Source organism: Vigna unguiculata, chromosome 8, assembly GCF_037176805.1.
Source record: "Vigna unguiculata cultivar grain cowpea cultivar isolate G323 ecotype 2 chromosome 8, ASM3717680v1, whole genome shotgun sequence".
Taxonomy (NCBI): domain Eukaryota; kingdom Viridiplantae; phylum Streptophyta; class Magnoliopsida; order Fabales; family Fabaceae; genus Vigna; species Vigna unguiculata.
Genome location: NC_140799.1, coordinates 6,292,700 through 6,364,788, shown reverse-complemented (window position 1 = coordinate 6,364,788; position 72,089 = coordinate 6,292,700). Strand labels below are relative to the sequence as shown.

The following is a 72,089-nucleotide window of genomic DNA, read 5'->3' as shown; positions in this document are numbered from 1 at the left end:
TTAAATTAGATGGAAATGAGTATCTACATTTCGTAATTGTCTCTTTTTTAAATTAACAAAATATTTTTAATTTATTAGATAAGCTAATTTCTTTTATTATTTTCTTTAATCATTTGTTTCATTTAATTTGAAAAACTCTCGTAATATATATATATATATATATATATATATATATATATATATATATATATATATATATATATCGTTTTCGTAGTTATCTTTGTTTTAAATTAGTAAAATAGTTTTAATTTATTAGGTAAGCTAAAAAGCTTATTTCTATTATTTTCTTTAATCAGTTGTTTTATTTAATTTGAAAATATCTTCCTTTACTACAATACAATTTTACATTCTCTTCCAAGACTTAATCGATGTTTATCAAGTTCATTAAATTTTCTAAGGTACATTTTTTCTGATTGTAACATCAATTACACATTTTTTTCCTTGTAATTTTCTTCGTATGATGAATTACATTTTAAAAACGTAAACCTTCATTTTATTTATTTAAATTGTGTAAATCCTTGGTTTATGAGATAAGCTAAAAAACTTATCTTTTATTTTGTTGGTTCTTGATTTCATTTCATTCATAGAGCTCTAAATTTAGTACACAAAATTTTCATTCTCTCATTCAATGGTTCAACTCGTTTGAAATCTATCAAGTTCATCCAAATTTCTAGATGCTTTCACTCTCAACATTTGCAAAATAACAGATATTGTAGTTATCATGAAATTTCAAAGATGTTTAATTGTTATTTTTTTCTTTAGTATGGTTATTATTTTCTTATAAGAAAATATTTAATTAACATTTCAAACAATGCGAGGAGTTGTTACGAATAAACTTTTTATCTAATGGGATTGAAGATAAGATACAAATTTTAGACCTAATATGAATGAGATGAAGGTGGGTATACATTTCTTTTTAAGATATAGAGATAAATATAGTCAAATTTGCATTTATGTTATCTTGTTGTCACTAAAGTAGCAAAAGTATTTTACGAATGTTATTTTGGAATTTTTACACCGATTTTAGGTCTGACGGCTATGCATGGTACATATATTTAAGTTGGACCATTAATAATTGACATAAACTTTTGATGTTCTTTCAAAAGTAAATTAGCGGAGCGACCACCACGAAATACCCATGACAATCTCCAACTACATAATGAAGATCTATGAAGATATACGACACATACTCTGGAGATATGCAACACATACTTCGATGACATACTTGACCCAAAAAAACACTAATGCAATCAGAGCTACCACCACGAAACACCAATAACCACCAGAAAAAACCCATAAGTAATAAAGGGAGACACTATTGAATTTTCCAGAAACAAACACACTTTTAATGTGACAAAGTAGAAGTTTAAAAAACTAACCTCAATACACAAATGCAATCGAACATAATTGCTTACCATGAGAAACCTCCCATAAAGATGAAGAAATGAGCTATCTTGGTCACCAGAAGAGCCTCCACCACACCTAAGGTCGCAACCAAAAAAGAGAGAAGTTGCAAAAGCTCCTCGAGCATGAAATGAAAAAAATCAATGCTTACTTTAAGAAGAATGAGCATAAGCAGTATCCATATGAACATGCTTTATGCATAAAGAAGAATAGAGGAGATGTGATGTTTGTTACTCTGTATGTTGATGACCTTATCTTTATGGGGAATAATGTCAAGTTGATTAAAAGGTTTAAAGAACTGATGAAAAAGGAGTTCGAGATGACTGATTTGGGTCTTATGAAATATTTCTTGGGTTTGGACGTCATTTAGGGAGAGAAAGGCATTTTTGTGTCCCAGAAAAGGTGTGTTGAAGAGGTCTTGAGAAAGTTTAATATGACAAGTTGCAACCCAGTTTCCACCCGTATGAAAGTAGGTACAAAACTTTCTAAGTATGGAAATGGAGACTGAGTAGATACAAGCAATACCAAATTTTGATTGGAAGTTTTAACTATCTTACAAATACAAGACCAGATTCTATGCTAAATATTTGAATAACAAGTCGTTATATGGAGGAGCCAAGGTATACTGATTGGAAGGCACTAAAAAGAATTTTAAGGTATGTGAGACGAAGAAAGGCCTAATGTATACTAGGACGGATAATTACTGACTAGTTGGCTACTCTGACAATGACTAATGTGGAGGTGCTAATGATAAAAGAAGCACATTTGTATATACAACGTTCACCTAGCTTTCGAAGAAGCAACCTATTGTAACATTGTCAACTTCCGCAACTGAGTACGTTACAATATCCTGAAGTGTCTGCCTTGAAAATTGGCTTAGAAATCTTCTAACCAAACTGGAAATGAAGCAAGAAAAAGGGACTGTGATTCGAGTTGATTACAAATCGGCCATTGAATTGGCAAAGAACCTAATCAATCATGAGATAAGCAATCATATTGATGTTTAGTTTCACTTCATCCGAGAACAAGTGGAAGAAGGAAATGTGGAGCTAGAGTACATAGGAAGCTGAGCACAAGTTGTTGATATGTTCTGCTAGTTTTGAAATGGTAGAAAAGCCAAGAAGGGGGGTTGAATTGGCTAGTTAAAAATTTAGGCTATCTTTGCAAGCTAAAAACCACCTTTAATTGAATCAAATAGATCACCAAGTTAGGATGCAAACAGTACTGAACTATACACTTTCAATCGATCAAAAACAGAGTTAACAGATTGATTTTACTAAACAGATTCTTTTCTGGTATAATCAATCGATTGAAACTAAAAAACAGTCGACTGAAATACTAGAAAAAATGCAGAAATGCGAATTTGAATTTTAAACAAGAAACAATGCTCAAGAATGATCAAGATCAGTTCCAAATGATTATACAAACATGCTCAATGCTTCAGATTCTATGAAAACATGCAAGAACATGAAAAAGATGATTAAAGCACAAGTTCTTGAAACTTTAAAATGAAAATGCAAGAGAGAAAGGTTAGAGAAGAGAGGACACCACAAATTTTTATACTGGTTCACTCAAACCTGAGCTACATCCAGTTTGTCAAGGCAACCTTAGCTTGACTTTGCACTATTTCAAAAGTTTTACAAAGAATTCACCCTTACACTTCCAAAATATGCAAAAACACCACAAAAGACTCTTGAATCACACAAGAATCACACCAGCACAGCAAGAACCCTCTTGCAGACCTGGAAAACCACCAGGCACACACCCAAAGCTTGAGAAAGATCAAACCTTAGTGGTAGCACAACCTTGCCAACCACAAACCACTTTCTCCAAGCTTCAAACCAAGCCAAAAGCTTCAAGAATTGATCCAAGATCAATCTTCAACAGCTGCAACACCTATGATCACGAAGGAGAGAGTTTCCACAAGTTTCCAGAACCAAATTGTGCTCTAAAACGATCAACCGACCTCTCTTTCGAAAATCACAACTTTTGTAGTCAAACTGTTATGAAATTCAACAGGTTGATTTTCAAATCAATCGGTTGATTTCACTTAACTTAAGTGAAATCAGTCGATTAAAAACTAAATCAACTGATTGAATTTGTTGCAGTTTAAGACTACTGCAGCCAACCTTTTAACCTATTAAAAAGCCATTCAACAAATTAAAAGAGACATTTTAACCTGTTGAAAAATCATTCAATAGATTAAAAACACACCAAAGACCAAACTATATCTAATTAATGCTTTAAGGTCTACAATATGAATTACAAACTACAAGTACACTTTCTTAATGATGTAACTACATGGAGAGCACATGTTTCAGCCTTGATCACCATGGATATCATCAAATCTCCTTTCCTTCATCAATGTAGGCTTCATTCCAATGTTTATGGCTTCGAGATAGTTCAAAAGAGCTTCATTCAATCTTCATCAAATCTTCAAGAAGCAAACCACATTGGCTTCTCATGTCAACATGTTCATGAAGCCATTACCGACCACTTTATTCAAGACTAGTAAGAGGTTGCTTCATAAAAGATAAGAGAAACATTTAAGTTTCAAAGGGGTTTTGTTCGGTAAACTTGAATGTTAGTAGTTGCATTTAATAGTATTAGTAGAATTAAGTGTCTTAAGAGATTGCAAAGGTCAATAATGCTTATAGTAATGATTGTGGCCTGCAATAGAGTTCATTAATTATGGTTTAGGTAGTAGTTGTATTTAATGGATGTAGTTGGAAGGCCTTACCGAAAGGGCCTATAAATAGATCTTGTTCTGCTAATTATAAAATACACCAAGTTATAATATAAGAGAGTTTTTTATCCAAAATACTTGTTTGTCAACAAATAGTTGTGAACCTTGGAACTTTTAACTTGGAAAAAGATATGGATGTAATTCTATGATAACTAAATTCTTGCATTGCAAGCTGTTTGTGGATTCTATGTCAGGTTTAAGTTTAAAAGTATGCAATATCAAAGGAAAAATACTAAAACAAGCAATTGATAAGATTAAAGTAATCCAAACCACAATTCAAACCTTACAACACACACCAAAGAGGTCTAGGGTGTTTTCCAATGGGAGAGGAAGACAAAAAATATAGTGTTGGACAAAGCAAGCTTGAATTGGATTAATTGCAACAATCTTGGGGAGCTATTTTAATAATTGGATTATTCTAGTGTAACAACATAGGTTTTATACATTTTATTGTTGTGTTAACTTTCAATTCATCTAAGTGAACACTGCAAAAATTTTGAAAGGTATGTTATTTTGGTACAATACTTAGTGATCTCTATATTAAAAGTGTCTGGAACTAAATTTTTTTAGATTTCCATTCTTAATTGTGACTTTTATATGTAAATGGAGGAAAAGACATGCATCAACCTATGCAAATATTGAAAATTATCTTGAACAAAATCATTTGGTACCTATTAGATACTCATACAAGGAAATTAAGAAGATGACTCGAGGTTTTAGAGAAAAGTTAGGTGAAGGAGGATTTGGCTCTGTTTTTAAGGCAAAGTTGCGAAGCGGATCTTTTGTGGCAATCAAAATGTTAGGTAAATCTAAAAGAAATGGACAAGATTTTATCAACGAAGTTGCAACCATTAGAAGGATACATCATCAACATGTAGTACAATTAATTGGATTTTGTGTTAGTGGTTCAAAGCGTGCTCTTGTTTATGAATTCATGCCTAATGGATCTCTTGATAAACTTATATTTTCAAGAGCTGGAAGTATACATTTAAGCTATGAAAAAATATATAATATATCAATTGGAGTGGCTCGTGGGATTGCTTATCTCCATCATGGGTGTGAGATGCAGATTTTGCATTTCGATATCAAACCTCATAACATCTTACTCGATGAAAACTTTATCCCAAAAGTTTCTGACTTTGGATTGGCAAAGTTATATCCAATAGATAATAGCATTGTCACAATAACAACAGCAAGAGGAACCATTGGGTATATGGCTCCAGAATTGTTCTACAATAATATTAGAGGAATATCCCATAAAGCTAATGTTTATAGCTTTGGAATGTTATTGATAGAGCTGGCAAGTAAGAGGAAGAATCTAAATGTCCATGCAGAACACTCAAGTCAACTTTACTTTCCCCTTTGGATCTATAATCATATTAGAGAAGAGGAAAATATAGATATAAAAGATTTGACTGATGAGGAAAAGATAATAGCAAAAAAACTTATCATAGTTGCACTTTGGTGTATACAATTGAGACCAAACGATCGTCCTTCAATGAATAGAGTAGTGGAAATGCTTGAAGGAGGCATTGAGGACTTGGAAATACCTCCAAAACCTACTTTATTTCCTGATGAAATGAGTGTAAAGATGAAACAACCAACTCTATCTAAATGATTTTGAATGAATTTATCTGGTAGTGATTGAAATAAAGGTAGCAGGAGGTTGCAGGTAATTATACTTGTTATTTAAATAATAAATGTAAATGTATTTCAAATAATATGCTTTGTCTAATGGTTTAAGATATTCTTAATACATGTTAATAAATGGACTTTAAGTCTAAGTCAACCCCACAAAACATAATTATAAAGTGAGATTTATACCTATTCATATACTGTAAATTGATTTTATATATAATTGATATACGACTTCTAACCCCATGTATAGGTAAATTTTACATTTATCACTCTTAATTTTTCTACACCCTTCCAACACCTAATAAAAAAATAATATTTTTTTACTTTTCTAGTTGATTCATCCTAAATTATTTTAAATTTTAACATAAAATTATATTTTTATTCATGTCAAACGAGTGTTGAGAAAAAAAGATAAAGTGTTTGTGTATCACTGTCCAAAATTAAATTAAATTATTCTGGACTAAATTTACACTAATTTAAATAAATACAATCTTTGAGTAGCTAAAGTGCTAAGGAGCATTTTGAACTGATCAAATTTTAAAATAATGTAAGATTATATATACTCCATAGAATTCTTCATCTCGTAGTTTTGTAGCGTTTTAGTAATCAATCTTTGTAGAGATGGTTGAAACGATCCTTTCAACTCAATCTTCCATATACTAAATTTATGTCTTATTTTGATACGTTGCATTAGGTCTCTAGTTTGTGGTAACTCAATCTATTGAGTTGTGAAGCTTTAGCTTTAGGGAAAATTATTTTTAAGGTAAGAAAAACTAGTAAGAAATACAAAGAATATTGTTTTTAAATTTATGGTGGAGATGATAAAGTTATGTTGTAGTTTAGTAATTTGATTATGCTATTGTTATTTCGATTTTGTGTTGATTCTATGTTGATCAAATTTTATGATAATGACAATGAGAGTGTGCAACATGAGTTGGACATTGAACTTGTTTGTAGAGTAGATATGTATGTTTGATTTCACAGTTTCATAGAAATTGGGTTGGGTAAATATGATGATCTTAATATAATGCAACAAATTGATCAATTGGTGCTACATGAGTGTGAATTAAATTGAAATAAACTTTATTTTGTACAAAAAAAAGGTATAAGAACTAAGATAGACTTAGTGGATCAATCTAATATGAGTATCTTATTATGAAAATTTGGTAAGGTTGGGCAAAATCTAAGAACCGTTGGATGCCATTTGGAAAATTGATTCCACAAAGTTCCAAGGGTTTCTAGCGTCAAGCGTGAACTATATAACATTGGGCACCAATTGGAAAATGGACTCCAGAGACCTCCAGGGGCTATAGTGCTAGGTGCCAGAGCCACCACTGGGCCCTAAAGCAGGGTGTTAGGCATTGTCTTGATAGCATTGGACACCACCTGAAATTTTAGTATCATGGAGCTCCTTGTTTTATCTTTGTTGGGTGTATGGGCCCTAAAGTGGGGTGTTAGGCATTGTCTTGATAATGTTGGGCATCACCTGAAATTGTAGTATCATGGAGCACTTTGTTTTATCTTTGTTGGGCGAGGTGATGGCTCATCGGGCGAGCTCTGCTCTTGAGGTTTCTCAACAAGCACCTAAGCTCGTTGGGCAAGTAAATTGTAAAGTTCTATAAAATTATCAAAATCATATGAAATTTTGAGTGAAAAAAAACATGTGAATTAAATAAAATTAAAATTGTCAGTGAAATAAACAGAAAAGAAGTAACTCTATCAACACTTGCATCCTTTTTGCTCACGTGAGTAACATAATCATAACACAAAGGTAAAACCATACACACAGAAAACACAAAAACAGAGTAAGTTAAAGCCATTAAAATTATACTCACAATTTGATATTATAGCCATAATAAAATGTCATGCATATATTGATATAAAGATACACATTATGGTCGTAATAAAAGGTGTATCATATAATTGTATTCATACTCCATTTGATTTAATAAGTAATACCTCAAACCAACACATAATTTCATATGACACATTTAACATTCTTTCAAAGTCATCATACAATAAACAAGACCCCTAGAGGACTCAATGTATTGATTAGGCTCTAAGACCATGCACCTTCTCACCATCACTTTTTCAGGGCCATTACCTCGCCATTCTATGACCATACCCCAAACCAACTTGTATAACAAAATGAATCATTCATATGCAAATTTTACCATTAAGGTTAGAGCTACACATGATGATCTCCTTCAACACTGACTCTAAGTATTTGTCTCTATGTGAGTCCAATACTTAGTCGAGTTAGGATAGTCGTAATCAGAGCCATTCCATCAATCACATATAATTCAACCCTTAGCAGCTCCACCTTGGACATTACTAACTCTTACTCCAATCTGCACAATCAACCACAAAGAAAGATTTCGCTACATAAAGCAAATTTCATAATATCAAACATTCATACCTCTTCTTTTATCATTTATTAAATAAAAACTCACATCAAAGCAATAAAACAAATGTACATATCCAAACAGGATAGTGCTTTTCGTAGCATCACAACACCCGTCGTCAACAACTCCAAAGGCCACTGACATAAAAAATTCTAAGTAACGCCTTACTATGGTTCCCAGGCACCCAACACCAATGCCCCATGATACTCCCTGTTGCGATGGCACCTAATGGTGTCACCATAGTGCCAAGTGCCAAGACTACTAAAGCTTCTTGTTCACTAGAGCTCTTTGACTTGGGATTTGAAGACCAACGCCCGATTGTACTAGTGTGGTGCCCAACACTACTTCAACAAATTCACGCAAATTGATTTTTTCTATACTAAGATGCCCAAATTGAATTGTCTTAATGTCTCCACTCTTTTTGTCAATAAATCGTCAATTTATAGTTCAAATAATCTCATTTAGACAAAACCCTTTGAGTAGCATAATAGAAAGAAATCATAGCACACACAATTCATCAAAGCTACTCACCCAATTCAAAATTTTTCTCAACCAATAAACCACATAATAATCTACCCCAAATTAAACAAATCCTCAAACCTAATAAATGCAAATATGCAACATTATAAAGCATTATAATTCAATTCACAGTATAAGACAAATTACTAGAAAAATACTAGCTCCCCTTACCTTGATTTAGACTCCTATAACTTTCAAGGTTCTTCTTCCATAGCATACTCGTGTCAAGGACTCTATCTGCTCAAAAGAGCATCAGATCGATGATTTCAACCTACAACTAAGATCACACATACACAAAGAGAACCAAATTAGAGGATCAAGATACATGCAACTCGTTATGCTCACATGCAAGAACAAAACATATTGGACTCTAGAAAAGGATAAAAGGAGAACTTACTATAATTGAGATTCCGATAAGATGAATTTGTAGGGTGCTCCATTGTGAACTCAGATGAGTCTCTAATTGAAATATAGATGAAAGATGGACGAGAATGCTTAGAAAGAAGCAAAGAAAATTGAGAGAAAAAGTTTTTCAGAGAGAGAGAGTAAAATTTCTATAAATAAACTCGATAAAAAAAATATTTATTAGGTTTACCTTTTAGTAATAAAAGATTCGAGTATCTTTTATGATACCTTTAAATACTGAGTATTTCGTGAGTTATTATGATTTTTATTAGTCACATTTCTTTTCCTAATTTTGTAGCATTTAAATTTTCAATTATTTATTCATTTTTATATATAATCTATTTATTCTTCTCAAATATACACTTTTAATATAATTGAATTTAACATTTAGTTTTTCAACCTTCTAAAACTATTCTTCTACCTTTATCTATATATTTTAGTTTTTAGATTATTTATCTATTTTTAAATTTACCTGGTCTGACAAAGAAAATGATACTAACATATGAAAATACACTTTCAATGAAGTTTATGCAATTAGAGTCAGAGTCAGTAGTGAACCTTCACCATAACATAGGATAACCGTGACTAGGGATGTCAAAAATATCCGTACCCATAGATATCCGTGGATAAAACCCGCAATGGGTAGGAAACAAATATTAAAAATGGATACCCGCTACCCGCGGGTACGAGTATTTTTGATACCCGCATGTTAACTGGGTGGGTACGGGTATCATAGTATCCGTATCCGTGGATACCCGTACCCGCTAAACTTTAATTCACAAAAATACCCTTATATGTGTGTGTGTGTGTGTGTATATATATATATATATATATATATATATATATATATATATATATATATATATATTTTCATGAATCAATTGGAGAAAGTGAGCTTGTTGATCAAAACACTAATTAAAGAATTTCATGTTGTTGAATGTTATTTTATATTTATTTTTATAATTATTTGGACTTGTATGGACTTGAGTTTGTTTGAACTTTATTTAAAATTTATGATAGTGATATATTTTATTTTATTTTATTTGAATTTATGATTAATATTTAGTTTTTAAATAATTTTATAAATATTCGTGGGTACCCGTGGATACCTGCGGTATGAAAAAATAGATGGGTACCCGCATAACGGATACCTGACGGATATGGGTACGGGTACAGGGCGGATATTTATCCAGCGGGTAGGGTACGGAGAACTACTACCCGTACCCTACCCGCCCCATTGACATCCCTAACCATGACTCCCCCAATTTTTTTTATTTAATTTGTTATATATATTTAAATTATTTATTTATATATTATTATTTTATTTATTTATATATTATTATATTATTTATATTAATTTTTTAAGTTTTTTTTTTAAATATCATACATACTTTCTCTCCTTTTTTTTCTTTTTTTATTTTGTATCTCTACCTCTTCTTTTTATCTCAATTTTTACTTTCAATATCACTTCTTTTTCAAAATAAAACTGTAAAAGAGTAAAATTGATGAGTTAAAGAATATTTTAGATCAATTAATCTATTCTTTTGAATTGGTTTATTTTGTACTTTTTTTAAGTATATGTTTTCCTCTTACATATGATAAATTTGTCTACTGTGTATTAGGTGGTGACAAATTCATATTTTTTTTAAATAGGTGAGAGGTGGTAAATTTATATTAGAAAAATTATGATAAAGAGTAAAATAATTAATTTTTTTAAGAAGAAGATTTATACATGTAGATCAATCAAACTTGAAAAATTTCATGAGAATTCAAAAATTAAAGACTATGAAAAACGATGACCTAAAACTCTCACAGTTGCATATAATAAATTTTAAAAAGATCTAATTTGACACCCTTAAGTTTTTTTTCCAAATTCCACCACTGATTAGGTTAGAGTAATCTTCATGATTCCGCCTAGGCCCGTGATTGAAGAATAAGGATTTTTCTTCCTGCACCCCCAATTTTTCTTCCTACACCCCCAACTTTTTTATAATTTCACTGTTACCCTTTTGGTTTATAGTTACCGGCTTTCAGAAGCCGAAGTTACCGACTTTCAGAAGTTGGAGTTACCGACTCTCAGAAGTCGGAGTTACCTGCTTTCAGAAGCCGAAGTTACCGGCTTTCAGAAACCAGAGTTACCGGCTTTCAGAACCCGATGTTACCGACTTTTAGAATTCGATGTTATTGGCTTTCAGAACCCGGTGTTACCGACTTTTAGAATCCAGTTTTATCGATTTTCAAGATACGAACAGTGGCGAAACATGAATAAAAATTTTAAGGGTGCCAAATTTAAATTTTTTTATATAAATTAATTTTCTAGTTAAATAAAAAGTTCTTCATTTTCTTTACTTAAACTATTTTTATAGAGTGATTCACGTATGCACTTTTCAATTTCTAATATATCTAAATCATTGAATTCACGCAAAAGAGGTATTCTAATTTATAAATCAAGGTTATACAACTAATTCATTATGTGTAGCAGAATATGTAATGCAACCCAAGATATATCCATAAATTTTACCATTTCAGCATAAAACACAACAACCTTTAAATTTCATAATTTAAGATTATACTAATTTGGGTAAAAATATAATTAAGGTTCATGCCAATTTGATAAAAGAATTCCTAAAATCATAATTAGGATTCATACTAATTTGGATAAAACTTAATTTGGAAGAAACATCATAGGAGAATCATAATTTAAGATACGTAAATCATAATAAAATATTAATGATTTATGATAGATATTGAGATAATCATTTATCTCCTTACTTTTCTTTTTTACTTTAATACTTTTTTGATGACTTATTGAGAAATAATTTTATTATGACCAGAGATAGAACCTTAATCGCTTTTATCAACCAACATCCATCAAATTAATTTTAATTTTTAAACAATAAAGATATACAACTAAAAAATATATAAATAAAATTATTAGAAATTTTCTTAAACTTAATATAAATAATATAATTATATATAAATATAATTTTAAAATATATAAAAATATATATATAAAAAATTAAAAATAAAAATTGGGGTTATCGGCTTTTAGAAACCGGTGTTACCGACTTTCAGAAACTGGTGTTACCGGCTTTCAGAAACCGGTGTTACCAGCTTTCAGAAACCGGGATACCGAATTTCATTATGGGGGTGCAGACTGCGGAGATATTTAATTTATAATTTTATTTTTTTTGAAAGATATAATGATCTTCACAACCAAACTTGGAGGTGCAGGAAGAAAAATTGGGGGTGCAAGAAGAAAAACTCAAGAATAAGGAAAGAATTTATAAAAAGTTTGTATCACTTTCCATATGAAAGTTGTGTAGATTTATAAAAATTCCTCACTCTTTCTGGGCCAGGCCCAGTCCACATTTGTTAAAATAAATAAAGAAGAGAAAGTAGAATCAATGAATCATATTATTACGATAGTGTTATTTACCTTTATAGGCTAAGTGGAACCAACGTGCTAATTTTATAAAGAGACAGTTCTTTCAATAATTTATAAAGAGATAGCACAAGATCATTGTTTTTTAAATTAATAAATTTTTTAATGTTTGTTATAACTTTTCAAAATGACCAGAATCTAGTTATATTTAGAACTATTTCTCACAAAAATCAATTATATATTTTTTATTTACCAACAAACATCAATCAATTTCTGCTCTTTCCTAAAATAATCATTAAGTAGCAAATACAGAATCTGTAAATATTTAAGGATAAAATTAGGACTAAAAATATTTTTTTTATTTTATATAATTTTTTCTTAAAAATAAACAAACTAACCCATTAAATATAATGTTATTTGGCATGAAGTTTATTAAGGTTGCTGAAAGTTGAGAGACAGAGTGAGCTGTAGTAGGATATATATTTTTGGGAAAAGTTTTTAGGTTAGATTATATTCTTTGCATTATTAGTATTAAATATATTTAATAATACTTATATTGAGTGATTCCTGAAATACGGGGAGTTTGTCTAAATTTAAATTAGGGGTTTATTTAATAAGTAATTTCTAAAATAATTACTTAGAGATAAAATTTAGTTATTAAACATTTATTTATTTAAAAAATTACATAAACGTAAGAAAACAAAAAATGTGCTTATTTTATTAAAATAATAACTTTTTAAATAAAAAAAACTCACCTATTATATCAAATAACAAACTCTCTGTACTGAACCTATCATTGTTCATGACCTTTAAGAGAAAATACAAGACTTTTTAAACTAAATGCTAAAAACAAATAACTCCCTTTATATAAAAGTAGTGGATGAGTACAATGATTAGATTGTAATTCCAAAATTTTAAAACGAACTAATGATAAATATTTATTTTTTATATTCTCTCTATTCATATATAGTTGTTATTTAAAGTTATTTTACTCAAATTGAGAATTTTTTTTTTACTTTTAATACAGTTGTAAAAATATTATTTACTACTAGAAGGAACAATTACATATAACGTATACATATTTACCTTTTTTACAGTAAAATATAATAAAATTATTATTATAATTATAAAAATAAATACAAATATTTTTTATAATTTTATTATAGATATGTTTTATTTATAATATTTTATCATGAATATTTATTTTAATTTAAAAAAAAATAATTAAATCAAAGAGTACTATTAAATTTTAAAAAAAGTTACTTACAGATAAATTAATAAAGTAATTATTTCAATTTAAAAAATTATTACTAAAAGAATAAAATTGGAAAAATAATGTATACACAAAATATTGATATTTGTTTCAATTTTCTTCTTTAAAATTTTTTTAATGTATTACAAAAATATAGTAAAGATATAATTTAAAGAAGTTATATTCTCTTAAAATTTTTCCATCAAAGGTGACTATAGATACCATCTTCACCCTCAACTTTTCCTTGAAAATGTTTGGGCGCTTCTCCCTGCACTTCCAACACTTCTTCTGTACCCCTAAAAGTTACAATTATGTCCTTCATTAAGATATAGCTGAAAGTGGGTAGGGACGCAGTGCGTCGCCAACTTCTCTGCACCCCGAAATAGTATTTCTTCTCCCGTTTTTTTGTTTATGATGTTAAACGGGATTCGTCTTCCGTTCCATAAACTATGAAACAGCTTTTACATTCCCTTTCAAAAAAAACAACACGTAATTTTTATGAAACGAATTTCGGCATCCATTTCACACTTTTAGGAAACGGATTACATAAGCCGTTTCGGGAAAAAATTAAAGTTTTGTGGGAAACGGAATACGAAATCCGTTTCCTAAAATTGTGAAACGGATTCTGTAATCCGTTTCAAAAAAAATGCGAATTTTTTTTTTGAAACGGATTACAGAATCCGTTTCATAATTTTATGAAACGGAATTCGTATTTCGTTTTCCAAAAATTTTAAATTTTTTCCCGAAACAGCTTACGTAATCCGTTTCCTATAGGTGTGAAACGGAATTTGCAATCCGATTCCATGTGCTTTTTTCGCAAATGGGTTTTGGGATCCGTTTGTGCTTTCCCCTAAAGTTTTTTTTCTTTCTCTCTGCATCTCTTTCTTTATGCTTTGTGAGAATGAGAATCTAAGATAAGAAAATAAAGTCCAACCAAAAGTGCCTCAAGAATCAATCTTTATTTTTAACGTGACAATGGAATTTATGAAACGGATTCCAAGATCCGTTTCGCTAATCTCAACTTAACACACTTCACTTCTCGGTCCCTCACTACTGCATTGTCCAAAATGTGAAAGAGAGCCATGATGAATGCAACCAGAGGTCCCGATGCAAGTCGTAATATTGTAGCTAACAAGGAGTTTGGGATAAGAAGAAGAACTTATGGCTTCTGGGTGAGAACACAAGGGGAAGTCTTAACGGCGAGGTGGTGGTGGAGGTAGCCTCCGGCGGCTGGATGCTGCGGGACTCGGTGGTGATAGTATGGGGAGAATTGATGGTGATGGTGCACGGTGGCGGCGGCTGCGATCGGTGGTGGAAGGAACTCATCTCGTCGTCGATCTCCTTGCGGTGAAAATTTTGGTGGCAGTTGCAGGCGGCGCAAATCACAGTCTCGAGAGTGCCGTCCTCGCCAACCAGCATGAACTCGCAGCCAATAAAAGAATTGTGCCAATATGCTGTGTGTTTTTTAGTTGCCATAAGCTGACACTTTCAGTAGCAGTTTCCTTGGTTTCTTAGAATACTGATGCACTGCAGGGCCTGCGAAGGAAAACTTAGAAAACATATTTCAAAAATGCAAGGTGCGTCTGCTTAATCCATATGCATGATGATGCATGCATGCAATGCAACCTGTTCGTGCATGTGTGACCAACCATGTGATTCAATTTAATAGCTGCAACTACTTTAAAATTTCACGCCTTATTATTCCTTATTTTGATGTAGTTTGTCAATGGATGATTATCGATTTTCAGACATTTCGACTCCTTAATGCATACTTCAAAACCTAAATTATTAGAATAGCATATTTTAATTACATCTTCATATCACACATGCTTATCTAAACATATCAATGTTATTTCGAAAAGATGAAAATAAAGCAAACATATTATAATATATTAGCAGTGCGTAGACGAAAGAGTAAGGTTCAGTTAAATATCAATTTTCAATTCCTCATTATGTCATTCATATAAAGAAAGAAAAATGGCAAACTTAAGGGTGGAATTATCAAAGAAAATATAACAATCTATTTGACATTTGTTTTCAAAAACAGATATTTTTTTTAGAATTAAAAAATTGATTGATGAAGTAGTGCTTCGCCGCCTCTGCTTCCTTCATCCAAGCTTCTCTATCAATCACCAAACATTCCCTCTACAAGCCCTTCCTTCATCGCAAGGCAACCAGCAACGCACATGCAACCTTCAACATCGCGCACCACCGTCAGCCACCACCGTGCCGGAAGACGACCATCGTTTGCAGAACGAAGCCACCACCGCAACGCATTCATGAGCAGCACCTTCGAACCACCACGAAGTTGCAAAACCTGCACCTGCGACACGACGTTCAACGTTCAACCAGTGCCAGAACCTTCGTCAACCACGCACCCGTTCATCTGCACCGCAGCCACGCCAGAAACGAGACCACGACACCACCGTCAGTTTGCACACCTACAACGAAACCTTCAGCTTACCTCCATCAAGTCACCATGAACGAACTGTTGATGAACCAGCAGGAGCCATGGAAGCAGTACCGGAAAAACCTGATCAAACTTAAAAAAGGAAAAAAAAACAAAAACGGATGTCATCATCCGTTTCTGAAAACTATGAAGGACATCCGCGCAAAAGGCAAAAAAAGGAACGTAACGGATCTTGACATCCACAAGAGATAAGTAGATTATTTTACTGTTTCTTTTTTTATTTTATTGAGGGACAAAAACGGAATTAAAAAAAGTTTTGGGGGTACTGAAGAATGTTTTGGGGTACAGGGAGGAGCGCCCAAATGTTTTTCTTAATAACGCAATTACTTCCCGTACTTTCCTCTTTTTACTTTCTGCACTCCCTAAAAATTCTTAACGTAAACTCATCACCAACTTTACCTCCAACTACAATCCCCTTATATGTATGTTTTTAAATGCATTCCAGAAAATTTTGTAGATCCAAAAATATTTTACAAAATACATAATTTATGCATTTCAAAAAAATAGTGATATTTTTAAATTTAAACCTACCTTTTATAATGAAAAATCTAGAATGTATTTAAATACATTCCATACTGTATATAATCCGAAATTTATCTCTTCACTCCGTTAAGAGATACCGCTCATAACTGTCGTCATTATCAATCTATTGTGTTAAAATTTTATTTATAAAATATAAATTTTTGAATAGATCAAATATAATAAAATTTAAAAAAAAAATTGTTTTTATATTAATTTTGATGTAAAAACTTTTGGGAGAACAAAACCCCCAAAGAAGCATGAAGCTCCATCAGTGCATCAATCAGAGCAGAGTTCTCCGCTTCTTTCACGAACCTTTGTCGTTGTTATCTCATCATTTTATTACTATCACGTTTATGAGGTGCAAGAAAAAAAACACGAAAGTATCAAGATTCATCCAATCGATTGGCACAAAACTTCATCAAATCCTCTTCACTGATGTGGTACTTGACTGTGATCTTTATGGTTGTCAAACACATATTCCCTTGTCAAGAAAATGTTGAAGTTTGTTCACCTACTGATAATGGCAGATATGATCTTCTTCCTTACCAACTCAGTGTTGAGAATGTCAAAATTTCATTGTCCAAACAAGCACTAATCAATTCGGTATAAATGTACTTTAATAATGAGATTAACTAGTATGGTGTCTATATACCTGAGTATCCTACCACATGAGGTTATTCTCTTTCTGTTCAACCTCATCCATCCCATGCAAAAACACGAAAAAATTTATATACAAAGTAAGAAAAATAAACTATAAGTAAATAAACTCGTCCTCTTGAAATTTATATCTTTAAATTAAAAATAATTTATTGCATTGCTAACTTTAATAAATATAAATACCAATTTAAATAAAATTAGTACCAAATTATTTATTTTTAATATTTATTATAGTTAATGTATTTAATTATAAATATTTTTATATTTATTTGGGTTAAAAGTGATCTTATTTATTTGAGCTAATTTATTTATTTCTAATATTTTGATTATTATGAAATTTTATTTGTGTATAATTATGTAATATTTTATATAATTATTTAACTTTGATTTCATTATTTTTCGGTACTCTAATTTAAAACATGTAATTATTATTTTTTATGAATATTTAACCTTAAATATGTTTTTTTTTGTGTATTTGGTAATATCATAATTTTTTTCGTGATTTTTTATAAAAATTAATTAATTAATATTAAATATTTATATTTGGATGCAGGGGCGGACCCAAACTATATATATATATATATATATATATATATATATATATATATATATTAATTTTAATTATTTGATATTTTTAGAAAATTTATATATTTTTCGTGTAAATATGTTTTTAATGTTTGGATTTTGATGTGAAATTAAAATTTGTTTTTATCTGAAATTTTAAAATAGTTTGGTCCATAAACATTAAAAATAAATGGATATAGTCATTTTAATTCAATTATTTTAATTTTTTTTAATTTTTTTTTTAAAAATATAAACACATTTCAAGCTAGTATTTGAATTGTTTACCATGTTTAACACGTTTCCATTTTAATATCTATTAGAAAAAGTTAACATATTGAAAGAACTATATCCATTCATTTTAAAATTTGAGTACTAAAATATATCAAAGTTTCAAACACTAACGAATTCTAATTTTATATCAAAGTTCATGAACTAAAAATATATTTAATTTTTTATAATGACACTCCTAAACTCCTAAATTTTGTCTAATCCGCGACGGTTGGGATTAGATAAATGATTTATAGCCATTCAAATATAAAAATAAATATAGGTATGAACTTAATTGAGAGATGAAAATGGAATAACCAAGCTCGTCTCTGCGGCGTCCTATCCTCTTTCAAAAGTATGAGTTGTACAAGTTGTCCACATACGTACTAATATGTGCATTTGACTGCGTCAATGTATTTGCATATCAAATGTTTTATGTAAGACAAACCTGTTAAACTCTATTAGAATTTGTGGCTCTATAAAGCTTATCTATCAACACGGATAATAAATATTCTTTCCACCACAAGTCTACACATGTGGTGGAACTTTTAGCCCTTCAATAATTTAAGATATTTAAAGTACAAAAAAACAATTCAAATGCATTATATAAACATTATATTTAGGTTTTTGTCGTTATTTAAATAAGTGCTAAACTATTTATTCAATTTGGCTCCCAAACTAATTCTTTAAAATTATTTTAGACAGCATGTATATAAAACCTTCCAGAGTTAGAAGAATTTAGGATGATTTTAGAAACTCGAAGAAGTCCATTAAAAAATATTAAAAAAATTAGATGATTAAATACCTAATAAGAATTGACGACCAGTATTTAAAAGTTTGTATTCATTAAGATGAGATGTGAAACCAAATAGACACAGCGTTTCTGAGTCAAAGTCTACGTTTTAAGTATCATTTATGTCTTCAAACAATTTTCTAAAAGGGAGAGTGTAGTTGTTTGTTGTTATGTATCATGGAGTCTGTGTTGGTTTGGATATCAGTATAACTTGGATTTGTTTGCATTTGAATTGAATGAGAAACAATTTGGTGACGATGCGGAGAGAGAGAGCATTGTTCCTGCTACTGCTACTTCTACTTCTTCTCCACCATATTTGTGCCACCAAGGCCCACAAAAAACACGTTTGTCCCCCTTCTTCGTGTGGCAAAATCAGCAACATCACTTATCCATTTCGATTAAAAGGCGACCCAGAGAAGTGTGGTGAGAAAAGTTATGAGCTTGGTTGTGAAAATAATGTTACGGTGTTGTATATGAACTCAGAAGAATTCCATGTGGAGGCAATAAATTACAAGAACTACACAGTGAGAGTGGTTGACCCTGCACTTCAACTCGGTAACTGCTCCTCCCTTCCTCTGAGTTCTCTCTCTCGCTCCAATTTCTCTGATACTTACTCTTACAACCGTACGGGTTCATACCAAGCCAGTCTAGATCCGGGTATTGATGGGGAATCTCTGATTTTCGAGCATATAGTGTTTCTGAGTTGTAACCATTCGGTGAGAGAGAATGGGAAGTATGTGAAAACAGAAGAGTACGTGAAGTGGGACTCAAAGGGCTATGCATATGCTGTTGTTGGTGACCTGAAAGCAGAGGACATTGAAGTTGGGTGTGACATAAAACTTGTTGCTCCAACATCTTTCACCACTTTCAATAACCATTCCTACACTTCCATGCACAGCAGCTTGGCCTATGGATTTCAGATTTCTTGGGTACAACTCGCCTGTGATAATTATTGTCCACATGGATTCTGCTATTTCGACTCTTCTAAACAGAAGCTTGGTTGCAACTTTGGTGAGTGGATTCTAAAACAAGTATCACACACAAACTTGTTCTATTTATTCAATCAATTAAAAAAAAGTAATAATTCATTATTTTTTGTATTCGTCAGAACTGAAGCTGCTGTAAAAGAAAAGCTCATGCATTATAGCTTTATGAAATTATTATGCGAATAGTCAGTCTTCTTGGTACCATGCAGTCGGGATCAACAGTGTTCTAAAATTTATATTTCTTTCATTTTATAGGTATACAAGGTCTGGTATTTACAGCAGCAGGTAAGAAATTTTTATCATCATAATTTACCTATTCTTTTAGTTATATATGAGACATATGTATTAAAGCTTACACAATCTTACCACTACTTAATATCATGAGACAAGAATTTATAGGCTTTAGTTTGGCACTAAGAATAATAACAAGAATTAGTTACGTGAGATGACTTTCTCCTCATTTCTCAAAATTTTCTTCCTCCATTCGTTAGTACAGATAACCTATCATTGTCTGGCCTACTGCAGGATCTATGGTACATAGGTGGGCATAATAAACTAAACTGGACTGATCCATGATTAACTGCATTATTTTATACCAAAAAAACTGAACTATTTGTAATTAAAACTGAACTTAACATAATATAGTTTTGATAACCGTTACTGAATTAGCTCTTAGTACACACTAATGTTACTCACAAATTTGGTTATAGATAATAGTGTCAAAAGTGGAATTTATTAATAGTTGTTTATGGTAGACATTAAACTTACTTCTTCGTAATGTTACACTATACCATTTCTTTAGTTTTAATTAACAATAATCGAAAAGTGTTGCCTGAATTAAAAAATTTGTTGTCTTAAAGTTTAGACAATGCTTTGAGAACGATTTTTCAACGGTGGAGTTTACAGTCGTGATTATAGTTCAAATGCAATGATTTTTTTAATTTTTAAAATAATTATTTTTCAAAAACCGTTGCCTTTCCTCCATAGACAACACTTTATTCATATTTTTAGGAAACATATTATAGATGTTGCCTATGTTTTAGACAATAATTTTAGACATTGTCTATTCTTTAGGCATAATATTTTACACGTTATCTATTCTTTAGGCAATATATTTTAGATGTTTTATACTCTTTTAATAATTATAAGCAACACTTTTAATAATGTTGTTTATTTATTGTGGAATTGAATTTTAGGCAACACTAAATGTGTCTTATTCTCTTAGATTAGAGTTATATTATGAAAAGAATTATTAATTATGTAATCCACCAATTTTTTCTGAACAATATAAGAGATGTCATATAAACTTTTAAAAGTATTTATTCAATATTACAAAATAATTAACAAAATAGACAATTAAAGCAATATTTGTATAAGTTTGTAATTGAGGATAACATAAGTAAAACTTATAACATTTATAAATAATGTGAAAATACCATAATGTATATGTGAAATCATAATTGTACAACTAATAATAAAAGCTAGTGTGATGTCATCTAATACACTTGGAAAATTAAAAGAGATTACGACTCATATTTAACAAAAAGATTGAATTTATTTTAATATTTTGTGAGTCCTCTTTTCCAAATCGCCTTCAATTCCATCCCGAAAAAACATAAAAATTAAAAAGGTTAGGTTAAATTACTTTTTTGTTCCCTCTATTTGTCAAGTAATTTCACTTTGGTTCTCAGATTTTTCATTGTCTCAATTTGGTCCTCATTTTCTTAAAAATGATTCAATTTAGTTCTTACCGTTAGTTTGACCAGACGGTGTTAAAGTTAACGCCACGTGTCAATTTTTTTTCTAATTTTTTAGTTTTTTTTTTATTTTTTTTGAATTTTTTGAATTTTTTTGAATTTTTTACACTGCATAGTTATGTCACATGTCAAAATGACTCAATTTGGTCTCTATATTTGTTTTTAGTTTCAATTCAGTTCCAATTTTTGTAAAAATGAAGTAATATTGTCTCTCCTTAGATTGACACTCAATTTACTTTTTTATAAATCTTATGGTGATATTCTTACTAAAATTAACGTTTTTATTAAATATTTCTATAAATATTTTAAATTAACTTTAAATTCTATACAAAACATTAGACTTTGGTTTTTGTTTTGAACTTGAAATTTAGTTCCTAAACTTATGTGTGACAAGTTATTTGATTTTTAACCTTCACTAAGTTTGTATAATATGATACACTTGATCCCATTATATAGATGACAAAATTGTTAATTTTTGAAATTAAGTTTGGGGTTTAACTTTGTTTAATAATAAAAGTAAAAAAGGAAGAAGAAAACTTGTTTTAAAATATTTCTACAAATATTTAATAAAAATGTCAATTTTATTAAGAATATCATAGTAAGATTTATAAAAAAGTTAAATTGAGTGTCAATTTAAGGAGGGACAATATTGCTTCTTTTTTACAAAAATTGGGACTAAATTGAAACTAAAATCAAATATAGGGACCAAATTGAGTCATTTTGACACATGACACAACTATGAAGTGACACGTGTAAAAAAATAAAAAATTTAAAACAATTTAAAAAAGATTCAAAAAAATAAAAAAAAAAATAAAAAATAAAATAGAAATTGACACGTGGCGTTCACTTTAACACCGTGTGGTCAAAATTAACAGCAAGAACCGAATTGAATCATTTTCAAGAAAATAAGGACCAAATTGAGATAACGAAAAACTTGAGGACCAAACTTAAATTACTTGATAAATAGAGGGACCAAAAGAGTAATTTAACCAAAAGATTAAGTCATGAATTTATCTAGAGTTATGTTAATTGGAGACATAAATGTTGTGACTAGTCATTTACTAATTTATGAAAGGCTTTAAAACATATTAGACAAACTTATAAGATTCAAATATGTACCATCATTTCTTCTATGTCATTCACATCCAAATCAGGATTTTGTTGCTTAAGCATAAACTTCATCATTGCCTCCACACCTTGTATCCTCGTTGTTATAGCTTTCATTTCAATGGTATGTCCTTTACGGATAACATCAATTTCTTGATTTTTTTTTTCAATATTGTGGGTGTGATGGTCCTCCCGTAACAACAGATTCAACTAGACTTTTCTTTCCCAAATAATGACTCAAATGTTTGTTCCCTATATTCAGTTGAGTCTTCAATAGAACTTTAGAGGTTAGACTAACAAATAATATCAATGTTATCAATAAGTAAAATATACAGAGCTTTCAAACATATTTCATAAGTAAAAATGAACCTACAATAGCATCTAGTGTTTCTTCATCCATCACTTTTCCTTTACAACCTGGATGACCTTGTTGAGTTTTAATAAACATTTTAACTTTACTAACTTCTTCTCCATCACCATTCTCAGCACTTTACTAATTTAAATAAAAAATTAGTTTACATATAACATGAGACATAACCAAATAATACCATACCAATTCAGCTCGAACTTTAGCAAAGTTGATTGGTCATATATGAAGAACACACTTTTGCTTAGCCCTATTCATTGCATTCTTTTTACTAATGCTCTGTAGTGTGGAAAGGAAAACATACATTAATATAAATGTATTATAGCATCTTAACCAAAAGCTATTAGTGCTTAAACATCACTCAAATGATTTAAATTATAACACAAAATGTTCATACCATGATACTATCATTCTTCCAATATGATATCAATTGCTTGAAATCATTTTCAGGAATGTTCAATGGATGATATTTCAATTCTTTCTTCAAAGTGGAATATTTGAGAAAATGCATTCTTTTGACATAACACTTATAGTGTCTCCACGAAAGAAAATTTATTTTTAACATACTATATTATATTACATTTTCAGTGTAATTACTCAAGCAACAAATTCTCGCAGGAATTGTCATTCTTACTTTTACGGCATGGGCTTACAAAATTTTGTTTGGATTACCATTCTTAGTCATGATTTTCATGTGTAAATGGAGGAAAAGACATGCATCAACATATGAAAATATTGAAAATTACTTAGAACAAAATCACTTGGTGCCTATCAAATACTCACACAAGGAAATTAAGAACATGACCGAAGATTACAAAGAGAAGTTAGGTGAAGGAGGATTTGGCTCCGTGTTTAAGGCAAAGTTGCGGAGCGGACCTTCTGTGGCAATCAAAATGTTAGGGAAATCCAAAGGAAATGGACAAGATTTTATCAATGAAGTTGCAACCATTGGAAGAATACATCATCAAAATGTAGTACAATTAATTGGATTTTGTGTTAGTGGCTCAAAACGCGCTCTTGTATATGAATTCATGCCCAATGGATCTCTTGATAAACTTATATTTTCAAGAGATGGAAGTATACATTTAAGCTATGAAAAAATATATAATATATCAGTTGGAGTGGCTCGTGGGATTGCCTATCTCCATCATGGGTGTGAGATGCAGATTTTGCATTTTGATATCAAACCCCATAACATTTTATTGGATGAAAACTTCATCCCAAAGATTTCTGACTTTGGACTAGCAAAGTTATATCCAATAAATAATAGCATTGTCACAATGACAGCAGCAAGAGGAACCATTGGATATATGGCTCCTGAATTGTTTTACAATAATATTGGAGGAATATCCCACAAAGCTGATGTATATAGCTTCGGAATGTTGTTGATGGAGATGGCAAGTAAGAGGAAGAATCTAAATCTCCATGTAGAACACTCAAGTCAACTTTACTTTCCCCTTTGGATATATAATCATATTGGAGAAGAGAGAGATATAGATATAAATGATTTGACCGAAGAGGAAAAGATAATAGTAAAGAAAATGATTATAGTTGCACTTTGGTGTATACAATTAAAACCAAGCGATCGTCTCTCAATAAATAGAGTAGTGAAAATGCTTGAAGGAGACATTGAAGATTTGGAAATACCTCCAAAACCTACGTTATTTCCTGATGAAATGGGTCTAGAGGATCAAACTACCAGTTCTATCTAAACAATTTTGAATGAATTCATCTGCTGGTGATTGAAATTGATCAAAGTAATTGCCGGTTGAGGGATTGCAAGAAAAAAGAGGTTGAGAATTCGCATTACATTGGTGAAAAAAAAAAAGAAAAAAGGGAAGCAGGTGAAATGTTATATTTGTAGTTTTGTAATCGATAATAATTATGTTTTTATATCTAGAATTCTACTGCCGCACCTTTATTGTACCTGTTATTTGAATAATAGATGTAAATGTTTTTTAAATAATATGCTTTCAATAGTAGTGTAGTGCAACTTATTCTTATTAATCCATGTAAAGTAAATTAATTCAATTCTTTGATAAAGTATACTATTTGAAATGCACACCATAGACTGTGTGAAGTTGTATATATATAGCTTGTCAAGATGTAACAATAGTTAACCTTATACTTTGAAGTCGTTATTTTCGGATAGTTGTAATTAATAAATTATGCTATCAACCGAGTCCATTCTCTACTAGTTGGTCCGTTGACTATTAAAAATATATTAGGTTTGATATTTTATAAAAAATATAAATATATATTTTAAAGTTTTAAAATTAATGATAATCGGATTGAGAATTCAAAAATGCCATTAACCACTTAAGCAGTCGACCATAGTAGTAAGTCATTTTACTAATTATCATTATAAACAAATTAAAAATTTTCATAATAATTAGCTTAGGGTCTCATAGCTCTTCTAATATATATAAGATCTCCACCGCTACACCGCTACATAGTCCATCTCCGCCATTGTTAGTGATTCGTTCTGCCACTTTCTTGTTCCCATGTCCAAGAAGAATATGTTCAGGAATTAACCCAAGGATAAAAAAATGAGGTAATTTATGGGGGAAAAAGTCATTAAAACAGTATATACCAATGACATGTTCAACTTCTTTAGTGAACAAACATTATTTGACTCAGAAATGCTAAAGTCATTAAAATTATTTTTCTAATATTAATCATTAAACACCAAATACGAAATATGTAAAATATTTAAGGATCAAACGTTAAATTTGTTTATTAAAAGCAAATATAAAATTAGTAAATTTTACAGAAACTAAAAATATTTATTTATTTATTATCAATTTTTTTCTTAATCTTAAACAAACTACTAACCCATTCACTATATTGTTGGTTGGTTTGGAGTGTATATATTTTTGGCCTATTGTTATGGTTGCTGGTCGTTGAGAGTGAGCCGTAGGTTGATTTATCCTTTCGGGAAAAATTGTGAGGTGATGTAGGATTTCATTCTCTCAACCATTGTGAGCCTTATCACGGGTTCGAGTTGGATTGGATTTAGAAAAATTTAGTTTTTTTTTAAAAATGGGTTGAACTCAACCTGACTTACTTAACTTACAGGTTAAACGGATTCGAACTGGGTTAAGGATTAGTTCACTCACTTAACCCACCAACATTTTTTTACAATTTTTTTAAAATTTTTTAATAATTTTTTACTACTTCTAATTAAATAGGTTCAATATTTAATACTTTTAAATGTTAGAATGTTACTCAATAATATTTGAACAGTTTGAATGTTTCATTAATTTGATTGTCAAGTTATATACAACCCACCAACATTTTTTTACAATTTTTTATTAATTTTTTAATAATTTTTTACTACTTCTAATTAAATAGGTTCACAATTTCATACTTTTAAATGTAAGAATGTTACTCAATAATATTTGAATAGTTTGAATGTTTCATTAATTTGATTGTCAAGTTATATACATTGATATAATTTTTAAATATAATTTTTATAGTAAATTACTCAAGCAACCGTCTCATAAATAAATTTTTCTAAATTAGCATGACAAAAATGTGTAGCTTTTTTTATTTATATTTTGTTGAATAGCATGACATAAAATGTGTTATTAGTTATGTTTTCTTGAACAATATGGACACTTTCTTGGAAACAATTCATCATATATAAGTGGTGAGCATGATGAAGACATTGATTCTTGATTTTACTGTGATTAACATCTCATGGGTTGCTTAAAAAGTTATTTAAATATCTGAATACTTAAAAATAAATATATAAATAATTTTTTATGTGGGTTGGTGAATCAACCCGCTTAACCCACCAACTTGTGGTGGGTTGAACCGAATTGTAAAATTTTTGGCTCACTCACCATAAAGTGAGATAGATTGAGTTCACTCATTTTCAACCCGGCTTGTGAACCCGTATGTGTCGGGTTGGCTCACTTTAACATGTCTAGGTTAGATTATACCCTTTGCATTAGTAATATATTTAGTAACCATCACGGTAAATGATTCTTGCAATACTGTGAGTTTGTCTAAAATTAAAATAAAGGTTTAATAAGAATTTCTAAAATAATTACTTAGAGATAAAATTTACTTATATTTAAAAGACTTAATTAATTTTCAAGTTTTGAATATTTTAGTTAAATCTTTATTAATGTTTTTGGTCGATTGAGCATTAAAAATTTATATACTCTTTTAATTGAATTACTACTATTTAATTTTCATGTTTATTAAGTGATTTGATTGTTATTTTATGTTTCATTTTGCGTAGTTGTCTCTACATATTATTTTGTGATAATATTAAATGACATAGTAGTTAACATGATAACTGACCTTTTTTTAGAAGGATAATTGAAAATAATGAGGAACAAAATAGATGGCCTAATCATAAGCAATTAATCGTTGCTCAGAGATCTATATGTGTTGCTTCACATATAATAATCTAAAAGCTTGGTCAAAGTTTTTATTATGAACTGAATTTTGGTATAATAAATCTTATCATCTTAGTAGAGGGTCGACTCCCTTTCAAGTTGTGTATGGGAGAGAAGCACCTTGAATGGATAAATATGTTTTGGATAATAATGACCCTATGGAACTTAGGGAGATGTTGCAACAGAGCGATTTGATTCTGTCTCAGTCGAAAAATGATTTAATGAAAGCTCAACAACAAATGAAGAAGAATGCAAATAAAAAGAGAAGGAATATTGAGTACAACGAAGGTGATATGGTGTTAGTCAAGTTGCAATATTATAGACAGAATTGGGTGACATTAAGAAAAAACCAGAAACTAGGAATGAGGTACTTCAGACCATTTCTAATTATAAGAAGGTGAGCCCTATTGCTTATAAATTGTTGCTGCCAAATCATGCCAAAATTCATCCTGTATTCCACTGTTCACAGTTGAAGCCTTGTTATGGTGAACATATCAAACCATATATTCCTTTGACCATGTTGACTAATGAAGTTGGTCCAGCCTTGCAACCGATGACTATTTTACAAACAAGAATTATTATTAAAGGTGAGAAAGAAGTGCAACATGTGTTAATTAAATGGGAAGCTTTGGAAGAGATGCTTGCTACTTGGGAAGATTGGTTATCACTCAAAGAAGCATATCCAGATGTTAACCTTGAGGACAAGGTTATTTTTAACAGGGGTGACAATGTTATATGAGAAAATGAGGCAGGGAAAAAATTGGAAAACATGACCACGATTGAGAATTCTATCGGGAACGTGTGACAGCTGGTCACTAATGAACATGAGGGAGAGCAAAGGATTAGTAAGAGGGAGAGAATAACGAATTCACGTTTGCGGGATTTTATGTGGGGCCTCATGTAAATACAGGGCTATGATGGTCATAGGGAGAGTAGAGAATGTTGTCACATTTCTTCCTTTGTTTTCTTTGTAATTGCTGATGGCAATTTCTTCTCCTTGTCAAAACCTATTATACGTAAATAATACACAGAGAGCATATTCAGTCCCTCATACTTGTGTTTTGTTCTACTTCATTGTTCTACCCCCCCCCCCCTCCATTACATGGTGACTTGAGATAAATGAGGAGATAGGTGCGATTAAGCACAATAATACACGAACATTGCTCGGTCTCTCAAAAGGATCTTGGCCTAGTGACAAGAATCCAGTTAAGAACAAGTTGACTATTGAGATAGCAACAAACTTGTTGAGTAACAAGTTGGCCAGAGAGAAGAAGAAGTTGGCCAAAGAGAGGAACAAGTCGTCCAAATAGCAGATCAAGTCAACCATTGAGAGAGCAAAGAACAAGCATGCCATAATGAAAGCAGAGTCGGCCATGAAGCAAGCGAAGAACTTGACTATTCATGAAAGGGACAAACACAGTATGAGAGAAGTTATTGGACGTGGAAAGTCAGGATGAAGACCAAAGGAACCAAGATGAAGGATAAGAGAAACATTTAATTTTATAGGAAAATTTTATTAGGTTTAGAATAAACTTTAATGAATTAGCTGTGAGAGTCTTTATAGTAGTTAATGACTTGACCATTGTGGATAGTAAATGTGTTAGCAGATTGAGTACAAAGGTCAAAAATATAAGTTTATAAATTGTCTTGTGAATAATATGAATTCAATAAAGATAAGAGGTGAATCAAATTTTTTCATAGAAAGTTTGTTGTCTACATAAACTATATGTAGAACATCTTCCAAATTTGAAACCTGCATATAACTTGTGGGTTTAAAATTTCGTGCTAACTTTTCTATAAGAAAAATGCTTGATGATCTTTATTTTTCTCAATTAATAATTAGTCGTGACGATCTCCTAGTTCATCCTATATAACTCAAGTGTATAATTCTATCATAATTTCATTAACATTATCAAGGTCTTATCCACAAGATCAAACTATATAATAAGATGTTTTTGACATTTGACACCAATTTTTTTCATTAAGATTATTTTACACCTATAAAGAATTGTCAATTTCTTGTAAAACAAACTTTCAGTTATGAGTTTTTCAAATCTGCAGGTTCAACGGTGTAGTGGAATTTGGTTAACGTGTGTGGAATTGCTTCCATATTTAAAATTTTGTATTCACTAAAGTTAGTTGTAGAAGTCAAATAGACACGCCATTTCTCAATTAAAGTCTATGTTTTTTTTAAGTTTCATAAGTCTTCAAACTTTTTTCTGAAACATAATCTTTAACATGGGCTCAAGGAGGTTAATTTATCTTTTTGCAATCACTGTGTGATAAGCGAGCAACATAGATTGGAGTTTGCTAAAGTTGTTACCATAAGCAAAGACATATTAGACTCTGTTCATTCTGATTTGTGGGAATCACCGATATCATCCCTAGAGGGGCAAAATATTTTTCATTGTTCGTTGATGATTACTCGATGAGATTGTGTAGCCTCAGTAACAACAAACAAAGTTCAAGCCATTGTACTGATATAATAGATTTGCTGAGGATGACTTTTTCTTTTTTTTATCTTGGTGTTATATGTGGATGACATGTTGGTGGTAGGCCCTAAAAGAACTTGAATCCATGAATTGAAGGCATAGTTGGCTAGGGAGCTTGATGAGAAGGACTTGATATCGACAAACAAGATTTTAGGGAGATTTGGCTTTCTCAGAAGAATTACTTATTGAAATTCTTGTGACATTTCAAAATGCAAGATTGCAAGCCATTTTTTAGTCCACTTCCTATTAATTGTAAGTTATCCTCAAGTATGAGTCTTAGTAGTGACACAAAGAGGATGGAGATGTCTCGAGTACCATATACATTGGCAATAACCTTATGTATGCTACGATTTGTACAAGAGTAGGCATTGCACAAGTAGTAAGAGTGGTTGAGTAATATTAAGAAGATTCTTAGATACATCAAAGGAACCTAGGTGTTGCATAAGCAAGATGATGACAACTAATAAAGCATGGTGTGAAGATTTGATTAAATTCATCAAAGTTTTCAGAAGGGAGAATGTGAGAAGAAAAGTTTCACATCGTAGAAACTTACCTTGAGACTTATTTTTCATGTTATAAAAGGAGTTCAATGTTTCCTTAGGAACACATCCCAAAAAGTCTTTTCTTTTTCTTTCCTTTTACTTTAGTGCTTGAGAGAAAAATGGAGAGAATGATAATTTATCCTTTAAGGTTCTTCTTGTATTTATTTTTCCTATTTTCAAGAGAGATTGTCATTGTTTTCTCATTGAAACTAGAGAGAAAGCATGTAGTTTTCTTTCTTTTAATAAAATTAATTATTTGTCTATTATCAATTTTGTTCCTTTTATTTTAGTTGTGAGTATTTGTATTATTCCTTTCATACTCAACATTATATCAACTATCGATAAAATAATAGTTCATCGTTAAAAAGGTAATTCTAGACAACAAAACTATGAAGATAAAATGATATAATTCAATATTTATTGTCATTTTCTGCTTCTAACGAAAATTATTATTTCAAGCGACATTAAAAATAAAAAGAATATACTTGTTAAAAAAAAGTAACGATAATATTTACGAGAAGAATTGTCTTCAACCAAACAACAATAATTACGAGACTAACTATTTTTTTAAAATTAGAAAATTGGAATTAACAAAAGAAAAAAAAAGATGAGGGGTATTGATTTAGGAAAAAGAAGGCAATAAATAGCATCTATGAATCACTTGTTGAGAGGAGATAGTAAAAGTGTAAGGAAAGAGAGAGTTTGATGAGGAAATTCCTAAACAAGAACACGTGCAATTAAACGAGTAGTTAAACGTTTTTATTTATTAAAATCAGTAGTGGAACTAGATAGGTTTCCGGGTCAAAGTTTACGTTCTGACTATCATTAGCCATCAAACATTTTTTTTCTAAAACTTTGAAGTTATGTATATAATTAAAGTCAGTGCTGTTTAAAATATCAATGTCTAACTTTAAATTGTATGCACTTCAAATTCACACTAATTGAGAAACAGTTCGGGGTTACGAGGAAACAGACTTACTCCAGCGGGTTGGGGTTCCTTGATCTAGTGATATAATAATAAAGTAGTAGTATTTATATAATTACTTGATGATCAAGTACTCAACTATTTGTTAAAATATAAATAATTAATTAAAATTTTACTATCATTATTCTTATTATTATAAAAAGGTTATTGGGTTATCAAATGACCTTAGACGATGAGCATTTGCAACCTGAGTTCAATGATTGGAGTGCAAGTTGATTTCAATGTACACATATTGGAAAGTGAATGTGGAAGACATTGCAGAGAGATGTTTAAATTCATGGAGATTTATCTCTTATAGAGATTTGAAGATTTAAATAACAAGTTACTTTTTTTATACTCAATTGGAAGAATATGAGATTTAACTGATTGGAATTTAACTAGACACAAACTACTATATTTATCTAGAAAAAGAAAAGGAAAAACATGTAATTAAGTACACATACCGTAAACTTGATATGTCATTCTAATTGAGTTTAAGATGTCCAATTATTTTATTGGTAGAAGTTTTCATCGTTAAGATTCAATTGACTTTTTTTATTTTAAATTAAAACAATCTCAAACACTAATCATACACAAAAAGCGTACTTTACCGATCTACGCATTCAAGATCCTAGGTGGTAGTATTGATGTTTTAGGTGATAGTATTTAAGTCCTTCAATGTTAGAAGATTTCGTTCTTTGGGAGTTTCTTAGGAATTTTCATTATTAGGAGTTTTTATTATTAGAAAATTTTACTGTTCTTAGTTTTCATTGTTTGGAGTTTTCATAATTAAAAGTTTTCTCATTATATAATATGATTAGTTCAATAATTATATAATATGATTAATTCAATAATATGTAAATTATCATTTTTATTGGATATTGTATATATTATTGACGGATTTTGTTTGGATACAGAGAATAAAAATCTCTACATTGGTTATATATAATATAATTATCTACAAATAAATTTGTTAATAATTTAATTATTATCGAAATTTAATATTGATGACCAAATCTATCGATAATATGAGCTCGATGAAAAATAAGTGATATGTAATTAATGATATGTTGTCAGAATTTAACCAAAAATTATATTTATCGAAGGAATTTCATCCATTCCCATTACCACAAATTTTCTGTAGTCAATAACTTGTTGACGACAAGTGAAGTAAAAGAATTTACATTTCATTTAAAATTAAACCGAATCCATTAACACAAAAGTTTTAAGTGAGTTATAAGATGGATTCCAAATTACCCATTTTCTAAATGTGATAAAGTTACTTTCAACACTTTAAAATCTTGATAAAGTAACAATTATGACAGTGTAAAAAGCACTAAAATTTTCTCTAGAAAACTCTAAATTTTCAATTAAAAAGCTAGTCACTAAGACCCTAATAAACAAACACTTAGAAACATAGTTAAAAATTGGTAAATGATTCCCACGCTTAACACACAAGTGATTAAACATTTATTTTAGTAAAATCAATAGTGGAAACCAGATAGATAAGGGATCAATGCCTCAACGCCGTTTGTCAGTCAAAGTTGTGTCGCATATATATAAATATATATAAAGTGACAGCGATGGTGTTTGTGATTTCTATGCATTTAAAATCCAAATTGAAATTGAGTGAGAAACAGATCAGACATGATGTGGAGAGAGACAACATCGTTGGTGGTACTGCTGCTTCTAATCCACAGAAGTCATGCTCGTTGTCTTCCTTCTTCCTGCGGCAACATCACCCACATCTCTAATCCATTTCGATTACAAGCCGACCCAGAGAAGTGTGGTAACAAAAGGTATGAGCTTGTTTGTGAGAACAATGTTACGGTGTTGTATCTGCACTCTGCAAAATACCATGTTCAGGCAATCAACTACAACAACTACACAGTCAGAGTGGTTGACCCTGCAATTCAACACCACAATTGCTCCTCCCTTCCTCTGCGTTCTCTCTCTCGCTCCAATTTCTCTGATACTTACGATGACTACACGGATCCATACCAAGCCGGTCTAAGAGCATATGGTAATTGGAAAGCTCTGAGTTTCGAGCATATAGTGTTTCTGAACTGTAACCATTCATTGAGAGGGAATGGGAAGTATGTGGAAACTGAAAAGTGCGTGAAGTGGGACTCAAAGGGATATGCATATGCTGTTGGTGGTGATCTAAAAGCAGAGGACTTTGAAGTTGGGTGTGACGTAAAGCTTGTTGCTCCAACGTCTTTGTGGACTTTCAATAACCATTCCTACGCTGCCATGCACAGGGGTCTGGCCTATGGTTTTGAGATTTCATGGGTACAACTCGTCTGCGAGAATCATTGTCGACTCTCCCCAAGCGACTGCTATTTCGACTATTCTCGGCGGAAGCTTAAATGCTCCTTTGGTGAGTCATCATCCTAAACCAAATGTCACACACATATATTTATCTTTATTTTAAGTTCATCATTATTGATGAAACTGTGTTTGTTCTATTTGTTCAAACAATTTTTAGATTTATATTTTACCTGTACTGGTCTGAACTCGAGCCTCTTTAAAGAAAACCTTATTCATCACAGCTTTATGAAATGGAAAATTATGCAAAAGCATTCTTGGTAGAACAGAAGTCGGGATCAACAGTATTCTGAAATTTATATTTCTTTCAATTTTTTGTGCTATATGTAGGTATACTGCAAGTGCTGATACTGCAAGCATCAAGTAAGAATATTTTATCATCTTAATTTACCTTTGCTTTAACAATTATAATAATAAGAAATCGGTAATTATTATTATTATTATTATTATGTGTACATAAAGAAAGTAATAAATGATGAATAATGTCATTACTTAATACTTTAGAGTGTTTTAATATTTAATTGGTTTTTTATAATATCTTTTATGAAATAATAATGTAGGCATGATAGTTCAAGAGTTTATCATCTCTTTCTTCACATTTGTCACAATGTTTATTTGAAAAATGACGATAGAAATTGTATTTTCTCCATCAAGTATATTTGTCTTAATAGCATTGTCGTTCTTAGTTATAGTGTATGATGACTTAATTTTTCATGACAAAACAAGTCCTTCTTCTTGAAAGGTGGACTTAGATATATTAAAATGATAAAATTCAAAGTTACTTTTCTTCATTAATTAGGTTTATTCTCTTCGATTTGCTTTAGCACACAATGTCTGGCCCTCACGAAAACAAATTCCTTTCTATCAGTATCTTTAATAATGATGTGAGTGATAAGACTAAACAACATCTATTTGTGACTCTTTTTTTTTCAGTTATTGTTTGAGAATAGTCCAAACTAAGAAAGTTTTTCCTACCAGCAGTTTCGAAATGAATTCATTAGGCAGAACAATTAGGTAGAACAATATGTGATGTTTTAATATCTTCAAACAATTTATCATATTTACTTTTTTTATTTTCATGTCCTTATCTTCGATCGTTTCCTCAACAAAGACCCGTTTTATATTAGTACATTCTAAAATTTCTCTTACAAGTCCATGGTCTTATTTGAGATTATTTATAACTTTTTCAATCTCTAGATATCTTCCCTGAAATTTCATTTTTTAATCTCTTTTAAACATTTCAATTTCTCTTTAATCAAGTATGGCTCTCATCCATTGACTTCCAAATTAACCCATGTATTATTTTTGCTTGAAACAATAAGCCTTTGATCTTCTTACTAAGAATCCATTACTCTAGTGTACGTAGTATTAGAGTTCACTACATATGAGCGATGCTAATATGATGTTATTTCTTAGTTAAGGTTAGCTTTTAATTATTAGCATTAACTTTTGGCTGACACTAAACATTTCTTGTACTGTAATAAAATACTTAATGTTAATATTGCTAGTCTCTTGTGCTATCTAAGTCTTCTTGTATTTTTTTTTTCTCAATATCACGTCTTGTAGGAACAAATCCATAGTATGTGAAAATATGTTATGAATAATTTCATAATAATATATTGATTTAATCAGTAATTTGGTTCCTGTATTTAGTTTGATGATTAAATTTTTTTCTTATATTTATTTGACTAACTTGAGTGCTTATATTTGTTAAAGTAGACTCAATGTAGTATCATTTATTTGTTAACATCGCTAATTTGGTTAACAATAAAGGAAACTTGAAACATAATTGACATTTGCAGAGGTTACTGGGTGGATATATATATTTACTAAGGTGGAAGTTTGTTTTCCTTTCGTAAATTAGATTTTAACCTCTTTCTTTAACCTTACCTCCTTCTCTTTCTCATATTCAGATCTCAAACCGTAAAAATGAAGAACTCTAACTCCATCACCAGTAGCACCAGTGGCAGAACCGAATCCATTGCCCAAAACATCATAAAACTCATAAGCAACCTTTGTTTCTTTGTCTTCGTCTTCTCCTTTCTAATCTTCATTATCATAGCCATAACCTACAACCACTAGACTGATGGCTCCAATCCATCCCAACCCAAAACAACCTTTTCACCTAACAACAAAATGCCACCTTTTAAATCGACTCTTTATCATCAATTAGTAATTTTATGTAGATTCTAATAATTTTGCAACTTTCCTTCTCAGACCGCTATTATTCTCTTTTATTGAACCATTACTTCCATAATTTATCTTCAATTGTCTTGAATTTCCTCGTTTGTGTGCCTTTTCTCAGCTTTTTTGACCATCTTCTTCAATCCAAGTCAGAAGTTGCTTTGATCTAGTTTGTTCGAGTTTGTGTTCATACTTGTGTATTCAATGAAGTGATTTGTCGATAGTGGGTTTGGGATTTGAATGTGAGAAAGAAAGGAGAAAGAGAAGGAGGTAGGATTAGAGAAAGAATGGAAATCTAACCTAGAAAAAAAGATTTAACCTCAACAAATAAATACCCACAACCATGTAATGTAACCTGCAATTGCGAACTACATGCAAAGTTTTGCACTGCCATTAGCTAATTCAACGTTGTTAATGTAACGTCCCATTTAATAAATAGATATCAGTGCAGGAAGGCCTTTTGGCAGCGGTTATTTTTCATATTCTGCACCGATTTCCGGACTAAAGCATATTCGGACGAGGCCAAAGGAGGATAGCCTTTGGCCTCGGTTGTCACCGAAGTCATAGAGCCCCTCTTCTGCCTCGGTTCCCGCGTACCCGAGGCCATAGAGCACGTCTTCTGCCTCGGTTGCCAGGCCTAACCGAAGCCATATGTGCTCACGTTTTTACATTTTTAAAAAATTTGCTCACGTTTTGACCTCAGTTTTAGTATGACCCGAGGCCATATGCTCACCTTTTGGCCTCAGTTTTGGTTTACCCGAGGCCATATGTCACATTTTGGCTTCAGTTTGGGTAGTACCCGAGGCCATATGTCACCTTTTTGCTTCGGTTCTGGTATGAACCGAGGCCTAATATGGTGTTTTTTCTAATGTAGTTTCTGTTTTGGTGTTATTCCCACATTTAAATCTGCAAATTTTGTTCAGCACCCAGCACAGACCAGAATAGACTAAAACAAAATATTTTATAACACATCCACAATTCAAATTCATTTAAAAGACAATTACAAATCATTTACAATCAAGATACATGTCCTAATCAATAGTATTGTACATTTCAATTATATATTTGGCAAGGTTATGAAACATCACACAAAGTAACATAAAGAGCAACATTATGAAGTATAAATATCACTCCTTACAGTTATCTAAGATATTTGGAGGGAAAGTCTAAGGCACACCACGCTGTCATTAACAAAACAAGATAAAAGTTAAATAGTATCCAAAATACAAGGTAGTACACAGGCCTCGGCCTTAAAGAATACTCGGAGCAGGGAGTCCAACCTAAGAATAACTACGCAACGGAATTTCCATCACCCTGATGACCACGAGGAGTTCCCACATCTGCTCACATCAATAAATTGATGATCATCGCAAAAAGAAGAAAATCACACATAGAACACACAAACAAATATAAAGGGTAAACTAGAGTGGAAAATGTTTTATCATACAATTGCATACAATTTTAAAGTCAAAGATACATAAATCCACCAAGCATGTGAAGACCAACAAGCAAGACTCTAAGACTCAATTATCCGGATACATATAATCAGTCGGATTCACTGGATGCTTGCACTTGTGGTGGCCTCTACTGCTCTGCAGAGCCATTGCCAATGGGTTTCACCCTACCACATATAAGGTTAGCCTTCAAACATCTAAGGCCATTATCCTGCCAAAGACTAGGGCCTCTTGCTACTCTCATCACTTTAGTCAGTACGCTCTACGTGAGACTAACTGACCCTTATTAAATTATATAATGAGGCACCACCACGAAATCTTCGTGAGATTACGTCCTAACAATAAGGCACCACCATAAGCTCTCACCAAAAAGGGTCATGGAATTACGTCCTGACCATTAGACACCACCACGAAACCTTCGTGGAATTACGTCCTAAACCATACCAAAATCATGTCTCACCAACCAAACATAAAGTTATCATGCATACCAATCTCATGCCAATATTTATAACCAACCACCCAATCAGGTTCCATACAAAGATCATACCAAACTCATTAATTCCAGCCCATAAACCATTTAACACGTGCATATTCAACCAATTCATGCTTTAACAAAGTAACTCAATCATACAAATGATCATCAACCAAAAACAGAGGGAAGGACAGTCACAGAGCAAATCCATGCACCAGTCTCGCTCAAGCCATGGACCCTCGCTCAGGCAAAAGGGGTCTTTCGCTCAAGCTACGGGCCCTCGCTTAGGCGAGACTGCCAACAGATAGCTCTATAGGATTTCGCGAGTTCTCGCTTGGGCAAGCCCTCCTCACCTGAGCGAGACCACCCCTCGCTCAAAGGTGAGGTTCCTCACCTGGGCTACAATTATAGCAACATGCACCATACTCCCACGAGCTCTCGCTTAGGCGAGCCCCTCTCGCCTGAGGGAGATAATACCTCACTCAAAACGAAAGCTCTCCGCCTAAGTGAGAGCTCGAGCAGGAACCTGGGCCAGTTTCTACTATTCTCGCCTAGGCGAGACAGGCTCGCTTGGGTGAGAGTATTAGTTTTTGCCATTGTTCTTACCTGCATCAGCCATACATACAAACCCAAACAACATACCAAGGCATTTCATATGACCATAGTAGCACACAACCCATACTAACACGAAGTAAGCCAAAAATAGATAAACATTCAGAAAATAAGAGGAACCCTAGCTTCCCTTACCTGGACAGAGGTTAGCGGAAGACACCGACACTCACTAGAGAAACACATCAACTCCAAGAGCCAATTCGTGAGCTAGAAATACTAACCCAGAAAGAGAAACACAGTTATCCAGATGAACCTCTGTTGGACCATGAAAAATAGATCTAAAGAGGAGAAGATATGGGTTGAAGATCACCTTACATGGAGTAGGAATGAGGTTGAGCTAGCTTGAAGAGAACTAGAGACCAAACCCTAGCAGAGGGTTGCTGCAGTCCTAAGTGGGGAGGAGGGAAACTATTTTTTTTTTAAATGGGTAGAAATGAGAGGGTTAGGCTGGTTTAGGGGTTTTGGACACCCTATGGGTCAGCTTTAGGCCCAACAGACCAAGGTAGACCCTTAAACTTTAGGGCAGAATTTAAGTGGGCCTTATAGTTAAAAAATGGGGACCACATTAGGTTTATTTTTTTTTAAAAAAGATAGGAACTCAGTTGGGTAAAAAATAAATCTAGAAAAAAAATTGAACTATCTACCTAAATATAAAGACTAAAGTACTAATTAAGTCTAATATAATAGAAAAATTTAATAAATGAAAAAAAAAAATTAGTTCTCAAAATCTTCATGTTTGTTTTATTTTTGAATTTATATACAATTAGTTAATTTGTTATATGCATATGAATATTAAGACAATTTACTTAAACATATTATTTTTGATAGGCTTATATACTTGCTTTAGAGATTTTTCTTTTGCAATCTTGTAGTAGAAAAGGATATGTATAATATCAAATTTAAGAAACAAATTTAAGTTTGTTTTTTAACATACCAAATTGATTTTTTTTTCTTTAAAAATTAATACATTATTCCATTCTAAATTTACTATGTATTGAAATTGTTATTTATCCATCCATCATGATGTTTATTTACTTAAATAAAGTGTTGTTACAGGAATTTCCCAAATTTTTATCATGGCGTGGGCTTGCAAAATTGTGTTTGGGGTGCCACTGATTGTTGCACTTGTCATTTGTAAATGGAGGAAAAGACATGCATCAATGTTTGAAAATATTGAAAATTACCTTGAACAAAATAGTTTGGCACCTATTAGATACTCATACAAGGAAATCAAGAAAATGACAGGAAGTTTCAAAGAAAAGTTAGGTGAAGGAGGATTTGGCTCTGTGTTTAAGGCAAAGTTGCGTAGTGGACCTTTTGTAGCAATTAAAATGTTAGGCAAATCCAAAGGAAATGGACAAGATTTTATCAACGAAGTTGCAACCATTGGAAGAATACATCATCAAAATGTGGTACAATTAATTGGATTTTGTGTTAGTGGGTCAAAACGTGCTCTTGTGTATGAATTCATGTCTAATGGATCTCTTGATAAAATTATATTTTCAAAAGAAGGAAGTGAACAATTAAGCTATGAAAAGATATATGATATATCAGTTGGAGTGGCTCGTGGGATTGCTTATCTTCATCATGGGTGTGAGATGCAAATTTTACATTTTGATATCAAACCCCATAATATCTTATTAGATGAAAACTTTATTCCAAAGATTTCTGACTTTGGATTAGCAAAGTTACATCCAATAGAAAATAGCATTGTGACAATGACTGCAGCAAGAGGAACCATTGGATATATGGCTCCGGAGTTGTTTTACAAAAATATTGGAGGAATATCCCATAAGGCTGATGTTTATAGCTTTGGAATGCTTTTAATGGAAATGGCAAGCAAGAGGAAGAACCTAAATCCACATGCAGAGCGATCAAGTCAAATGTACTTTCCATTTTGGATCTATGATCATATTAGAGAAGAAGAAAATATAGATATACAAGATTTGACTGAAGAGGAAAAGAAAATAGCAAAGAAGATGATCATAGTTGCACTTTGGTGTATACAATTGAAACCAAGTAATCGTCCCTCAATGAATAGAGTAGTAAAAATGTTGGAAGGAAATATTGAAGACTTGGAAATACCTCCAGAACCTACTCTATATCCTGATGAAATGAGTACAAATGATCAAACAATAAATTCAGCATCCACGACACATTCTCTTAACTATTTCATGTAAAGTGCAAGTATGCAACTAATTCGTTATTGAAGCATTCTATTTGAAAATGCATAATAAAGTTGATAATCTTGATAAATACTTAGTATTTATGCTTATTAACCATTATTATTTGTCTTTATTCATGTGGTTTGTGTTCATTTTATAGATAGACGTTGGAGTTTTGTGTTCTTTTAAGTTTGGTATTTTCTTTTTCTTTGAGATTATTATGTAGGAAAATGGAAGATTTGAGAATATTAGAGTTGTTTGCCAGAACCATCTTGCTTAGCCAGATTACCAACAATCGCCCAACAAGAAAAGTATCTCGCCCAACAGCTGGATTTGTCTCACTCAACGAGATAGAGGAGTTGGAAGTGAACCAAAAGTTATTTTTCGCTCAACAAGCAGACAGTTTCTGATTATGGTTTAAGTGTTGAGAATGAAAGCAAAAAGGGGTTCTTTGGTGGGAAACGCAGAAGAAAATCAGAACTCAATCAAGGGCACTTCTAGGGCTAAAAGACATAAAATTCTTTCGTTCATTCATTCGTTAGAATTCATCAAATTTGTATGTTCTATATGCATAGGAGTAGTTAAACCCCCATTTCATTAGGACTTAATGTAATGAATTCATACTTTGTGTAACTTTTCCAATGCACCATACCCAAGGTTTTGACAGAAGGAACTACTCTGATACCACTAAATGTGACGCCTCAACTACTATATTAAATAATTATTTATTTGATAAAAAATGGATATTTTTTTTTTGTACAATAAGATTTTTCTTGAGAGGACACTAACAATAACATAACTTTATATCTAACTATATATCAGTAATTTGCATCTCTGTAATTGTTCGTGAAATATTACAAAAATATGTATTTGAATAATATTAAGAGTTCTACATCAGAATGAAAGATTGTCTATATTTTTAATATCTCCTAAAGATTTTAATAGAAATTATCCACAAGTCAACCTTCACAAGATCCATCAATAATATCCCAAACAACTCACACTGAGCAAGTTCCTCTCCTACTCATGCAATAGGTACATGTGAAAGAAAAATATGAAAGGAGTGAGGCCTTTATTAACCTTAAATATCAATCTTAATAAACTCAACAAACAATACAAACACTAGGGGCCTAGAATTGGACCTACAACCACAAAACTAGATCTCGTTATACCAGACATATGGATCCATATTCCACTTCTGATGATCCATTATGACCATCAAAAGTTACTTTGGGAAGTGATTAGGTAATTGAGTATTTCTCAAAAAACATTGGTGTTGACATGAGAAGCCAAGGTGGTTTGCTTTTTGAAGATTTGATGAAGATTGAATTAAGCTCTTTTGAACTATCTTGAAGTCATTACCATTGGAATGAAGCCTACATTGATGAAGGAAAGGAGAATTAATGATAATTATGTTGATCAAGGCTGGAACGTGTGCTCTCCATGTAGTTACATCATTAAGAACGTGTATTTGTAGTTTGTAATTCATGTTATAGACCTTATAGCATTAATTAGATGTAGTTTGGTCTTTATTGTGTTTTTAATTTGTTGAATGGTTTTTCAACAGGTTAAAATGTCTTTTTTAATCTGTTGAATGACTTTTTAACAGGTTAAAAGGTTGGTTGCAGTAGTCTTAAACTGCAACAAATTTAATCAGTTGATTTAATTTTTAATCGACTGATTTCACTTAAGTCAAGTGAAATCAACCGATTGATTTGAAAATCAATATGTTGAATTTCGTAATAGTTTGACTATAAAAGTTGTGATTTTCAAAAGAGAGGTTTGTTGATCATTTTAGAGCACGATTTTGTTCTAGAAACTTATGGAAACTCTCTCCTTCGTGATCATAGGTGTTGCAGCTGTTGAAGATTGATCTTGGATCAATTCTTGGAGCTTTTGGCTTGGTTTGAAGCTTTGAGAAAGTGGTTTGTGGTAGGCTAGGTTGTGCTACCACTGAGGTTTGATCTTTCTCAAGCTTTGTGTGTGTGCCTGGTGGTTTTCCAAGTCTACAAGAGGGTTCTTGCTGTGCTAGTGTGATTCTTGTGTGATTCAAGAGTCTTTTGTGGTGTTTTTACATATTTTGGAAGTGTAAGGGTGAATACTTTGTAAAACTTTTGAAATAGTGCAAAGTCAAGCTAAGGTTGCCTTGACAAATTGGATGTAGCTCAGGTTTGAGTGAACCAGTATAAAAATCTCGTGGTGTCCTCTCTTCTCTAACATTTCTCTCTTGCATTTTCATTTTAAAGTTTCAAGAACTTGTGCTTTAATCATCTTTTTCATGTTCTTGCATGTTTTCATGGCATCTGCAACATTGAACATGTTTGTATAATCATTTGGAACAGGTTTTGATCATTCTTGAGCATTGTTTCTGGTTTAAAATTCAAATTCGCATTTATGCATTTTTCCCAGTATTTCAGTCGACTGTTTTTCAGTTTCAATCGATTGATTATACCAGAACAAAATTTGTTTAGTAAAATCAATTTGTTAACTCTATTTTTGATCGATTGAAAGTGTACAGTTCAGTACTGTTTGCATCCTAACTTGGTGATCTATTTGATTCAATTAAAGGTGGTTTTTAGCTTGCAAAGATAACCTAAATTTTTAACTAGCCAATTCAACCCCCCTTCTTGGCTTTTCAACCATTTCAAAACTAACAATTGGTACAATCATAATTATTTCTTTCTCGAGAATATTAGTCATTTATAGGCCTATAAAAGAGATATATACTCACTACCTAATCTTGGCAATGCTTAGTAGGTTTTGGATAGTCCCAAGTTTGGCCTAGGAACATCCGAGTTCAGGGCATGATTCAAAACTATCCAGATACTCACCTACTTGGTAAAACTTCCTTAGACCCCACCATGGTCCCTGCCTTTCATCCCATAGTGTACCAAACTATGACTTCCTAAATACAAACACTCTCACATTGGTTTGATCTCCATTTATTGGAAATCATACTTAAGATTATTTCTTAACTTACGTACTCTTGGACATATTCAAAGATCATAGAATGTTATGACTATCAAGTTGTCATTTTTGACCAATAATATATATACACCATACACAAAGAATGTAACAATAAAACATATAGGTAACTTTCTTTTATCCAAATTCACTGAATAAAATAATATTTGCTTTTACTTTATTTTTATATTTTTCAAATTATAAAATAATGATAAAACAAAATAAGAATCAAAGTAAGAACTTTAAATAATTAACTATATACAGATTAGCATGTTATAAAATAAAATAAATTATAAATTAATATAAAGATTCGTGCATGAAGATAAATGAAATGAAATGAAATAAATGAATACGACCAATAAGTAAAAGAAGATAATTAAATAAAATAGATAAATAAGATCAGTGCATAACTGAAGATAAATTAAATAAAATAGGTAAACATAACCTATGTATAACTGGAGATAAATAAAAAAATAGATAAACAAGACACGTGCATAACTGGAGATAAATTAAATAGAATAGATAAACAGAACTAGTGCATAACTGGAAATAAATTAAGTAAAACATGACCCGTGCGTAACTGAAGATAAATTAAATAAAATAAATAAATAGGATCAGTGCGTAACTGGAGATAAATTAAATGAAAGAAATAAACAAAACAAGTACACAACTAGAGATAAATTAAACGAAATAAATAAACAAGACCAGTACGTAACTGAAGATAAATTAAATGAATTAAATAAACAAAATCAGTGCATAACTGAGGATAAAATTAAATGAAATAAATAAACATGACTAGTGCATAACTAGAGATAAATTAAATAAAACAGGACTAATGCATAACTGGTATAGATTAAATAAAATAAATAAATAGTATCAATACTTAACTAGAGATAAGTTAAATAATATAAATATAAATAAATGAAGAGGATAATAAATAAAAATAAGTTAAATGGAAGTAAATATATTTCAAAATAAATAAAATATTAATATAACACACGAGTTTATCAAGATTAACATAGAAAAAACTTGACCTCACTCTCCCCTTATCTTATTGATCACACTAACAATATTTGACGAGACTATGATCTCTTCGAATCTTTTACTCTAAACTTTCTCTCTCTCCTTTCTTCCTCATGTAACTTCTCTCATTTCATATCCACAAAAACACACACACACACACACACATACATATATATATATATATATATATATATATATATATATGGCATAATCATCATTACTTCCATTAATGAAGAGATAATGTTTATCTCTTTAACTTGTTTTCTCTTTTTTTTTTCTTTTTTTTTCTTATCTTCTCTCATCTTCTTAACTCTTTAGAAGATTTTTCATTTTCTTTTACTTTTAATACACACCTATTTAATGATATTTTAATTAATATATTTTTACCTAATATTTTATATATATATATATACATATTTTATTGGTTTTGTTTTTTTCTTATTGTTATTTTCAATAAGTAAAAACTACATCATGATAAAATACGAAATATTAGTAAAAAAAAAGATTTTCTAATTTTTTCATTTAAAATAAATAATACAGTTTATTAAAAGTAGGTATGTTACACTTTTTACTGTTGTTAAAATAAGTAAATAATCATAATTGTCAAAGAGAACGATTTGACTTAGGGAAAACAATACTTGGACTACATTTTACTAACAACAATTTGATACACTTGTCAAAGAGTAAACAATTTATGGCGCAGTTGTCAGGAAGAATTTTTATCATTTTAATTTACCTACACTATGTTAATAATAATACTAATAGGACGATGATACTTTAATCCACTTTTTTTGACCTACTTTTAAGCCACCACTTCAATCACCATTAAATAATCACATATCATTAAAAAGAATAAAAAAGGATAATCTAATGGTGATTGAAGTAATGGGTTAAAAGTAGGTCAAAAAAAGTGGGTTAAAATATCATTTTTCATAATAATAATAATAATAATATTTGACCTAATACCCCTATAGAGTGTAGTTAGAGTAGAGAATGTCAAGTCAATGTTTTTAATAAATGAAATTATATGTTCGACACTATTAGTATACAGGTTGGTAGGGATCTTTGATACCAAATGTACATGTCATTAACCTTGATATATGTACCACACCTAGCTGGGCTAGCCAAGTTATATCCATAAAGCCCGTCTACGTAACCACCAAGGACGCGAATAATAATTACCATGTATGAACGAATGATAAGTACCCGGCCCAGACCCCCAAAGAAGTAACCGGCCTAAGCCGCTAACTGAGAATAATTAAACACGAACTTAGCAATAACTTAGCATATTCAGGACACTACCAGTAAGGCCCTTGGGGCCCACGATATTCAAATTAAGAAACTTGGATCATGACCTAGGCCCATCTATGGCCCAAACAGAAGCCCAACCAATGACGTGACAGGACATAATTAATAAACCTATAAGCATGGACCCCAGCAGTTAAAGGTACGCATTCATTACTCTCCTAATTATGAGATTTGACTTTCTAAGAGATTTTGCTGACTTGAGCATCATAATCTCTTCTGTAGGTAACCTCCCTTGGGTCCAAACCAATTCATACCGAGATATCCACAAACGACATGTGCCGGCCGGGAGGATGCCTACTGAGGAGATTGCGGACCAGAGTAAGGTAATGCTTGTGTCTGACATATCTTATTTGTTCTCTACAGGAACATCAATGTTGATACGTTTTTATTTTAAATTTGTCTAATGTTGGCTAAGTCAATATTAAACAAAATATATTTTTAATGTTAATTTAATTTGTGTCAATTTGACAAATGATAATGATAATAATTTCAAATGAAAACAATATTTTGGTACGATAACTCCATATTCAATAAATATAAACAACAATATATATAAAAAAAGTGTAAGGATGAGTATGGTTAATTGAGATTAGGAGAAACATATAGATGAATGAGATGTGTGTAGATGAGAAAGGTTAGTATGATTGAAAAAAACTATTGTGGCCGAAGGAGATTAGTATGGTAGAAAGAGATGAGTACAAAGAGATGAGATTTATGAATGAGAACCAATATAACAAAGAGATTTTATATAGAAAGTGAGAGAGAACAATTATGAGTGAAGAAATTTATCATCTTGAAACTTGTACCTTTAGATTAAAAATAATCTATATTTATTATCACAAACACACATGACATGAATTCATAATGTATATAACTTAGTCTGACTAACTTAAATAATTATAAATACCAATTTAAATAAGATTAGTGTCAACTTGATCACATTATTTATTTTTAATATTTATTATAGTTAATGTATTTAATTATAAATGTTTTTAATATTCATTATATAAGTCTAATTCTATTTATTTGAGCTAATGGGTAAGTCTAATTCTATTTATTTGAGCTAACATTAATTTTTTTATTTTTAATATTTTATTTTAGTTAATCAAATACATAATATTTTACATAGACTTATAAATATTTTTATTATTATGAAATTTTATTTATGTGTAATTATGTAATATTTTATATAATTATTTAACTTTGATTTAATTATTTTTTGGTACTCTAATTTAAAATATGTAAGTATAATTTTTTTATAAATATTTAACATTAAATGTTTTTTTGTCTATTCGGTAATATCATAATTTTTTTCGTGATTTTTTTTATAAAAATTAGTTAAATAATATTAAATTTATATACCGGGATGAGATAAAGAATTTATAGCCATTGAATATAAAAATAAACGTAGGTATATGAACTTAATTCAGAGATGAAAATAGAATAATATTCAAGGTCGGCTCTGCGCCGTCCGATCCCCTTCCAAAAGTGAGTTATATTTGTCCACATACGTACTAATCAATAATTATTAAGTAGTTATATGTACATTGTCATTTGACTGCGTCAATGATGTATTTGCATATATCAAGTGTTTATGTATGATATACAAACCTGTTAGAATTTGTGGTTCTATAAAGCTTATCAACACGGATAATAAATATTCTTTACGCCACAAGTTTACTACACATGTGGTGGAACTTTTAGCCCTTGAATAATTTTAGATATTTAAAGTAGAAAAAAAGAAATTCAAATGCAGTATATATAAACATTATATTTAGGTTTTTGTTGTTATTTAAATAAGTCCTGAACTATTTATTCAATTTGGCTCCCAGACTAATTCTCTAAAAATAATTTTAGACAGCATGTAAATAAAAGCTTCGAGTTAGAAGAATTTAGGATGATTTTAGAAACTCGAAGAAGTCCATTAAAAAAAATTAGATGATTAAATACCTAATAAGAATTGACGACGAGTATTTAAAAGTTTGTATTCATTAAAATGAGATGTGAAACCAGATAGACACAGTCAAAGTCTAGGTTTTAAGTATGATAAGTCTTGAAACAATTTTGTAAAAGGGAAAGTGTTGTTATGTATTGGGTGTGTGTTGTTTTGGATATCAGTATCTAACTTGGATTTGTTTGCATTTGAATATCAGTATCAGTAAACTAAAAATACATTTAATTTTTTATTTTGACATTCCTAAATTTTGTCAATGGGATAAATGATTTATAGCCATTGAATATAAGAATAAATATAGGTATGAACTTAATTGAGAGATAGAAAATGGAATAACGAAGCTCGTCTCTGCGGCGTCCTATCCTCTTTCCTCTTTCAAAAGTATGAGTTGTACAAGTTGTCCACATACGTACTAATATGTGCATTTGACTGCGTCAATGTATTTGCATATCAAATGTTTTATGTAAGACAAACCTGTTAAACTCTATTAGAATTTGTGGCTCTATAAAGCTTATCAACACGGATAATAAATATTCTTTCCGCCACAAGTCTACTACACATGTGGTGGAACTTTTAGCCCTTCAATAATTTGCAGATATTTTAAAGTAGAAAAAAAGAAATTCAAATGCATTATATAAACATTATATTCAGGTTTTTGTCGTTATTTAAATAAGTCCTAAACTATTTATTCAATTTGTCTCCCAAACTAATTCTTTAAAATTATTTTAGACTGTAAATAAAACCTTCCAGAGTTAGAACAATTTAGGATGATTTTAAAAACTCGATTAAAAAAAATTACACGATTAAATACCTAATAAGAATTCACGCACTTGAGGAGTATTTAAAAGTTTATATTCATTAAAATGAGATGTGAAACCAGATAGACACAGTCAAAGTGTAGGTTTTAAGTATGATAAGTGTTCAAACAATTTTGTAAAAGGAAAAGTGTAGTTGTTTGTTGTTATGTATTGAGTGTGTGTTGTTTTGGATATCAGTATCTAACTTGGATTTGTTTGCATTTGAATTGAATAAGAAACAGTTTGGTGACGATGCGGAGAGAGAGAGCATTGTTCCTTCTACTTCTACTTCTGCATCTCCACCACCACATCTGTGCTTCCAAGGAAGAGCAAGAACACGGTTGTCCCCCTTCTTCCTGTGGCAAAATCACCAACATAAGTTATCCATTTCGATTAGAAGGCGACCCAGAGAAGTGTGGTAACAAAAGGTATGAGGTTGGTTGTGAGAATAATGTTACGGTGTTGTATCTGCACTCTGCAAAATACCATGTTCAGGCAATCAACTACAAGAACTACACAGTGAGAGTGGTTGACCCTGCACTTCAACTCCATAACTGCTCCTCCCTTCCTCTCCGTTCTCTCTCTCGCTCCAATTTCTCTGATACTTACTCTTACTACAGTAACGGTTCATACCAAGCCGGTCTAGATTCGGGTATTAACGGGGAATCTCTGATTTTCGAGCATATAGTGTTTCTGAGTTGTAACCATTCGGTGAGAGAGAATGGGAAGTATGTGAAAACAGAAGAGTACGTGAAGTGGGACTCAAAGGGCTATGCATATGCTGTTGTTGGTGACCTGAAAGCAGAGGACATTGAAGTTGGGTGTGACATAAAGCTTGTTGCTCCAACATCTTTGAGGAGTTTCAATAACCATTCCTACACTTCCATGCACAGCAGCTTGGCCTATGGATTTCAGATTTCATGGCTACAACTCGCCTGTCAGACACACAACTTTTGTTCAGATGGATTCTGCTATTTCAACTTTGCAAGCCAGAAACTTGATTGCGTAACATGTGAGTTAGATCTCAACTTAATTTATTTTGTTCTCTTAATTTTCACACTTTCTTCAATATTTTTATTTAATTTAATTTTTTAATTTTAGAAATAAATATATTTCACTGTTAATAATAATTGAGAAATTTGCTTATAATATCAAATAAATTTAACAAAATTTTAATAAAAAAATTAAATTTCCTCAATTTTTAAAGATTAAAATTAAATTAGTCCAAAATTTAAAAAATAGACTAAATTTAATTTTAACTAAAAATTAACAAATCAAAATATATTTAACCTTTTATTTTAAATGAAAAAGTCATCTACATCGAATAGTTTTATCAATACGCCTACCAGTTTTGATTTATACAATTGATAATAAAGAATGTATATGAGCTTCAAATCTTAGCTTTCTCTACAAAAATATTATCAATTTTAATAATTAAAAATATATTTAAAGATAAATTTTTTGATTCAAAACTAAGTTATTTAATAATCAAAATTATTTTAGTTATTAATTTAAATTATAATTTTTTATTTTTAATAAAAATTATTTTAATTATCAGCCATTTTTTTATTAAAATTTAAATTTTATTATTATATTGATTAATTATTTTTAGTTATCAATCCTCATTCAAAATATTTATTGCTGTGTTTAATAACCTATTTAAATTAAACCCTCCCATACGTTCTCCCCTTAGCGATGGAATTATCTTATTATACTCCGTAGTCATATTTTTCTTCTTCTGCAACAATTTTAATTGAACTGAAGTTCTTATCTTCTACTGAAATATAAATTACATATTTCTTTCTAATCTATCTACAATTTAATTATTATTTTTATTTCAATTAAAATAAAGCATTAACAGTAAAATTATTTTAATAAAATTTTATTATTTTTATTATTTCAAATAAACAAAATTCTAAAGTACAATCAATGTATGTGTGATTAGAGAGAATAAATGGTAAAACATTAGCTAGTAACTTCTACCGCAGGATATGAAGTTCTTGTGATCATAACTTGAAAATTTTAAATGGTGTGTTCCCTTTAACTTCAAAATTTTATTATATTTCCTTGCTTTAACCATTCATTTCACTTTGTAATAACAATCTTTGTTCGATCGTTCTAATTTTGTATAGTTTTCATGTTAAATTAATTATTTTATTTAGTTAAAGCGCAAATTTTTTTTGTTTTTTATTTTTAATTTTTGTAATTGATTATTTCTTCTATTGAATTTTTTTCATAATTAGATTTCAAATGGTTACTAAATCCATATTTCATCTATTGACCAATTTTTGAGATGTTTTTTCAAAACAGTTTCAAGCATCTATATTGTATGTTTCAATTTACATATAATATTATTCACAAAACATCATTCTAATAATTCAAAAAACTATAACATTTATGAAAATGTGCACATAGTTTTTTCTATAGCTGTTGAGATTATCCTAATTCTGAAATTGGTATATATTTTCCTTCATTTCAGATCCAGATTCACTTTACCAAACAATACTTGAGCTGCTGGCATTCTATGGATCTTGTAAGATTTTATACCATCTTAGTTCCCCCTATGCTTTAATCATATATGCATGATAGTAATAAGAAGGCGAAAAGGCCATTATTTACCATCATAGCAAAATCATTCTCTACTATAAAACATAATATTAAAATAGGTTAAGCCAACATCGATACGATTAAAAAAGTTGTTTTTTTTTTTAATTTAAAAAATATAAAATTATTGTTAACTTTTAAAAAATATATATAGATATTTATACTAGTATCATCAACGTTAATAGAATCTACTAGATGTTAGTAAAGTAAGTTTAGTGGACACTAATAGAATTTACTTAATATTATATATTAATAAAGTAGGTTAAACCAATTTTAACACAATTAAAAAAAGTAATTTTTAAATAGAAAATTAAAAAACATAAAATTACTTTGCTTAAGCAAAAGCTATCATATTTAAACATATTTTAGTGCATCAAATGTCACCTTGAATTGAATGAAGTCACTTCAAGCGAGATATTTTTACTTTTTGAGTTTTTAGTTTTGTTTTTAACAAATTTATAAATTTGTATGAGTATTTCTTTTTTAATTAGAAGTTGTTTTTTGTTACATGTGACCATTTCTTTTCATATTTCGTTTATTCATTCATCGGAACAACTTTCAATGTATATGTGTGAAATCAATAAGAAATTGACATCATTTTGGAATATGTTGGAAGCAGGAAATGCAGATTTCCTCAAATTTTAAAAAATCATAATGAGAAATTAGCAAAAATATGCAATTGAATATAATTAAAAATAAAAATCATATTATCATATTTCTTTTATATTTTCTCATTTTTTATCTCTTGATTTACTTATTATTTTTTTTTTAATTGTGAGAAAAAAAAGGTAATTTCTTATAGTACTATTTGATAATAAAAATATTTTATTTATCTTATTAGTTTTTGTACAGTAATTTTTTATGAACATAAAAGAAAAAAGTTAATTAATATGTCTATTTTCATAATCTGATTTTATTTGTAGTTTTTGTTATATTTTCTTTTTAGTTTTTTAGTTTTAATATTTTTAAATAAGTAATGAAGAATAAAATAATAAAATAATAATTTTTAAAGTGATGAAAGTATAATTTCATATGAAAATTGAAAACAGCACAATTCAATTTTGTTTCCTTAATCTGAAATATAATGTTAATATTTATTTACTTATTTATTTTTATTTTATTAATAATAGTAATTTGTTTTAATTATGATGGAAAAATTTTATATTTCATGAGTATGAATACGAGTAATATTTAATATTTTAAAATTATACGGAAATTGAAATCTTAATTATTCTTGTTTAAAATCGGTAAAATATTTCTAATTTAATAGAAAAGTTAAAAAAATATTTTTATTATTTTCTTTCATCATGTCTTAATATATATATATATATATATATATATATATATATATATATATATATATATATATACTCGAAACTTTTTATTTTTTATTTTTTTTAATTGTTTGATTCGTCATGAAATTCATTGGCGTCTCTAAAATATTTCTCCTCTTATCACAACATTTGTGCAATAATATTCAAATAATGTATATCAATTAAATATTTTTTTATTTCTTACATTTAAATATTTCTACTCTTTTTTAATATTTTTATTTATTGTATATGTCCTTTCACTTGAGAATGTTTAATGATGTTAATATAGGTGTTCAATAGCATAAACATTTCATTTATTGAATAATATAAAAAATGTATCTTTGTATTCTATTATTATTAATTTTTGTTACTCTTTTGTTTCGCTAAAATAATTTTTATTATCTATTAACTACTTGACTAGGTTGATATTTAAAAACTTCCTTTGATCTCTACATTTATTTTCATCTTATCATACCCTTAACCATATATTTGTTTTCATTTGTAGAATTTTATTCAACGGTTTATCATGTAAAATACTGTTTTATATTTTTTAATTATTTTTATTTTCTAACTCATTATCGTACGTGCTATTTTATTACTATAATTATATAAATAAATTTTATTCATTATAATATAATAATTTAATTGTCATGAATCTTTTTTATCACATACATTTAAAATATTTTTTAATTTAAATATTTGTTTTCCCTTTATATTTTTCTAAAATATTTTTAAATTTTATTAACTAGATAACATTAATGTTTAATAAATTAACAAATATTTTGACTCTCATGAAATTTTATTTGGTATTTTAATTTGAAATGTTTACAATTATAATTTCTTTCTAAATATTCGACATTGTTTAGCCCACCAACCCGTGGTGGGTTGAGCCGGATTGAAATTTTTTTGACTCGCTAATAAGTGAGTCGGGTTGGATTGGCTCGCTAAGTGATCAACCCGTGGTGGGTTGAGTCAGATTAGGTCGAATTATCCATTTTGACAGCTCTACTTTTATCGTATGTTTTTTTTTTAGTATGTTTTGCAATTTTTTTTTCTATTTTACAGCTTTATAAAGTTAATAAACGTACATTTACATCTCTTAATATTACGTTTAATCTTCAACTGACATAAACACCTAAAATAACATAGGTTAAAAACTTTTTAGTATTAGTGTGATTATGTAATTCATCACTAATTTGTTTGAGCTGATGGGTAAGTCTAATTCTATTTATTTGAGCTAACATTAATTTGTTTATTTTTAATTTTTAATTTTTTATTTATTCAATTTGGCTCCCAAACTAATTCTCTAAAAATTATTTTAGACAGCATGTAAATAAAAGCTTCGAGTTAGAAGAATTTAGGATGATTTTAGAAACTCGAAGAAGTCCATTAAAAAAAATTAGATGATTAAATACCTAATAAGAATTGACGACGAGTATTTAAAAGTTTGTATTCATTAAAATGAGATGTGAAACCAGATAGACACAGCGTTTCTGAGTCAAAGTCTACGTTTTAAGTATGATAAGTGTTCAAACAATTTTGTAAAAGGGAAAGTGTAGTTCTCTGTTGTTATATATTGAGTGTGTGTTGGTTTGGATATCAATATCTAACTTGGATTTGTTTGCATTTGAATTGAATGAGAAACAATTTGGTGACGATGCGGAGAGAGAGAGCATTGTTCCTGCTACTGCTACTTCTACTTCTTCTCCACCATATTTGTGCCACCAAGGCCCACAAAAAACACGTTTGTCCCCCTTCTTCGTGTGGCAAAATCAGCAACATCACTTATCCATTTCGATTAAAAGGCGACCCAGAGAAGTGTGGTGAGGAAAGTTATGAGCTTGGTTGTGAAAATAATGTTACGCTGTTGTATATGAACTCTGCACAATACCATGTTCAGGCAATAAATTACAACAACTACACAGTGAGAGTGGTTGACCCTGCAATTCAACACCACAATTGCTCCTCCCTTCCTCTGCGTTCTCTCTCTCGCTCCAATTTCTCTGATACTTACGATGACTACACGGATCCATACCAAGCCGGTCTAAGAGCATATGAAAATCGGGAATCTCTGACTCTGAGTTTGGAGCATATAGTGTTTGTGAACTGTAAGCATTCAGTGAGAGGGAATGGGAAGTATGTGGAAACAGAAAAGTGCGTGAAGTGGGACTCAAAGGGATATGCATATGCTGTTGGTGGTGATCTAAAAGCAGAGGACTTTGAAGTTGGCTGTGACGTAAAGCTTGTTGCTCCAACGTCTTTGTGGACTTTCAATAACCATTCCTACGCTTCCATGCACAAGGCATTGGCCTATGGATTTGAGATTTCATGGCTAAAACTCGTCTGTCAGAAGAATCCTTGTCCAAAAGGATTCTGCTATTTCCACTCTTCTGGCCAAAAGCTTCAATGCCGGTTTTGTGAGTTACCCTCTAAACCAAATGTCAAACATAAATATTTATTTTTTTATTTAAATTCATTATTATTGATAAAACCTTGTTCTATTTATTCAACCAATTTTTTAGAAAAAAAAAAGTAATAATTCATTATTTTTTATTTTTTACCTGTACTAGTAACTCAAGCTTCTGTAAATAATACCTCATTCATTACACCTTTATGAAATCATGCAAGTAGTATTCTTGGTTGGTAAAATAGTAGTTGGAAGCATGTGAGGTAGATCTCAATTAAATTTCATGAAATGATTACATATCTTATTTTAAATGAGAAAGTTATATATATCGAGTAGTTTTACTATCTACCATTTTTTACTTATGCAAAGTTAATTATATATAATTTTTTTATTTGCTGGTATAAATTTTTTTAGCCTTAATAACTTTCTATTTAAATTAAATTGATAAGTGACATCACACTACAAGAAAATCTTGAATAATGATTAATTTTAGCAATATAACATAATTAGTCATTATAATAATCATTTTAAATACCAATTTATAAATTAAGAATTATTGATAATTAAAATGGTTTTAAAGATCTATAATTGATTTTTAAAATGATAACTAAAATAGTTTCTATTATGGATTAGTCTTTAAATTCATCATTAACATTAGATACCAATGTTTTGATTATCAAAGAAATTGATCTCTAATTTGGAAGTTTGTTTTAAAGATATTTTTACATCAAAATTAGACATTATTTAAAAGTTTTAATTATTGGTAATTAAAATAGTTTCAAAAACCTATAATTAGTTTTTAAATTGATAACTAAAATAGTTTCTATTATGGAATAGTCTTTAAATTTAACATTAACATTAGGTACCAATGTTTTGACTATAAAAAAATTAGTCTTTAATTAGAAAATTTTTCTTTAAAGATATTCTTACATCAAAATTAGTCATTATTTAAAAGTTTTTTTTAATGTAGACCTGATATTATACTTGTTACTTATGTAGTTTTAATCTTCCAAAACAACAATTAAATTAACTGAATAGGAGGTACAAAATTAGTAACTTTTATACCGATGTTAATTTCTTGTGATCATCCCTAGAAAAATTTAAAATTTTGATCCCTTTAACTTGTCACATTTTATTGTATTCCATAGCTTTACCCATTCACTTCACTTTCTAATAACAAACTTTGTACGATTTTTCTAAATTTGTTTAGTTTTCATTTTAAACTAAATTAATTTTTTTATTCCGCTGTAGCATAATTTATATTTTTATTTATTATTTCTTTAATTGTTACTCAATTCTCTTCAATTAACATTTTACACAATTATACATATTTAAACAAACAAACTAGCGAAAACACAGAAATTAGAAGTTATCCTGTATGTGTGTTTATATTTTTTAATTTTTATAAAAATTTAAGTTAATATTAATAATATTTATTTTTAGAATATATAATTAATTTTTAAAATAGTTATTATATAAATTAACTATTACAAATAAAAAAGGTTTCTAGAATAACGAGGTAAACTATTTATAAAATAAAATTTTTAAAATAATATGTAAAATTCAAAAAATGAAATATGTATACAATATATGTTCTTAAAATAACAGTTAAATATAAGAGATATTCTTACGATAACCGTTAAAGATAAATTTTCTTTTAAAATATTAATTTTTAAAATAATAATTAAGAGTAAAATTAAAAAAATAAAATGTAAATACAAAATAGGAAATTCTATATATATATATATATATATCATTATAGATGATTAGGAAAATCATATTAATTTTATCTATTAACCACTTTTTTCAGAATTTTTCAAAACAAAGTGTGAATTATATTAATGCTTCAACCAACTTTTAGAAAAAATATCATATTTTTATCTTTTATACTTTACATGCATTTATAAGAACCTATGCATTAAATTAACATTTATTGTCTTTAAATAAATAAATAAATCAGTTTTCCTTTTTTTTTTTTTTAATAACTGTTGAGATAATCGGAATTTTAAACTTGGTATTTTCCTTCATTTCAGGGTCAAGTAAGGGAATACTGGAAAATCTAAAAGACTCTTTACCTGGTAAGATTTTATCATCTTAACTTCTCAATGCTTTAACTACAAGTGGAGTAGAGCTCTTAAGAATGATTAAAATATACTTTTTAACAGTAGTTCTAAAATTATCATTAATAGAAATGCTATTAAAATAAGAAAAAAATCTGGCCACGTTAATGATACAATTCTTCTGTTCTTCTGTGCGTATTTTTTCTAAAAAATTTCAACCACTTTGGACTAGTACCATTTATGATTAAACCGGTGTATTTTTTTAATTTTCTTTTATTTTTGAAACTTTTCACATCTTTCTGTAATGATGGTTATTTTTTATGTTTTGTTGAAAGTAATATATCATCATATTAATATGATAAATTGTTGTTGTATGTATAATTTTTTTAATGTTTGTTTTGATTTTGATAAGAGATAAAGAAATAATTGTTCTTATCTACATTTGTTTTAATTATGATGGAAAACTTTTATATTGCACGAGTATGAATATAAATACGAGTAATATTTAATATTTTTAAATTAGATGGAAATTGAAATCTTAATTATTCTTGTTTAAAATTAGTAAAATATTTCTAATTTATTAGAAAAGTTAAAAAAAATATTTTTATTATTTTCTTTCATCATGTTTTAATATATATATATATATATATATATATATATATATATCCACATTTTTTATTTTTTATTTCTTTTAATTGTTTAATTCGTCATGAAATTCATTGACATCTCTAAAATATTTTTCCTCTTATCACAACATTTGTGCAATAATGCTTAAATGATGTAGATCAATTAAATATTTTTTTATTTCTTACATTAAGAATATTTCTACTCTTTTTTAATATTTTTATTTATTGTATATTTCCTTTCACATGAGAATGTTTAACAATGTTAATATAGGTGTTCAATAGCATAAACATTTCATTTATTGGATAATATAAAAAACTTATCTTTGTATTCTATTATTATTAATTTTTGTTACTCTTTTGTTTCGCTAAAATAACTTTTATTATCTATTAACTGTTTGACTAGGTTGATATTTAAAAACTTTCTTAGATCTCTATAATTTTTTTCATTTTATCATACCCTTAACCATATATTTGTTTTCATTTGTGCAATTTCATTCAATGGTTTATCATGTAGAATACTGTTTTGATATTTTTTAATTATTTATATTTTTTTAACTCATTTGTCGTACGTGTAATTTTATTACTATAATAGTATAAATAAATTTTATTTATTATAATATAATAATTTAATTGTCATGAATATTTTTTATCACATACATTTAAAATATTTTTAATTTAAATATCTGTTTTCCTTTTATATTTTTTTAAAATATTTTTAAATTTTATCAACTAGGTAACATTAATGTTTACAAATTTAATATATATTTTGACTCTCGTGAAATTTTATTTGGTACTTTAATTTGAAATGTTTACAATTATAATTTCTTTCTAAATATTTGACATTGAAGAAACAAAAATACCCTCCTTTTAATATTGATAATTTGATAATATTATATTTTCTTTATTGTAAATTTTTATTATTTTATAAAAATTAATTAATTTATATTGAAACAATAAGAAAATGAGTACATGTACGAATATATATATATATATATATATATATATATATATATATATATATATATATATATATATATATATGTATTACTCAGTAAGGATAAAAATGAGACAAAAATTTGATATTTGTTGTGTTTGGATAGTGGGATGATTTTTTTCTTTAGAGATGAGTATGTAATAGCAAAACTCGTCCCCACCGTGCTCCATTGTTATCCCTACTTAGGACACATCAATGTTACTCACAAAGTTATTTATAGATAACAATGTCAAAAATGGAATTTATTGATACTTCTTTATGCTATAATTAATTTTATTTTATGAATGAAAATTTTCTTTTAACAAATACCTTATTATATTACATTATCAATGTAATGACTCAGGTAAAATTTTCTTGCAGTTATTGGCATTTTTACTTCTCTGGCATGGGCGTACAAAATTTTGTTTGGATTGCCATTCTTAATTGTGATTTTTATATGTAAATGGAGGAAAAGACATGCATCAACGTATGCAAATATTGAAAACTACCTTGAAGAAAATCATTTGGCACCTATTAGATATTCATACAAGGAAATTAAAAAGATGACTAGAGGTTTTAAAGAGAAGTTAGGTGAAGGAGGATTTGGCTTTGTCTTTAAGGCAAAATTGCGGAGCGGACCTTTTGTGGCAATCAAAATGTTAGGTAAATCTAAAGGAAATGGACAAGATTTTATAAATGAAGTTACAACCATTGGAAGGATACATCATCAAAATGTGGTACAATTAATTGGATTTTGTGTTAGTGGCTCAAAGCGCGCTCTTGTTTATGAATTCATGTCCAATGGATCTCTTGATAAACTTATATTTTCAAGAGCTGGAAGTATACATTTAAGCTATGAGAAAATATATAATATATCAATTGGAGTGGCTCGTGGGATTGCTTATCTCCATCATGGGTGTGAGATGCAGATTTTGCATTTCAATATCAAACCCCATAACATCTTACTCGATGAAAACTTTATTCCAAAGGTTTCTGACTTTGGATTAGCAAAGCTATATCCAATAGATAATAGCATTGTCACAATGACGACAACAAGAGGAACTATTGGATATATGGCTCCAGAATTGTTCTACAATAATGTTGGAGGAATATCTCATAAAGCTGATGTTTATAGCTTCAGAATGTTGTTAATGGAGATGGCAAGCAAAAGGAAGAATCTAAATCCCCATGTAGAACACTCAAGTCAACTTTACTTTTCCCTTTGGATCTATAATCATATTAGAGAAGAGGAAAATATAGATATAAAAGATTTGACTAGAGAAGAAAAGATAATAGCAAAAAAACTTATCATAGTTGCTCTTTGGTGTATACAATTGAAACCAAACGATCGTCCTTCAATGAACAGAGTAGTGGAAATGCTTGAGGGAGACATTGAAATGAGTTTAGAAGATCAAACAACTAAATGATTTTGAATGAACTCATCTAGTAGTGATTGAAATTAAGGTAGTTGGAGGTTGCAAGATTGCAAGGACATGAAGAAATGGAGAGAATTCACATTGCATTAGTGGAAAAGAGAAAAAGAAGAGCGTGAATTAAAATGAAAATTTATATTTGTAGTTAATTCAATCAATGAAAAATATGTTTCTATATTTACAATATTTATTGTTGCATTTTTATTGTACCTGTTATTTAAATAATAAATGTAAATGTATTTCAAATAATATGCTTTCTCTAGTGGTTTAAGATATTATAAAATTATAAAAAAATTATAAATTAACACTTTAAAAAATTTAACATAATTGAGTTAAAAGGACTTTATCTATTTATTTTTAAGGTTTTGGGAATCAAAATGTATCAAAATTTCAAATAGGGAGGAATTCCAATTTCGCATCAAAGTTCAGGACTAAAAACATATATAACCTTTCATCCTATTTTATACCTTGAAGAGGATTATTGTATCTCTTTAATTTTTCTAAATAGTTGAAATAAGAATTTATTCTCTTACATGTATCCATATTACTCAAAAGGTTAGTTGAAGATACCACCTAGCATAAAAAGGAATGTATGTTAGTTATTCTTACCACGCTCAATAGTTCCATATCGCTTAGAAGTCATGTTAAGGCCTAAGATGATTTAAATAACCCTTCCTTTTTCCATTTGTCGAGGAGTCTTTTAAGGACAAAACCGTGACAGAACACACGCTCCAAAGTGGACAATACCTCAAAATGTATGGTGATTAACGACGATTATATCATCATACTTGGGAGCGAGACATTAGTGAAAAAGGAAAACCAAAGAAACAAGTTCAAAAAAACATAGGGAATAAAAGTTACCAAGGTGATCATTGGTTGCGATCATGTAAGAGGAGTTTCCTCACTCTGTACATTGAAGTCAACAACATTGAGTATCAATGGCATAACAGTCGAAATCGATTGGGTACTAGGTTGAGGAGTTTGTGAGGGTTGTTCACTCGTCGTTGAAGTGCCAATTTCTATCAAAATATAATTTCCATCTCCCAAACCTAAGCAAAGCATATTCAACCAAAGCAAACTTTTACAATTAAAAACAAAATTAGGTATGATGCAAGAATGGACTAAAAATGCACAAAAGCAACAACCCAAAATGCTAAACAAAAAGAAGAAAACATAAGAAAATACCGTACAAGGAGGGAGGTTCTGTAACATCCACTGGTGCAGAACGGGGTTTTTAACTCGCCTTATAGGCCTCGGTTACTGCGGGACCGAAGCCTATAAGGAGGCGGTGGCATTTTTGAAATTTTCTTCAGCATTTTGCCTCGGGTCACAACACAACCGAAGCATATAACCGGTTTTATGCTTCGGTTCACAACCAACCGAAGCCTATAACCCATCTGTGGCCCCCAGATTTACAAAACTGCCACTAACAGTGCATGCTTTGGCCTCGGGTGACAAAGGATCGAGGCCTATAACAGATGATTTGGCCTCGGGTGGCTAAGAACCGAGGCCTATCTTTCTTTGTGCCTCGGGTGTTTACAGAACCGAGGCCATATCCTTTATTTAGGTTCCCAAATCGCGCGAACCCATCATTGTTCATCATCTTCTCTCCCGCGAAGCTCTCCGCCACCACCGTGCCCTCCGTCAGGATTCACCCTCTCCATCGCCGATTACGCCTCCGTCCACGAAGTTAGGGTCGCCGGTCTTGCTCCGCCACCGAACAGTAGGCGAAAAGGAGGAACCCATCGTCGCGCCACCGTCGAAAAGGAAGCAGCCACTGTCGCGCCACCGTCCAGCCCTCGTTGCGGCCTCCGTCGCGCCACTGTCGCTCCTCCGTTGCAGCCTCCTGCGCGCCACCTTCACGCTGCCTCTGGTTGCGCCCTCTTTCGCGCGTACGTCGCGCCCTCCGTCGTGCACCTCCATCGTTTACAGTTCTAATCTTTTTATTTACTTTGAAAATGAATTGTTTCTTGGCGGCTAAAGAAGAGAGGAAGAAGAATAGCCGCGATAGAAGATGGCTTCAGCATTTGGGTGGTTCGGTCCTCTCATCGATCTCTCGAAAGCCTCTTCTCACATCGGCGACTTCGTTCAGCTTCTCGTCTTCGTTCACCGTTCCTTCCCCGTTCAGGTCCCTTACTCCTTGGTCCACCCTCGCCATTCTCTTCTCTCCAAGGGTCTGTTCTGTACTTCTCTTCTTTCTCTGTTATTTTATCTGTTTGGCTAAGTTATTATCTTCACTATTCATAATTCTTCTCACATTTGTGTCTGTTGATTTGTTTTTACATTTTTATACATTTGAAGCAAGCAAAACACACCTTCTATTCTTCATGTTCAATCTTGTGTGCCGGTGTAGGGCTAGTCAAAAGTGATTCAGGCAACTTCACCATGGTTGTACCAATGGATATGCTATAAGTGTTTTTAGTTTTGTTCTATAATTCATATTAGAGTTTCAAAACCATGCTAACTTTACTGTCAACTTTCATTGCATGGGCTACAGAAGTGAAAGTTTAATTTTGATTGCAAAACAATTCTAGGGTACTGAACTGAACCTAAGTTTTCTGTTGCTTACATATAAGTCTTTTCTCGTGCTAATGATTAATGATGCCCGCAAATTACACGTGTTACCTTACATCACGTGTGCACAGTTTTTACCATTCGATTGAGCTAGTCCTGCTAGAACTCTCTACTCTCCCATGTAGATGTGAGATACTATTTGATGTGCAGAATTATTGAATGCGGATACAATCTGTTACTCTATGCTTTAAAAGGTTTTGATTTTTATAATTTGGTTCAATGCAGCTGTTGAAGAGTTGGTAACAGGTTGCCGTGTTGGCGCAACAACGAAGGATAAGCTTAGGAGGTGCAGCAGTCTCATTCCACTATTTGCAACATCAAGGGTATCAAATTTAAAAAAAAAAGCCCATATGGCCTCAGGTGCAGCAAAAACCGAGGCCAAAGGGTATCGAATTTAAAAAAAAAAAAACCCATATGGCCTCGGGTGGAATGAAAACCGAGGTCAAAAGGCTGGGCTCTATGGCCTTTGGTTCCATTGAACCGAGGCAGAAGGGGCCTCTATGGCTTTGGTTCTTAACCGAGGCCAAAAGCTATACTCTTTTGGCCTCGCCCCAATATGCTTCGGTTCCCGAACCGGTGCAGAATATTAAAAACAACCGCTGCCAAATCCCCTTCCTGCACTGGTGATCCCTGTAGGATATTACGGGTTTAAATAATAAAATAAAATAAGAAAATAAAATCTCATTAATTATAAATCCATTTCCCATAAATGCGGGAAATTTCAATCTTTTATTACTTCTATAATAATTCAAAATCCAAGAACATAATTACTCTTATAATTATCAAATAGTCCAGTATTACCAATAATTACAACTTATTTGAAATCTTAAAGACAAAGTAAAACTCTGAGAGAAACTCCCCAAGACTAGCCCCGCTCTAACTCTACGTCTCACTAGATCCACCTACAACACCATCTACTCACGTATACCCGTATACGATCATCGCCAAACACAAGAAGATAGGGTGAGCTAACAAAATAAACATATATATAGTATAGTTATATATATATATATATATATATATATATATATATATATATATATATATATATATATATAATACAATCACACCAAAGGAGTTCCGTCCTTTGATTTCACATCACATGGCCACAACCATGTGACCCGTGTTCTACGTCTTCTAGTGATTACCTCAAGATGATTTGTTGACATACCTATCGGCCACAACCAATAGAGCACGTACGAGAAACCATGTTACGAATCATACACCGTAATGCCAGGTGGAGTTCTCAAATATGAGTATAACTCGAAACGTCCCAAGACTACAAAACTCGTCAGTCAACTACTGAGGAGGGCAATCTATTTGGACCCATCCGTACTGGCCACAACCAGCACACTCACACCGGCAACACTCGCCAACCCGAGCCACAACTCAAGGGTTCCTCATGTTCATCCGTCATCCTGAGCTACAACTCAAGAGATGTTATTCCGAGCCACAACTCAAGGAATACCACGTGCTTTAACCCCTATCCCAAGCCACAACTCAAGGGATACGTTCCGAGCCACAACCCAAGGAACACCAGCAATCCCACCTTTAAAGCATCACTAAAAGCCTTATAGATCACGCCCAAGGATTCAACAAACCAAAGCTACAATAACAAAATCGCATGGCGGGGGACACGTGCCGTTAGGTGCTGTCAACTCCCAGACCGCCTGGCGAAGGAACGCGTACCGCCAGGCGCCAAGCGCCTCAAAAGCCACCTCAGATGCCGACACTGCCTGGCGGAGTGCATCTTACCGCCAGGCGCATCCGTTCCAGTTCTTCTCTGTTTGGCATCTACCGCCTAGCGAAACTATCCCTACCGCTAGGCGCCACGAGTTCTAGACCTCACTGTTTTGACGTTTTTGCCTGGCGGAGCCTAACTCACCACTAGGCAACATTCCAATAATCGCGCACTACTGGTCTTTCCTCAATTCTGGTTCGGTTCCGTGACAGATTGCACTCTAACCTAGTCTAACTAATAGTGAACTTCCCCAATTAATCACTCTCACTCACAAAACAGGTTCTCTAATACTAATGTTCTCAAGACCCATTCGGTGCTTCAATCTAATTGGCAACTCAATGTATCGATTCAAGTATAGTCTTACTTATTCAACTAAGCCACTGTTAGTTTGATACACCGGCTCTATTTTCATTATCCTATTATTAGTTAAACTTATGTCAGACTTCCTATGGCTACCAAGCATAGTCCAGTCCCAACATATCACATGCTACGCACCTTTGTACATTTCAATTGTTCATACGATCCCACATTATCTATTAACAATATGACTGATACCACAACCAGTTACACAACACATAATTGCCACACTAACTATAGCCCTTACCGTACCAGAGAGATATTTTTCCTCTCCTTCAACTCTTTGCATTCATACTTCCAACTCCCACCTATCATCTTCATTGCTTATACCCAAGTACTGCACCCAACCATGCTTTTATCAAGAACCTAATCTACTCCAAGATCTCAGCACCAGCAAACGTCCCTCAGCCACTCAAAAAGGTTGTCTCTACGATGGCGCCTGGCGACAAGCCTTGGTCCGCCAGGCGGTGCTTACCAACTTCTGGTTTTCCAGAAAAGCTTCACCCTGCAAAACCTCCCAACCTTTCGAGTTGGTCTTACACCTACCCAATCGTTCCAGACTCCATAAGAATTTCCCTTCATTTGGACTAACCTACAGACCTCTCTCAATGGTTACCAATTTCCACATGAATCATTACCAATTGATCTCACAACATTTAAACCCTAACAATTCCACTCTAATTCACATATACATTGTTCCATTCGATTTAACCATCCATCACATTAATTGAAAGACTATTCCATATCAATTCTTCCTCCCACGAGTAACCCAGGTTCCTTCCTATCCAAAACCACCCCCTGAACCCCGAAATCGTCCAATCTAAGCCAAAAAGGTCCGAGTCGCTTGGCGGTTCGACAGTCACCGCCAGGCCCTTCATAAGAACCCAGAAAACTAGGTACAGGGTCATGTGTCACCTGGCGGCCAAGGATGCGCCGCCAGGAGTTTCCTTCGCAGGAACCCAAAACCGACATAAAAGTAAGCATATCGCCTAGTGGTGATTCATCACCCGCCAGGCGGTTTTTCGAAAAATTCCAGAAACGCAGAATTTCATGAATTATATACAGTACAGGCACCCAATACATCATATATCACATGGCAATAACAAAACAAATAAAGACAACGCAGTTCAGCTCCCCTAACCTGGTTTCCTTGCTATTTTCTTGAGAAATCCAAAGTTCTTCCTTAAAGCAACAAAAGTCTTATTGGCACTCCCTCTAATTAGCTCCTATGCTCCTCTCACGCACCCAAAACACTCAGAATTGCCCTCCCAATTGTGCAGACGCAAGAACACTCTAAGCATTCTCTTTATCTCTCCAAATTCCCCTTAATTATGTGTTATTACTCCTAATTGTCCTAAAAACGAAAATGGAATTTAAGATAATGTAATTTCCCATTAATTGACTTACAGTTGCCCACTCACTTAGGGTTTTCCCTACCCCTTCATATTCAAGTCAAAGCCAAAAATACCAAAAATAAGGTTTAATTTAGGTTCTTCAAGGTTTAAACCCACAACCATGCTCATGCCAAGTCAATGCCAAACCATCACACCAACTCATGTTTCTTGTTAACAATTATAATCCAAATATAATATTATTTCACCACATGATTTATCATATATTTAAAACAATAACAAATAATAACACAAAATTGGCATACATAGGACTCAAACCCAAGTCCTCTCACATAAGAAAGCACTCTCAACCATTTAAGCTAGTACCTTTCCACGCCATAGCAATCTGCATTAAATGTCTTAAAGGCTCATACTACCCGCATTTATTAAATAATTATTTAAATTTCTCGGGTCTTACAGGTTCCATGGTGGACAACAACCGCGGCACAATGGCGGTCCATTGGTGGCGCAACTACGACATAATTGGTTCAAAAACAAAAGTGGTGGTGCATCTTGTCGGAGGAATAAGGAAGACAAAGAAGAGAACGAACGTGCAGATGAAGAATAGTGAAATCTGAATCTGATTTAGGGATTTTTAACCCAGATCTTGCCTTAGTTATTTACTTACTCGAGGTATAAAACCCCTTTCTGTCTTAGTAATTTACTTACCCGAGGTTTAAAACCTCTTTTTGCCTCGGTTCTAAGATAAATCGAAGACATTTAACGAATAAAATAATTTAAAAAATGTCAGTTTTGTAAATTAAAGCAACTTATCAGCTTTGGGTACAGAGAAACCGAAGTAGAAAATCTTTTATGCCTTGGTTTGGGGGGAACCAAAGCCCAAAACTATGCATTCAAATTAAAAAATTCATAATAGCAGGAATTTTATAAAATTTGAAGACTTTATGCTTCAATTGTATTAGAACTGAGGCAAAAAATGCTTTATGCTTCGGTTAATTGGACAACCAAGGCATAAAAGTTTGTTCAAATTGCAAAATTGCCACTGCATTTGAATATGATTTTGTTCCCTATAACTAAGACATAAAGGGCAATTTAAAAGCCCAAATATGCACTAGTGTGAATCTAATTCAAACAAAAAATCATGCTATGTGATAGGGGGAGTGATCATGATATATAAATATTGTTTAAAATCTTGTATATTTTTGTTTTTGTCATTATTTTTCAAATCCTTAAGCTTGATAGTTATGAGTACAACAATAAAACAATGGATGTTGGCACCATGAAATCAATGGATGTTGACTTCATCAAATTAGGGGGGATCGTAAGAATAAAATGATTTTGATGCATAGAAATTTGATGAAGATGTGAAGGAATGATAAAGGTTTTCTTAAGATATGAAGAATTGATGAAGGTTGATTGATTTGATCAAGCTTCAAGTGGACATTGAATTGGACTACATGCAAAGTTCTTGAAGCTTGAGCTTCACTTGAAGACTATTTGACATAAACTAGGTGTCTTGTGTCTGGTTGCAACCTCTCAATTTATTAAAATGGTTTTTAATAAGTTAAATGACTTGTTATAGTTTTGCAAGTAACATATTTGATCGACTGAAATATTATTCAATCAGCTGATTTCACTTAGGTGAAGTGAAATCAACATATTGAACAAAGTGAAGCATTCATTTGACAATGCATAATAAAGTTGATACGTTTGATAAATACTTAGTATTTATGCTTATTAATCGTTATTATTTGTCTTTATTCATGTGGTTCTTTTAAGTTTGGTATATTTTCCATTTTCTTTGAGATTATTGTGTAGGAAAATGGAAGATTTGAGAAGATTAGAGTTGTTTGTTAGGACCATCTTGCTCAGCTAGATTGCCAACACTCGCCCAATAGTTGGATCCGTTTCGCTCAACGAGACAAAGTAATTGGAAGTGAATCATAAGTTATTTCTCTGTGTAACTTTTCTAATGCAATATATTCTCTTTTGTATTCAAATGTTTTATCTTAGTTATTAATGTGGATATGGAATATCATGTTATTTGTTAGTATAGAATAATTGAAAAATGGATTGGAACTTAGACATGGATAGAACACCTAAATAGCTTGTGCTTATAGTTTTGTGAGCAACATATTTGATCGGTTGGAATAACAATCAATCAGTTGATTTCAGTTAAAGTAAAGTCAATTGATTTAGAAGTATTTTCAATCAGTTCAATATGTTAGTTGAATAGCTATAAAGCTTGTCTTTTTCTGTGAGAAAAAGAGATATATGTTCTTAGCATTTGGGAAAGTTTGAAGAATCTCTTTCTCTCTAAAGAAGTCAGTGTTGTTGCAGTTCGTGATCAACTCATAGGTGTTTGAGTTGTGATTTCTCTCGGCTTGTGCATTGAAGAAAAGTTCTTGGTTGGCTAGGGAGAGTCACGTTTGAGGTTTGGTCTTTCTTGTCCACTTGTGACGTTCCTGGTGTGAGTCTAACTTTGCAAGAGTGTTTCTTGCTATGTATTTTAGTGTTTCTGGTGTGATTTAAGAAACTAGGTAGTGTGATTTGTGTTTACAAGAATTCAAGTATAAGAATTATTGTATATTCTCGTGTTTAGTGGAAGATCAAGCTATGGTTGTCTTGATCATCTGGATATAGCTCAATTGGAGTGAACCAGTAAAAAAAATTTGTGTGCATTAAAATACTTTATTGTACTTACATTTGTCACTATTAGCTATTAAAACAATTGGTTTCTAATTAGAAAATTGGTTTATAAACATATTTTTGATCATTAAAATTAGTTATTATTTAAATGTTTATAATTTCCTAGGTCATCCTATATATAACTCAAGCGTTTAGCGTTTAATTCTATGACGAATTATCATGGTCAAGGTCTAACATACAATTAATGATATTTTGACGACGTATTTTTGAAGATCTTTGTTAAATTCTTCGAAACACACTTCAAGTTTTTGAATTTTCCAAACCCACGACTTCAAAAGTGTGGTGGAATTTTGGTTTACGTGTGTGGAGTTGCTTCCGTAAGTTTTTCCATTTTTTTCTATTTTTACACATAATACTATAGAAAAGGTCAGTCAACGACTGATACATATCAGTGAGACAATACTTAAAGTTCATTTAACATAACCATCTTTGCCTCTCCCATGTTGATGTAGCGTAAAGAAATCAAAATATATTTCAAAATCAAAATAAATTTTCAGCTAGATGCGTTATATGTCTAACTGAAAAATATGATATGCCTTTATTTATTTAACTATGATTTATAATACATATTTTAATATGTCACAATTATACATCAATCTTATTTGGATGGTATTATCTTTTGACTTTTATTAATTTTAAATAAGTTTCCTGTTACATTCTATATATTAAGTTTATTTTTGCTTTATTTACAGTGTCTAATATATATTAGAGAATATATTTTATTTTTTATTTTAAATTTAAATATTAAATATATGTTTTATCAATAAAAAATAACATTAATATGAAGTTATTATATACATATGTTTAATTGTACCATCTACAATTATAAAATATTTTAATAGATAATTTCATTACTGATAATTTAATAAAAGATTTTTATCTCCAAATTATTTATTAAAATTGTATTTGGTTTTTTACTTTAAAATATATATCAAATTAGTCTTATACTTTAGAAAAAATGGAAAATATCATCATCAATGAATTATAATTAACGGTATCAGAGTCTTTATCTTCTTGATTTTTTTACGTCACTAACACGGTTTCACTTTTTATTAACACATATAGCCTACTGTTCCTAATATTTACCAGTATTTTGGATTGTAGGTGAGAATTCGGTTACAAGAAACCCAAATTCTAGCCTATCAAGTGACTATTTTTTTATAAATTATCAGTCAGAATTGGGTCAAATTCTGAATTGGTTTAATTTTTTTTTTCGTTTTTTTTTAAATTGTTGAATTAGGATTTTTGATATTTAAAAAAAAATTTAGGTGTTATTTTATTATTTTTATTTTTTTTTGAAAAAATGGTTGGAATTATATTTTTAAAAAATGTATTTTTTTTTTTAAAATTTGTTTAGTTAAAAAAATATTAAAAATAGATTATTTATTATACGTCAAGATATTTTAGGTGTAATTTAGAAATATATTATAATAAATGTAATTTACTTATTTTTAAAATTGTTAGAGTTTAAATTTTTAAAAAACTCGAAGGTCTTCGAGACCTGAGAAAAAAAGTCAGCCAGTTAAGTTCTTGGGCTCTCTTGAAAGCGCTTCCAAGATAGGAAGGCCCGATCAACTGTTTCTTCAGTGCATAGTGCAGTTTCTTGGTGTAACAAGGAGTGGAGATAGAAGAACTTTGGGTGGGTGAAACTAAGAGAGTTTTTTTTAGCAGGCTAACATGACTGGTTTAGGAGAAGTTATTACATACATCTCATCATATTTAAGAGAGTTTTATTTCTCCTTTTAGTTATTCTGTTGTGTTGGGGTGTGTAGGGTGGTGTGATTTCTTGTACAATACCAGTATTCTCACAAAACTCAGCAAACTCTTTTAAAGTGTATTACAAGGAGGGTTACCCATATTTGATGGAAAGTTTTTTGATGACTGGCAAATAAAGATCAAAGTTGTCTTCTAGTATCAAGATGTAGCAGAAGTGATTGAAAGTGGCCTTGAGAAACTGGGTAGTAAGGCAACTGATGATGAGAAAAGAAGCTACAAGGCGAAACAGAAATTGGATGGCAAGGCAAGATCCTTGTTGTATCAATGCGTTAACTCGAAGGTCTTCAATAAGATCTCACATGTTGAAACTGCAAAAGAGGCATGGGAAATCTTTGTAAAGACATACGGTGATGGAGATAAACACAAGAAGGTGAAGTTGCAAGCCTTGAGAAGAAAATTTAAGTTCTTGATGATGGAGGAAAATAAGACAGTGGCTGAGTATCTTGATAAAATTCAAGAACTAAGGAATGCCATGAAGTCGTGTGGAGATGAAGTGTCCGAGCAGCATGTGGTAAACAAAGTGTTGAGATCTTTGCCACCAAGGTTTGATCATCTTGTGATAACAATTGAAGAAACGAAAAATCTTAAGACCCTTGAGATCGAGGAACTGCAGCATTCACTTGAAGCACACGAATATCACATGGAGGATAGAAAGAATTGTCAAGAACAAGCTTTACATGCACGTTCTCAGTACAGAGTGAAAGGAAAAGAAATTTTGGCAAAAGTAACTCGAGGAACAAGGAACTACAAAAAGAGAAAGAAGGAAGCTCCACTGACTTTGTTAGACGCAAAAATCACAAATCCCACACGAGTTATGATGGAGAGAAAGAGTGGAAATTTGATGAGAAAAAGGTAAGATGTTTTAACTGTCAAAAACTTGGTCATTTTTCCAAGGAATGCTGGAAAGGTGAAAATATTGGTATTGTACAAGAAATCACACGATAAGACCCGAGAAATTTAAATAATTAAATAAATAATTATTTAATAAATGCGGCTAGTAGGAGCTTTTATGACATTTAATGCTAATTGTTGTGACGTGGAGAAGTATTAGGTCAAATGATTGAGAGTACTTGATTGTGTGAGAGGACTTGAATTCGAGTCTTATGTATAAGGCTGGGCAAAATAAACCAAATTGTACTAATTTTTAACTTAACTACATTGTTTTTGAACCGTCATAATAATCTAAAGTTTATAATTTGAAAGTGCTTAGAAAATAATACTTGAAATATGCATCATACTTCAATACACC

At 30.8% G+C, this 72,089-nt stretch overlaps 4 protein-coding genes and 2 pseudogenes across 5 annotated transcripts; all 6 read left to right on the top strand.

Annotated features, from left to right (window-relative positions):
• Positions 1-4,727: 4,727 nt before the first annotated feature.
• Positions 4,728-5,892, top strand: LOC114194305 (rust resistance kinase Lr10 pseudogene; annotated as a pseudogene).
• Positions 5,893-19,046: 13,154 nt separating this feature from the next.
• Positions 19,047-20,457, top strand: LOC114193863 (LEAF RUST 10 DISEASE-RESISTANCE LOCUS RECEPTOR-LIKE PROTEIN KINASE-like 2.1). Of its 2 annotated transcripts, none has more exons than XM_028083826.2 (2): positions 19,047-20,038; positions 20,269-20,457. In XM_028083826.2, exons 1-2 carry the CDS (start codon positions 19,264-19,266, stop codon positions 20,319-20,321), a joined length of 828 nt encoding a protein of 275 aa, XP_027939627.2. In that variant the 5' UTR covers positions 19,047-19,263; the 3' UTR covers positions 20,322-20,457. The 2 variants fall into 2 exon arrangements, with proteins under 2 accessions (XP_027939627.2, XP_085522138.1); XM_085666012.1 differs by having other exon boundaries at positions 19,058-20,038; positions 20,136-20,457.
• A 1,816-nt stretch (positions 20,458-22,273) lies between these two features.
• On the top strand, positions 22,274-25,094 carry LOC146884063 (rust resistance kinase Lr10 pseudogene; annotated as a pseudogene).
• Positions 25,095-33,256: 8,162 nt separating this feature from the next.
• LOC114195204 (rust resistance kinase Lr10-like) lies at positions 33,257-41,609 on the top strand. Its single transcript, XM_028085595.2, has 3 exons — positions 33,257-34,034; positions 34,313-34,345; positions 39,761-41,609. Exons 1-3 carry the CDS (start codon positions 33,302-33,304, stop codon positions 40,882-40,884), a joined length of 1,890 nt encoding a protein of 629 aa, XP_027941396.2. The 5' UTR covers positions 33,257-33,301; the 3' UTR covers positions 40,885-41,609.
• A 7,257-nt stretch (positions 41,610-48,866) lies between these two features.
• On the top strand, positions 48,867-60,458 carry LOC146884062 (rust resistance kinase Lr10-like). Its single transcript, XM_085666048.1, has 4 exons — positions 48,867-49,015; positions 49,158-49,927; positions 51,395-51,448; positions 59,280-60,458. The coding sequence occupies exons 2-4, from the start codon at positions 49,168-49,170 to the stop codon at positions 60,323-60,325; spliced, it is 1,860 nt and encodes a 619-aa protein (XP_085522174.1). The 5' UTR covers positions 48,867-49,015; positions 49,158-49,167; the 3' UTR covers positions 60,326-60,458.
• LOC114194304 (LEAF RUST 10 DISEASE-RESISTANCE LOCUS RECEPTOR-LIKE PROTEIN KINASE-like 2.1) lies at positions 53,434-55,398 on the top strand. The gene has a single exon (XM_085666049.1). The coding sequence runs from the start codon at positions 54,469-54,471 to the stop codon at positions 55,366-55,368; it is 900 nt and encodes a 299-aa protein (XP_085522175.1). The 5' UTR covers positions 53,434-54,468; the 3' UTR covers positions 55,369-55,398.
• Positions 60,459-72,089: the final 11,631 nt, after the last annotated feature.

Bases quoted from the DNA above. Each gene is read 5' to 3' on its own strand.
- LOC114193863 (XM_028083826.2), top strand. From the start codon at position 19,264: ATGAGAAACAATTTGGTGACGATGCGGAGAGAGAGAGCATTGTTCCTG. The intron at 20,039-20,268 runs GTGAGTGGATTC...TTCATTTTATAG, and splicing joins GAAGCTTGGTTGCAACTTTG to GTATACAAGGTCTGGTATTT.
- LOC114195204 (XM_028085595.2), top strand. From the start codon at position 33,302: ATGATGTGGAGAGAGACAACATCGTTGGTGGTACTGCTGCTTCTAATC. The intron at 34,035-34,312 runs GTGAGTCATCAT...TGCTATATGTAG, and splicing joins GAAGCTTAAATGCTCCTTTG to GTATACTGCAAGTGCTGATA. The intron at 34,346-39,760 runs GTAAGAATATTT...GTGTTGTTACAG, and splicing joins GCTGATACTGCAAGCATCAA to GAATTTCCCAAATTTTTATC.
- LOC146884062 (XM_085666048.1), top strand. From the start codon at position 49,168: ATGCGGAGAGAGAGAGCATTGTTCCTTCTACTTCTACTTCTGCATCTC. The intron at 49,928-51,394 runs GTGAGTTAGATC...CCTTCATTTCAG, and splicing joins GAAACTTGATTGCGTAACAT to ATCCAGATTCACTTTACCAA. The intron at 51,449-59,279 runs GTAAGATTTTAT...ATTTTCTTGCAG, and splicing joins GCTGGCATTCTATGGATCTT to TTATTGGCATTTTTACTTCT.
- LOC114194304 (XM_085666049.1), top strand. From the start codon at position 54,469: ATGAGAAACAATTTGGTGACGATGCGGAGAGAGAGAGCATTGTTCCTG.